The sequence below is a fragment of the Mixophyes fleayi genome, chromosome 9, assembly GCF_038048845.1.
Source record: "Mixophyes fleayi isolate aMixFle1 chromosome 9, aMixFle1.hap1, whole genome shotgun sequence".
Taxonomy (NCBI): domain Eukaryota; kingdom Metazoa; phylum Chordata; class Amphibia; order Anura; family Limnodynastidae; genus Mixophyes; species Mixophyes fleayi.
In genome coordinates, this window is record NC_134410.1 from 90,770,399 (window position 1) to 90,842,487 (window position 72,089).

Sequence of the window (72,089 nt, forward strand, 5' to 3'; positions counted from 1 at the left end):
CAGTAACCGCCGCGGTGTCTAAAGCCCTTAAACTGGAACGATTCGGGATGGCAACAGGCAAAAAGCTGACTCTGTCAATTTTGGCCATCAGGGCCCCTTCTCCACACTCCTGCACTAGGGAAAGAGCGTCCTTAAATGACTGGTATTGAACAGTACTAACCGCCGGGTCTATGGCGTCATTTACCAAATCGCCTAACGGGTAAGAAAGGTGCTGAATAAGTCTAAACTTACCCTCTGCCTTCTTGGGCACTACACCTACCGGGGACACTACCAAGTTGGGGATGGGTATGTTTGTAAAACGCCCTACCACCCGCCCTAGCCAAACTTCTTTAGCTATTTTTCCGTCTAATATCTCTGGGAATGTAAGGGCCGATTTAAGATTACAGGGCCATGGCAATTCTAATTTTCTTAAAACAGGGATTCTGAAACCGAAATGAAAACCTTCCCAAATCGTGGCTGCATCATCGTTGTCACCATAAAGTTTAAGCCAGTTGTCTAGTTCCTCAAGCCTAATTGGGGATTTGGCCCTGACCTGAAGCTGCCTGCGCAATTCCGCGTCCTCTCCCCCCCCCCCATGTCTGGCTTTAATGCATTCTGTGGAGGGGTGGAATCTGTTACAGGTGGAACAGGAGTGCCGGAATCTACAGGCCGACCCCCTCTGACACGTCCCTGCGTTAAAAGCAAAACACTTTCCTTTGCCGGGGAGGTGCCCCGCCCCAGGAAACCGCCTCGCTTGGGTCAACTCCTGCCTCTGACTACTGGGTCTCATAAGATCCATCCATGTATCGATATCCTTGAAACCGAGGGGTAACCTCTCCCGACCAGTCATCTTTTTCCTAAACATTTCATCATACGCCCTCCAAATCACTGGCCCATCATTCAAGTAAACATCTGTAATCAGGTGTAAGTATTTCCAGACCTCTGTGTTCCTCCGGCCTATAGTCAGCGTAGAGTGTGGCAAAAACACAAAACCCCTTTACCCACCTGGGGAATGTCTTATAATTCTCCCCCATTTCGTTCCTATCCACAGCTGCTTCCAAACCTTTCTTTCCCTCGTCTGTCAAGGTGAACATGTCAACGTAAACTCTTTTAATTTTATCTCTGACGCTTGGCCTAATGCCGTATAGCAACGCCTCGTTCTCGACTCTCCCTGAATCTCCAGCGCGTGCGACTATATTTGGCCCTAAAGCCTGTAGGGGCCTGGTGGTTCGCTTCCCTATCAGCTGCGTCTGCAACAGTTTAATAAGCTTGCGGGGCCTGTGCCCAGACCCAGAAGATTCTTCACTTGTTGTGGACACCGCGGGACTACCAACACGGGATTTGTGTGTAACAGAAGAGATGTTCTTACCTCTCTCCTCAGTGGTGTCCCCCTCCGCCCCGGTTCCTGCCGCCAGGCCAACCACCGACCGCTCATCCGTCCCAGCCATCGTTGCCCCTACTGAAGAATCTCCCGTGCTTGCCGAAGACACACCCGCTGCCGCTCCCGGCTCGTCCTGCCGTGCTCTCGGCCCTTGAAGCAGCAGATCCTGATTCTGTGAAACTGAAGAGAACACATCATGAGATTCTGGTGCCCCAACGTTTACATTCCCTACCAGTATCTGTCGGAGTTACGCTAGTTGACACGAATGACGCAGAGGCGCCATGCCTATCTCGGCCCGCAGTGTGGTACTCGGGCTCATCATTCTCAGGCCCGAAACCCCAGTCCCTTACTGGCGTGACACCCCTTAGTGTGCTTTGCCTACTACGCCATTGACCCTTGACTCACCAAAACCTTCCGGTGGGAACCGCTGCGCTCCTACATACCTGCCTCCATCATAATAATCAAAAACTCTTGCTTACCCGCTCAAAGCGAGGATCATACCCAAAATTATCCTCTCCCATGTCTCCTTGTCCTAAGGACCTCTGATAACTGCTTTCCATAGCCTGTCTATAATACGGAGGGGGTAACTGGTGACATTGCACCCTGCTTGCAGACCGCCCAGTCTGGGCCACAGACTGAAATGCTTCCTCCACCCTCAGCACAGGCTGCCCTCAGGTGTCCCAATCCCTCCGTGGCCCCACAGGGTCCTGACTACACCCCCCCCTGCAGTGCCGTAACTAGACATTTTGGTGCCCTGGGTGAGACAGGGCACCGGCTCCTCCCTTCGAAGTGGGAGTGACATTTGCCAAGTGGGTGTGGCCAACCTAATGTGGGGGTGTGGCTAGAACTTTACTGAAAGAATTCTGTTACACATATTTGCAAATGCATGATATATATATATCTATCAGAGCCAGATTTACACCTCATGGGGCCCTAGGCAAGATATTGGTTTGGGCCTCCCCTTTCACACACACTGCTCAAAATTGGCTCCCCTACTCCTCCTAGTGGCCTAAAACTCCCGCTGTTAACTGGGTGCTTATCACGCTGATGAGGGGGAGGGGTGACTGCCCCTTGAACCCCCCATGGATTCCACCCTACTGAGGGCACTTTGAGACCTCGCAGCTACTCTGCACCACTTCCCACCCGCAGACCCGGCTCCAGCGACGGGAGTGGACTCCTGCGCTGGAGGCCGCGATCTGCGCATGCACGCGCTGCCCAGTGGTTCAGTCTGAACCGCCGCGCCCGACAGACTGCCTTCTGCCTCAAGTCCCCGAGCAGGTAGGAGATTCACCGGCCACGGAGCGAAGGCGCACAGGCCTCACCACAGCCCTTGTAGGACGGGGCATACTACAGCTAACTAGAGCACAAAAAAAACAACAAAAGGGGGGAATGAAGGGACAGAGGGGGGATAGAAGAAAGGGGACAGATATGCAAGAAGGAAAAAAAGACAAGGCAGAAAGATTAAAAGGAGTTAAATGAGATTTAAAAGAGTGAAAAACAACTAGAAATACACAACAAGAAAAGGCAAAAGAGAAAAACAAAAAATACAGTTTAAGAATAAAGTAATCCTTATCTGTCTCCTCGTGCTCTCCTACAGGATTTTTCCAGCCGAGTGACTCCCACCAGGAAATGCAGCATACTATACAAAGACACAAGACCCTCCCCCTAACATCATTGGTCGGGTCTACAACCCTGTTAACCCCTTCAGGTAAGTGCAAGCTCGAATGCAACACTCTCTTGTAATTCACTCAAACTTCAAAAGGCAATGAAATTACGACGATTAAGGCAGAAGCCTTAATGGACGTGTTCCTTGAGCAATACAGACATGGTTTGCCATCACATCCTGCGGTTAGCTGCAGATTCAGCACTATCATGTAGTGAGATTGCTGTCACTCACAAAATGTTGGATCTGCTAATTCACAGATTTGTGTGCTCACTGGAATACACACATACAGTACTATTACATTTTCTTAGTTTAGCTTTATCGTAGTGTAGGGCCTGGGTGTCTTAGAAAGAGACAGTAAAGCAACTTCATAAAAAATTAGAACTACAAAATCCCTACAGAGCATTTCTCCCTCCAAGACTGTGCCTGCTTATTAAAGATACCTGTAGAACATAGCTCATCACCAAACAGTATCTGCTCCCGAAAGAATCCTGCAGAGCATTCCTCCAACATGCTCTTATTTATGTATGTATGTATGTATATATATGTATGTATGGATATGTATGTATTTATATATATACATATATATATATACAAGTTAACCCGTGCATGATACTCATGCATTCTAGTCAAATCAAGCTACTTAAGGTGTTAAAAAGGATCTTGTCATGCATTTGGGCCATAGCCCAGGCCTCAACCACCAACCACTCCCCACTGTCACCCCCGGCAACCACCAACCACTCCCAACTGTCACTTCTCCTTCAAGAAATATATATATATATATTTTTTTTTAAATCTTTATAAACACTTTTAACAATTAACAAATGAAATTAACAAATTAAAAACATCTTAGTATACCAAATTTCAGCCCTTTCTGAATTTTTTTTTCCACACACACTAAGAATTTAGTAGGTCAGTGTATAACTCCGCCCAGCAGGTGGCGCTGCAGCTTGGTTTTATTTTTTCCACACACACAGACAGACTAACACACGCCACTAGACATTTATATTATATATATATATATATATATATATATATGTGTATATATATATATATATATATATATATATGTATATATATATATTTATATAAATATTATCACACTGACCCCATAATGCATGACTATCCCTGAAGAAAGTTATATATGAAAACTGATACATCGGATTTCAGAGATTAAACATGATGATCTCTGCTGTGACAGGAATTCAGTTACTGAGGCAATCCTTGCTCCCCTGACCCCAGCTGAAGAGAGATGCTAATTTATAGTGTCAGGCTGTCTTAATACATGCTGCATTACCTGATACACTGTACTAATAATAACAGCAGGAATAACGTTAATATTATTTGTGAACCCAGCTGGCGACATCTAAGAATGTGTAAAACACCAAACTTCAAAGTACATGCAACACTATTCATTATTACATGCAATCGCTACATTAAAGCTGGATGAACCTTTATTTTAATACATGACTGACAACTTGATTTATTCACAATTTGTGTGTAGAAGATTAGCATAACAGTAACACAATTGTATGTCACAGTAGAAGAATCAACAATAACATTGGTATCAAATCAGCAATGACAACCATGTTGAACATGTCACCATATAACTGTAGTATGTTAAATTTCTCTTAGCATATAATCATCATGTGCCACTAATTCTGCAGCACTGTACAGCAAATATTTGTCACCCACATCAGTCCCTGACTCATTGAAACATTGAAACTTACAGTCTAAATACCCTAACACACACAATAGTACGGTCAATTTGACAGCAGCCAATTAACCTAGGAGGAACCCGATACAAACTCCACACAGATAAAACCTTGGTCAGGAATTGAACTCATGCTGTGAGGCAGAGGTGCAGACCACTAAGCCACAGTGCTGCCCATATGATTACTTGAACTTTGGGTGTGGACTTAATGTGGGCAGTATGCACATTTGAACTTATAGCCACATACCCAAACAGGACTTGTAAGGAAATTAATATAAACTGAAAAAAAACAACAGGATCAGCTCTTCCTATTCAATTGACAGCTCTTTCTGCAAGACTGGCAGTTTTCCCTGTTAGACTGGCAACTGTTTCTAAGGTATTTACAGCAGTCCTGAACATATTGAATCTCTGTATTGGCAATGCTTCTCATTGCAGCTCTCTTCTCCACAGTACTCACTCTGCCAGTGGATGTTATGCTCCCTGGCCTGCTTAATGGATTTAGCAGCACTGTGCAATGGGTGCACCATGCTCCTTTCTCTTTTTTTTTGACACCAAACTCTCTGCAAGTGGCAGGCTTTGGCATCACCTCTGGTCTCTCTGCTGCTCAGACATGCTGGATTGTGTAGTTTCCAGCGCCAAAATAAGCATTGGACTGCTTTTCCTCGCCTATCTCTACACTCCTAGAACTCCGCCTTCAGGACAGGTGAGATCTATATCCAGGATTTACATGGTTATATCATCACTGCCTTTCAGAGATATGTAACAGCTATTTTAAGAGCTATTTTAGCAATACTCTCCATGCTACTTATCTCCTACATTGCTCCTGCTGATCTCCTAGCTGTCCTGCTTGAGCATTGCCTCTGAGGAAACGGCAAGTCAGTGCCGAGAAACGCGTCAGGCGAAGTGCACCTATCCATCGGAGACCTGGAGGCTTAGAGACTTAGAGACGTGGCAGAAATATACTACTCTCTTTCCCATACCCCGGGGTCGGACTGAGCTCATTCTGCTTGTTAACTACACATTGATCTCTGCACCTCTTTTGAAAACGGATGCCGACATGGTTTGATCTGCAGGCAGAGGACACTGAACTTAATGTGATTATTCACCACTTTTCACGGTCTATTTCAATGGACGCTAATACGATTGAAACTGTGGCTGGAGGACGCTGAGCCCGACATGCAGCGTGCTATATCCTCATACCGGCTTGGACTTGATTGTTGTCATTTGATATTTTGAGGAGATTTATTGTATAGAGGTGCATATTCAAACCAGTCTGGAAATCAATTTAATGAGACGGATCTTTTAACGGAAGCCCTCTGCAATTCCTCTGAATTCACACTCCAATCAATGTTTTAATTGGAGACTATTTAAGCACGTTTCATCAATTGGAATTACCTGTTTATCGTTTTTGTTCACTGCATGCTGTTTCTTGTGTATTAGATTCTCTTTGATGAGATCTATAACTATCTGCATAGCGACAATTACTATAACATCATACTCCTAGCAGCTAATCTCCATGATACTCAGGATATCTATCAGTGTCTGAAAGCTCTCTGTACTAGGTCTTTTGTTTATGTGTGACACAATTTACATACCCTAAGTGTTACTGCTTTAGTGGAATACCCATACTTTCACTATGACATGTATAATGATACTATGCCACTGATTTAGTCCCATGACTGTCAGGTCTCCTCCAACATTGTAATCATTTAACCAGATTATAGTGTAGTAAATGTTTATTAATTTTTGGGTATACATGCATTTGTAATAAATTTTTATATCGATCTGAGTTTTGCGCTATCTCATTTTATTGTATTAGTTTTTATATCTTGACGGGTCCAGATCCCGTTTAGATAGCTGCATCTTGATCGATCATTATAGGGTAACTAGCGCCCCATTCATGTGTATTTGATTTGATACTGTCCTGCTTGAGTCCAGCATCATGCCTCTGCACTCTACTCATTACCCTGCAATCCTGATCCAAAGGAAGTGGTCTGAAGGAATTAGCCAGAGTAATCAGCGCAGTTAAATTCACTAGTGCACACAAAATTGACACCCATGTGTATGTACATTAGAGAATAAAGTACTTCTGCATTTAGAATTAAGTTATTTCATATTTTAATTTCTAAATATGATAAAAATAAATGGAATATTTCAAGCCTCTAATACCCTTATTATCTGGCAAATTCCCAGTGAAAAGCAATGATTGCAATAAAATTGCACCATGCTACGCAATTACCAGACTTTTGCATTAACAGACCATTGCATCTGAATCTAGTCCTATTGAAGGACTATTTGTCCGAAGAGCCTGGCTCATACAATTTGACTTTGAACATTTAGCAATACAATCTCTATCTGAGCCGTAGCCTAAAACACATGTCTATGTTTTGGGTTTCCAAGGTGAACCGTGGTGTGTGCTTTTTTGTGTTCTAGATAAAGAAGACAGGTAATGTTAATATTTTGTGCTGTTTTTCTTAGCAGGGTGAATTTCCAGGTGTGTGTTTCTTGCCAGTGGTGTTGCTTTCTCTTTTGTTCTAAAATGCATAGTGTTGATTCCCCCCCCATATGTAAAACCACCTTTGTGTTAACCTTACACCATACTTAGAAACCATAAAATAAAGACACGGACACCGACTTAAGTTTGGAAATAAAAAGGTCCTTTTATTTTTGCTATTATTTTTTATTTTTATTTTTATTTTATTTTCTATAAACTATTTTATTTATTTTTATTTTATTTTATTTTATTTTATTTCTATCAAAATCTATCAAAAATTCCTATCAACAATTTGGACCTTTTTTATATAGGTGGCGAAGAGCAGGGCAGCCAGCTAAACCAACATAAACCAATATTGTGGAAGATCGTCTCTTTTCCACCAACCCGGTTTAACACCTTATCTATTGGCCGGTACTATCGACTATAAATTAATTCAATACCCTCTGGACTCAAACTGGTCAAGCCCTTTCAAGGCAAAACCTGATACTCCTTACTAGAGCATCAACGAGTCTGATAACGACGAGGGAACCAAGGCTACATTGCCCACACTTACGTACCGTATGTTTAACAACCATCTGACTGCCATGCTCTCCCACCGCTCACACACCTCGTTCCTCGTGACAAGAAGTATCCACTGATATACTTAAAACAGGGCGGGTATCCGGATCCAGGAAACAGGAAGCTCTCCCTCCTCTACTGCTGGATATATTCTTTCAACAACCACTCCAACCTCGTTCCAATTGGCTGATTCCGTCCCAGGCTTAACCCCTTATTGGTAAGTAACATATTCAGCTCACAACACATGCTTTTAAACTCCTTCGGCTTAATGGCCTCTCTCATACTAAAATGCATAGTGTTGATTCCCCCCCCCATATGTAAAACCACCTTTGTGTTAACCTTACACCATACTTAGAAACCATAAAATAAAGACACGGACACCGACTTAAGTTTGGAAATAAAAAGGTCCTTTTATTTTTGCTATTATTTTTATTTTTTATTTTTATTTTATTTTCTATAAACTATTTTATTTATTTTTATTTTCTTTTCTTTTATTTTATTTCTATCAAAATCTATCAAAAATTCCTATCAACAATTTGGACCTTTTTTATATAGGTGGCGAAGAGCAGGGCAGCCAGCTAAACCAACATAAACCAATATTGTGGAAGATCGTCTCTTTTCCACCAACCCGGTTTAACACCTTATCTATTGGCCGGTACTATCGACTATAAATTAACTCAATACCCTCTGGACTCAAACTGGTCAAGCCCTTTCAAGGCAAAACCTGATACTCCTTACTAGAGCATCAACGAGTCTGATAACGACGAGGGAACCAAGGCTACATTGCCCACACTTACGTACCGTATGTTTAACAACCATCTGACTGCCATGCTCTCCCACCACAGCCGTGTGTTCTTATGGACCACGCGGCCCGCCACCTACAGAAAAAACTAAACCCCTCAACTCCGAAAAAATACTTTCTATAAATAAAACCATTCCTTCTGCCGACAAATGCACCCCATCCGCTCTGAAAAGATGTCTCCTGTCCACCGTTAACCCGGGATGACTTATCACTACCCCTTGCATGCTTTTCACGTTCTGCCTTGCGTACCCGTTTATCTTTTTAACCACCCTTATCAATGTGGCCGGGGGAATAGATGACCTCCAAGACAACCGAGGAATTATATTAGACCAACAAACCTTCATTGAAGGCCATCGGGCGTGTATCTGCGCAAGACCCTCACAAATGTTTATGATTAAATCTAGGGATTTTCCTCTACCCACGTCATTACCTCCCAGATGAATCACAACTATATCGGGGGTACCGTGCTCCTCCATTTCCTTACACAACGTGGGAATCAACTCCGCCCATAACATGCCCCTCTTGCCCAACCACCTGATGTCAACTGGGTGTTTGAAACCGAACCGCCTATCCGCTAATCTGTGCTTCGCTGCCCAAAAAACAAACGAATGCCCCACGACCCATACTCGCGTCGTCATCACCGTGGAACCTAGGACAAAATAAATAGTCTCATCAGATCATACCCATATCTAAGAAACCATAACGACTACCAACAAAACGTGTTCTAAGTCTGCTGCCTTCTTGCTGGAAATAGCCCCTCCTTACCAGAGGGGCCACCCCCGTTTAATTGAAGTATTTGTCACGGAAGAAAACTTTTTCATTAGCTACACATTTATACCCCATATGAGGGACACCTGTTCAAACTTTTTAATATTTATTTATTTTTATTTATTTTTTATTTATTTCTCAAAACTAATTTATTCTAACTCTTAAACAAATGAAAAGGAAAGTTGGTAACCCACATGAAGGTAAAAAACCCCTTCTAACCCTGGGAGGCACACACACTAATCAGGCCTTGCCAAGGAAACAAGGGGAGAAAATCCCTTCACGCCCCCGTTCAACACAGCGAGCAGCACAGCCCTGAGTCACCAAGTGATAGAGGAGAAAAGGATAAGATGAAAGCGATAGAGAATACTGAAAGACTTGAGGAGATTCAAGACCAAGCAGTGAGAGCCCTTTCAAGGCTCCTTATAAGGCCGGATGTATTTCTTATATGCCTGTGACCTCCATCTCCCTAGTGCTTGAATCTCGGGGACAGATGCACCCCCAACTGCAGCGGCAGTGGCAGCCCCTATCCTGAAAGAATGAGTACCATAGTCTGCAGGATTCAGACCTATTTCCCCTAGCGCCCGTTTCAACAAGGCGTTAAACTGAAATTTAGTTAAAGGGGTCTTGTCCATATGAGTTAACCACACACCCTCCCCCGTGGGCCGGAGACTAGCAAATTTATTGGCCATCATGACTGGGCATATAACTGCTCCCTGTTGCTCTGTAATTGTCAACCAATGACCTCGGCCTAACTGGTCTGTTTTTGACTTAACTATCTTACAGCGCATAACGCTAGGTTGTAAAATCACATTTCTAGACAGTAAAGCCCCCCTACGTCATTCTTGGATCTGGCTACTAGTTCGCTAATTCTGAAAGCACCGTGATACGCTACTGAGAAAGCTAACCCGAACAGCAAAGCCTCATAATCATCCATAGCTAGCTTCTGCAAAACCTCGACCAGCCTAGCTAAAATTTGGCCGTCAATAGGCCGGCGAGTGTCACTCTTCATCGGCTGCATTCTAGACCAACCTTTCAAAGCCTTTGATATAATAAATGACTTCGTGGGATCTTGTGTACCATTAAGCCTAGCCATGAATGAAATACCGGCTAAGAGAGACCCCATTCTCGCTTTAGACACCCCTTCGTTATACTGGTTCCACATAAAGCCCGTAATAGAGGCAATCTGACCTGAAATGCTGCTGTTGAAAGACGCCTGGTAACCCAACCAACGTTCCCATGCCCCTTGATAACACCTTCTAGTCGCAGGAGCCAAGGACGCCTCCGCTAGCCACTTTATACCTATCGTATCATCTGCCAAACAGAAGGGGGACACTGTAAGCCCGTTACACGGGCATGCGGGGCCAGAGACCTAAAACGTTGCCAGTCAAAACGAGAAAGAGAGTCTGCTATCTGGTTATCTACGCCAGGAACATGCCGTGCCTGAAAACTAATATCACACTCTAGGCATCTCAATACCAAGACTCGTAACAAGTTGATCGCCGGGCGTGATGAGGCGCTCTGCTTGTTAATAGCCTGGACCACACCCAGGTTATCACACCAAAATACCACACTCCTACCGCGCAACCGATCAGACCACAACTCTAAAGCCACGATTATGGGAAACAACTCCAAAGCTAACAAGTTCCGGACCAACCCCTCATTCTCCCATGACTGCGGCCAAGGCGCCGCGCACCACTCTCCCTGGAAAAAAGCACCAAAACCTTTCGAGCCAGATGCGTCTGTATGTAAGTCCAAGGATGTACTGGATACTGAGGGTGCTGGCCATACTCGTATACTGTTGAAAACCGCCAGAAACCGTTTCCATACAACCAAATCCTCCCTAATTTCCTCTGACAGCCGTACTTGGGAATGGGGACTACGGCAACCCGACGTTGCTAGTTGCAATTTTCTACAAAACACTCGTCCCATAGGTATCACCCGACAAGCAAAATTGAAGGAGCCTAACAGAGATTGAACCTTCCGTAAGGAGCAGGACGAGGACGACATAACTTCTTCAATCAGTGACTGTAATTTAACAATTTTATCAGGGGGTAAACGACAACAACCTTCTATTGTGTCAATTTCTATGCCTAAAAAGGCCAAGCATGTGGCTGGGCCCTCTGTTTTGTCTGCAGCTACTGGTACGCCCATCACCCGGAATAGCGCTTGTGCCGAATACAAAATGTCCTTACAACAAGGGGAATTGGCTGGGCCTATAAACAGGAAGTCATCTAGATAATGCGCTATGCCGCGGTGTCCAGTTCCCGCCCCGACACACCAGTGGAGGAAGGAACTAAAAGCCTCAAAATATGCGCATGAAACCGAGCAGCCCATTGGCAGGCATAGATCCACATAGTACTCGTTCCGAATTTTAAAACCCATAAATTTAAAGGACTCGGGATGCAAAGGGAGGAGGCGAAAAGCGGATTCTATGTCCAATTTAGCCATCATCGCTCCCTTGCCAAACTCCCTAACTAAGGTTAAAGCATCATCGAAGGACTGGTACACCACTGAGCTAATTGTAGGGTCAATCGCATCATTAACCGAGTTGCCCGCTGGGTGAGACAAATGCTGAATTAATCTAAATTTTCCCGGGGCCTTTTTTGGTACTACCCCGACCGGGGAAATGACTAAATCCTGAATGGGGGGGGATGAAAAGGGGCCCACCATACGTCCCAGGCCTATCTCCTTACCAACCTTCTCTGCCAGAATGTCAGGATGTAAATACGCGGAACGAAGGTTCCTGGCGGCGGTCCCCGTCACCCCACTGTCAATGGGGAGGCGGAAACCGAGGCGAAAACCCTCTCTAAGGAAAGAGGCCTGGGCCGCATCCGGATAAAGAGCCAGCCACCTACAAAGGATTGGGAATATAATGGGAGAAACCGCCTTAGATAGCACCCCCTGCCCCTCCCCGTCCCCTACCGACGCCAACGGTGCCCCTAGGGCAGTCTTTGAGGGGATGACTTCCTCTACAATTGGAGCAGGCGTGTCTGTAACGGCATGCCTCCCCCCTCCCGCATAAGGAGTTGTTAAAAGCAAAGCACAGATTCCTTGAGGACAGGGGAGCACCACGTCTCCCCCCGTACTGAAACCTAGCTAACTGCGGGGGGCCGTACCCCATGTGCACCCCTCCCATCTGGGCTCTATTCAATCTCATCCAAATTTCTACATCCTTATAGGCCAGGGGCATATAATGTTGGCCGTGCACTTTCTCCCGGAAAAGCTTATCATACAACCTCCAGGTCCCGGGGCGTTCACAACTATGCATTTCGTTAATCAAATGGAGATATTTCCAAACGTCTATAATTGCATCTGGTCTCGTTTCCAAATAGCAAGCCGAAAAAACACAGTACCCCGTTAGCCAGTTAGAAAAATTTCTATACGCATCCTCACCAACTCCACCTCTCGCGCACGCGGCCCCCAAATCTTTCTGTGTGTCCGCTGTCAGCTCAAATATGTCAACATAATACCCTCTCTTAATCTTATATCTCATGCTGCGTCTAATTCCTATCGACAATGCTGTGTTCTCACACTTCACTAGCGGGTCTCCTGTTGGTGTGGAAGAGGTGGTATCTAACCTGTCTCTGCTCTTCCTCTTAGCTCCCCCAAAATGAGTGTTCAGTATTTTAATCAGCTTGCGCTGACCCTGCCTGGGGGAAGATGAAGCTGACTCTGCACTGGTAGTTGAAATGCTAGAATCAGACATGTATTGTGTATTACATATAGTAGAGCCCTTATACTCACCGGATGTTCCCAGTGCCTCCTGCCGAACAGCCCCCGTTACGTCCTCATCTTCCGATCCACTCTGCCGAGCCCCTTGCTGCGTTGTTGCCTGCACCGACTCTTCTCCCCGCAGCTGAAGACTCGTTGCCCCGCCCTCGTCCATCTGTGTCCCTGCGGAGGACAGCTGCACCTGTGTCACTGGATGAGAAGACACGTTAGCACGCGGGGGAGACAAACTGTGTGAAATGTGAGGCGGGACCCCTGCCGGGGTGACTAAGGGTGGAGCATTCGTGAGATGACCATAGAAACCAGCGGGAGGAGGGACCCTTTGACTACGATCCCGTAGCTGCTCTGGTGGGGGGAGCTGAGGATCCCTACTAGAACACACAGCGGAATTATAAAAGGAGGGTCTAGGATACACGTGAAGGTACTGCCCAGACAAGGAAGGATAGGGGGCCGACCACTCACTTCCAACATCTAAAACGGGCCTGAAATCTTTGGGGGGGTATGGCAGAAACCCCTGGGTGCTTGTACTGGCAGACCCGGGCTGGTTACATGGTGCCGGTGTAAAAGGCCAGCTGACTGCTGGAACTGAAGGGCCGCAAGACCGCATTACAGAAGGGACTACGGAGGGGACCTGATGTGAAACTGCTCCCCAGTTATTAGAAAAACTGACCGGGGCTGGCCCCAACAGCCCAGGGGCCTGGTTAGATGATATACCGGCCCTCCCAGAGGATTCCAAGGAAAATAGTAGAGGGGATGAGGTAGGGGGTGGGCTGTCTCTGGAACGAGGAAAAGGGAGGGGGGGGTGCTGCCCGTTAATGCCCCGTGGAAGGCTGGCAAAAGGGGGAGAATCTCCTGTTGCATATTGGTGTGGGGCTGAGCCCCGTGAAGCCCAGAAACCTGGATGCTGGTGATGGAGGGGGAAACAGAAGGGGGGTCAAATATAATGGGGCCCAGACCCCTATAGGGAGAAGGGAGCCCTTGGGGACAGGCAGAGGGAGCTGGAACCCCCGCCCCCACCGCTTTAACGACTGGGGACCCCCCATCCCTGAGCCCAGAAGCAGGTGCTGACTGAGGGAACCAGGGCCGGAAGTGACCTGGCGCCGCGGGCGCCGGGGAAGGAGATCCCCTGCCCCTAGCGCCAACTGCCCCTTTCTTTCTGGAGCCTGCGCCGGTAACAAGCGGCCTAGCCGCCCGCTCCGGCGCCTTGGATCTCCTGGCACGCCTAATGCCAGCCCCACGAGGACCCCTCGCGGCAGCAGCGCCACTTAGACTATGCCCCGCCCCCCGCCCAGACCCGCCGGACGGACCCGGCACTACACGCTGGGTTGAAGGGGGGTTAGCGGCAGCCCGGGAAGCGGAGGAAGGCACCTCCGTAGAAGCCACGGAACGGGGAGGGGGGGGGAAGGGGGGGGGAAACCTGGAGGGGACAGACCTGGAACGACGGGGACGGGTGGATGCCATGGCACGGAGGAGGGGAGAGGCTATAGGCACAACGAAAAAAGGGGGGAGAAGAAGGAAATAAAGCGAAAAAAGGGGAGAGAAGAGAGAAAAAGGGGATAGAGGAAGCGAGGGAAAAGATAAGAGCAGACAAAGACAGCAAAATGCAATATAAAAAGAACTACTTAGCCTGATGCTGCCAGTTATCCGGACCCAGGAAACAGGAAGCTCTCCCTCCTCTACTGCTGGATATATTCTTTCAACAACCACTCCCACCTCGTTCCAATTGGCTGATTCCGTCCCAGGCTTAACCCCTTATTGGTAAGTAACATATTCAGCTCACAACACATGCTTTTAAACTCCTTCGGCTTAATGGCCTCTCTCATACTTTGTTTTGTCTTTTTGAATTTTGTTGGTATGTGTTCTGAATGTTCACATTGGAACCTGTAGAGGAAGGGGAAAAAAAGGAGAAGGAGGAAGAGAGTTGGAACTTTTCTTGTGTGTTTAATCTCTTTACCAGTGGTTATAGCTTGTTTGCTGTGTTCAGAATTCCTTTTTTGCTGCATTTTAGCTCTTTTGCTGTGTCTAGCTCTTTTGTAGGGTCTATAGCTCTTATGTGGCGCTTAAAGCTCATTTTTTATGTATTATGCTCTCTTTTGCAGTGCTCAAAAATTTTTGCCCAGTTTATTAGGGGACCTTTCTGTATGTTTGTCTTAGGTTCTTTTACTTATAGTTATGTTTCTAACGCAGTTTTGTTTATAGCTCTTGTGTTAAACACCTGCTTTACGTTTAAGCTGTTTAAGGTTTGTGTTGTTTTGGGTAAGTGACTGTGTGTATGTAGGTGACCCTGGTGTGTGTGCTGTGAACGTTCAGTGGTGTGATACTAAGTGTGGGAGGTGAGTGATTTTAGGTGTTTAGAATGGGTATCCAGTAGTGTTTTGCTATGATAAGAGCACTTATTGGGGTCAAATTCCTCTGTTGTAGCGCATGGTAACTTATACTTATTTCCTCATTGCTCTTTCTGTATACTGTGCGTTCTAAATGTCGAAATTCAAGTTTTGGCTTCAGTGTGTGGAACACATACACGGATATGCGATCTACTGCAGGCCTGTTGTTTTTTTTTCGGACAGTAGTGCTTCTTTGTTGTGCAGATCAGCTGTAGTAGGTAGTGTTCTCCTTTTCCAATGTGTTTCATCTGGGCTGACTTCCTCAGGGATGTGTGAGCAGGTTTCTTGTAAGGTTTTGTAGGGAGGCTCCACGGGTGGGACCAATGGGGTTCGGTTGGCGTATTTCGGGAAAGGAAGTAGATTGGTGGTTATGGTGTGGGTGGTGGCATGGGAAAGTGTGGATTGATTGATGATTGTGGCGTATTTAAATGCAGTTTGATTCTAATTAAATATTAGCATTTTTTGGGTATTGTTTAAGCTGAAGGGGGTGTCTTTTGGGGTGACTATATCTGGTTTAAATTGAGTAGGGGTGTGTTGCAGTATTTGTGAGGTAGGGAATGTATGTGTCTTTTAATGCCATTTGGAGGGGTATTGGTTAAGATTTAGGATTTATGGTGATTTTTGTTTTTATTTGGGGATTTTTTTTGGTAAGGTAATAGGGTCTTACACTTTCAGATGATTTGGGTGGATTGGGATTGAAATGAGCGTAATTGTCATATTGTGGATTCTGTGATGGTTTTTTGTTTTTGTTATGTTTAATAATGTTTGGTGATATTGAGTTTAGGTGGGTATACATGTAGTATTTTAGTTAATTTAGGCTACTACATGTAGTAATGTGGGTTAATTTAATTTAGTGTGGTGGTGTAGATGTTGATGTTCATATTCTAAATTTATTGGGTGGAGGCTATTATGTTAGGGTTCAGGTGTGATGGTTTGATTATTTAGGGGGTATGGGAAGGGTGTTGTAGGGGTAGGTCCTTTTCGTTAATTTTTTTAAAGGGATTTAGAGTGATTTGTGGGGTGGGGATTGTGGATTGAGGTGAGTGCAGGTCCAATTGGATTGGTGTGGGGGGGTGCAATTATTGGTATTTCTACAAGGTGCTGAGTTTGAAGTCTATGTTGAATCCTTTAGGGGAGACTGTGTTCATTGTGTGGTGTGCCTCCCTGGATATTTCTGCAAAGGAGTCTCCAGGCTTTCTTTAGATGTTTGATGCCGATGAAGGAGAGTTCTGATGGGTCATTTTCATGGTGGAGCATGAAGTGTTCAGAAACGCTGTGGGTCTGTACTTCATTTTTTATGTTTCTGATGTGTTCTACAATCCGAGTTCTGAAGCTTTTGATTGTCCGTCCTATGTATTACAGTCCACAGGGACATTCCAGAAGGTAGACCGCGCCTATGGTCTCACATGTTATCATTTCTTTGATTTTGTAGGTGCTCTTCTTATTGTTTGAGGTGAACTCTGTTGTAAGTTTTGTGGTGTTTGATTTGCTGTTTTTGAAGGCTGTGCATCCATTGCAGTAGTAGAAGCCGATTTTGTTTTCTTCAAGCCAGATAGCGGTTGTGTTGCACTCTTTTGGAATATAACTCTTTGTCAATTTGTTTTTCAGGTTATTTGCTTTCTTGTAAATGATTTTCGGTCTTTCTAGTAGTGATTGTTTCAGTTTTTCATCTTGGAGGATGCGCTAGTGTTTTCTTAGGATGGGTTCTAGTTTTTTGTGGTTGCTGCTGTACTGAGTGATGAAGAGTGGTTGTATTAATTTGGGCTTCTTTTCTTTTTCTTTGTAGTTGAGTAGTGGGACAGGATGGACCTTCTATGCCACCCTGTCTGTTGTGTTTGCTGGGGACTGGCTGGGTTTGCATTGTCACAATCCCCTTTCTTTCTCCCGAATGTGCCCTCTAACCGCAGTAGCTTTTGCTACTGTGTCTTTCTGGATAACTCTCGCTGCTATGATACCCCCTTGCTAGTACACCTGACCTCTTGCCTTCATGTCAGGGTTGCTGTGGATAGTTCCCCCTGGCCTATTACACTGGCCAGAGCTGCAGGGTAGCGGGCAGAGCGTTAGTACTAGACCCTGGGTTCCAACTTCAGAGCAGCCGGATAACAGATTAGATTTGATCTAATCTGTAGGTCACAGGAATTACAGCAGGCAAATAGTCATCAAAGCAGGATCTGGAAGCAATGATGATTTATTAGCTCAAGCATCCTAATAGTTACTAGCAGTTACACATGCCAGTTTATGGTACTAGTGATTTTTCCAGAAGTTACAGATGGTATGATACTGATACATGGACAAACGATGAGCTTTTAATACAGATTTACACAGATACCCTGGCAGGAAGTAACCCAGCCTCCTGCCCCTCTATCCAATCCAGGTGCTTCATGCAGCCTGCACATAAGTCAGCCTGGACTGGTTTAACCCCTTTTTACATTGCTGCTTGTGGCACCACTACGTCTGAGGTTTCCTATTGAATGTTTACCATAAGTATATAACATTTCTCTAATCTTGCTTTGAACACAATTTAAGTTATAAAATTCACATTCATCTGTGATCACTTCCATAGGGAGTCTACCAGAAAATATAATTGCCTCCTCCTGTCTTTCAGGCTCAACAGACGTTTTGGTCACTGAGCAAAGAAAAGGTCTAATTAACATGAGATTACCTGTCTCTGGACAGTTGTAAACCCAAAACATGATATACTGTCTCAGAAGTTAATACCTTTCCACACATACCAGTATAAAAAGATAAGTACATTTCCAATGATATACAGAGGAGCACTGCACTCCTAAAAAATTAAGATCTACAATAAGTTATTTGTAAGTGATCCAGCCAAAAGTAGCTGTTCTCTTTTTGTGTTTTTTAGTTTCTTGAATTCCTTGACTAGTAGTTGTGGGTTTTAAGTGTCTTTCCCGGAATTTTTCTTTCAGATGTTTTGCTTGTACTTCAAAGTTGTGGAGGGTTGAACAGGTTCTTTGGAGTCTTTTGAATTGGCCTCCTGGTATATTTCGTAGCCAGGGTTTGTGGTGGTTGCTGTCTGCTGAGATGTAGTTGTTACAGTCTACTTCCTTTATGAATATTTTGATGTTCTGGGTCCCAACTTTGATGTAGATTGTGAGGTCCAGGAAGTCCACTTTGTTCATGTTGATATTTGTGGTGAATTTGAGGTGCAGATCATTGATGATGTAGTCTCTGAACCTCAAATTCAAAGTGATTTCTTCCTGTTCAGCTTTCCAGATGAAGATTATGTTATCTATATATCTTCACCATATTGCCAGATTTTCTAGAAAGGTGTTGTTTTTCTATATGGTGTCTTCTTCCCATGTTGCCATAAAGAGGTTGGCATAGCTTGGTGCGATTTTTTGTTTCCACCGCAGTGCCTTGTTCCTGTCTGTAGTATTCTCCTTCAAACTAAACGTAGTTGTGGGTCAGGAGGTAGTTCATACTTCTCAGCAGGAAATCTGTATGGCTCTGTGGGATTGAGGTTTCTTCTAGAAGGAAGTGTTTGTTGTATGCACATTCTGATTCATGACTGATGATCGTGTAATGTGATGTGACATCACAGGTGCATTGTATGTAGTCTTGGTTTCATTCTAGGTCATTAAGGATTTCCAGGACTTGTGTGGTGATTTTAGGTATTATTTGTTACGATATCCTTGTTCTTCAGTATGGTGAGTTTGTTGTTCCTGTGGGGAAAGGTTACATGTGCTTATGTTTATGATGTGGATTTTCTCGAGATCCTTTTCCACTAGGCTTTCAAATGTTTTATGAATGCTCCATAGAAGTGTTGGGGGTGGAACCTGGATTTTGACCGTAGGTTTGTTTGGATGAATTCTGCTGTTTGTGGGTTAGTGTCTTTGTTGCTCATGTAGTATTTCTTCAATCAGAGTTTTCTGGTGAACTTGTGTAGGTCAATGTAGGTGTTGAAATGGTTAAGTTTATTGCTAGGTGCGAATTTTAGACCTTTGTTGAGTAGGGAAATGATCGGTGTGTTGAGAGAGATGTCGCTCAGGTTGAAGATGCCTTCTGGTTTTATTTTTTATTTTTCTTGTGTTTCTGGTTTCTTTTTCCTCCTCTTGTTCCTCAGTCTATGGATGTCTTTTTCCACTTCAGGGTTGGTGTGTTCTCCTTGTTCGTGTACAGTGGTTCCAATTGTTGGTTGAGAAGCTCTAAAAAATGGTCCAGACAGGCTTCTGTGTTGTCTGCGTTTCTGTACTGTGTGTGGATATGTTGTTATAATCTGTGAGTCTCTTCATAACGTCTTTCTTTTCTTTGTTGATTGTGGTCTGGCTTAGTTTTGCTCCTTCTGTGTAGTGGAATTTTGCTATTTGCTAGTAGTCATTAGCTTTCTTTCACCCGTAGGTGAAATTTCTTTGGTTTGATTTCTTGCAGTGATGAGTTTCCGTCTTTGATTGTGAGTTCCATAAGTTGGTAAGAGCAATTATGTAGGATGATGTGCATTCTTCTTCAAATTTTTCGTCACCAGGTGTGAAAGTGGGTCTTTTGATTATTCTTAAACCTCTTGGTATACGTTTGTGCTCAATCTACTTGCTCAGTGTTGATTTATCCCACCATAGTTTAATTTCTGTGGTAAGGAATTTCCCAAGTTTTAGGAACCTTGCAGAGAAAATGTCTTCCAATGGTACTTCTGTTATGAAGTTACTGGGTTAATGCAGAAAAGATTGTTGAATTTGTGATTTCTTTATCTTCTGATATTGTTCATCTCGGGGGTTGTTTCTGGTGCAGAGCAGCTGACGGTCGGACTGTCTGCGCTTGTTGTGGTGTTGAGAGTGAACTGCCGTGCTAATGAGGTTCAGGATGTCTATAAACAGAATTTCTGGGGATGACAAATAATTTTTTGATAACTTTAAATTATACTTGTGATTGCATTTGCCTTTAGATAATCAATTAATTCAGTTCATCTATAAGTGTGTAAATTCGCACTTTGCTTAACGTGTTAAAAATGTTTCCCTCATTTTCATAAACCATAATATAACTGCACGTGTAAAATATATAAGGGATAATCAGCGGCAAACGCAGGATTTGTAGAGGGGCTTTCCACAACACGCCAGCATGCATGGGGGCGTGGCTATAATTTTAGACAGTGCTTGGCTGCTCTCCAACTCTTCCTGTCCCCATAATATACATGGGCAATGCTGCGTGCACTACTGTTAGGTGCACGCAGCTTTCCCTTTTCAAGCAGAGCTATGTGAAGCGGGAGCAGGGTCCAGCCACCTCAATTATACAGTGCCCCAGGCTTATAGGGGGGTTTCCAGGCACTAGGAAACTCCCCCTCGGTTTGCCTATGATAATGTACCCAATTCTTAAATTAATAACAATACAATAGTTTTGTGAACATGCAAAGCCACCAAGCTGCTCAATTGAGGCTGGATGACTTTCAAGTGAGGTTGGGAGACTGGAAACTGGGGCTGAGTTGCTGGAAAAGTGGATGTCTTTGTCAGCTGTAAAAAAGAAAATCTTAGAATTGCAATCTTAGGACATTTATAAAACATGCCATAGCTTTATGGGTGTATTTTGCAGAGCTTGGAAAATGTGTGAACAGAGTTCAGAAGTGGTACAAATCTCTGGAAAGGTTCATGTTATGCTAAACAGAGGACTACTACTTTTTGGAGACACATGCAGATATATAGTGGGTGGGGGGGGGGGTTGCTTGGCAACAAACACTTACTAGGTTCATGTTGTCAGACACCTTTGGGAAAGAAAGGCTTTTTGAGGGCTACACTTTTATGCTGGAAAACAAAATAAGTCCTATTAGATTACATTATACCATCAAGATACTTACATTCTTGACCAGTCGACTGTGCCTCCTCCTTCAATTGTTAGGATGATTCCTGGGCCTCCTTCTTCTCCTCTTCCTTTGCTTCCTCTGCAGTCTCCTCCTTAGCACTCCGTTGTCTTTGGCAGAGGTGTAGGCAGCTGAGGCATTCTGTTGGTAGAAATATGACACATTAGTTAATTGATAAATGTTATCTCGCACATACATAGAGACATCCAAATAATGTTAGGCTGCAATGTGAAATATAAAATGCCACACATGGACCATCATAGGACAAATAAACACACCTCTACACCACTTTTATATGAACTTAAACTGGGAGGTTTATATTACTCACATACTGAATCAAAAACATCACTATTACATAGCAGGCCTTATACTTTGTCCAATGAAAGTTATTACAAGCCATATTGCTTTGTAATGGACCAAATATAACAGTAATCTTTTTTTTCTAATGTATTTTTCCACATAATCATCATCATCATCATTTATTTATATAGCACCACTAATTCCGCTGCGCTGTACAGAGAACTCACTCACATCAGTCCCTGCCCCATTGGGGCTTACAGTCTAAATTCCCTTACACACACACACACACACACACACACAGACACAGACAGACACACAGACTAGGGTCAATTTGTTAGCAGCCAATTAACCTACCAGTATGTTTTTGGAATGTGGGAGGAAACCGGAGCACCCGGAGGAAACCCACGCAAACATGGGGAGAACATACATAATCAGAGAAACTCAAAACAAACATCACATATTTTACATAACAAAGTGGTATACATTATAATATTGATTATAAAGATGGTATTGTGAGGTAACATAAGTGTCTACATTCATATTTCTTACGGAATAACAGGAGATAAAGACTATAGAATACAAAATGCATATAATATAGACAACAGATTATAAAGAAAACAATAGACATAAAACACATTATCATGGGTATAAATAACAAATATAAGAGAAGTTGGCGCTACAGGATACCACATACAAATGTCAGGATAAGTTGTCCAAAATAAAAGTCACTAATCCTTCGAAAAGTTCCTGATAGAATATGAGGATTTTTCTTCTTTAGCGATCTTCGTCATTCATGCTTTTCAAATGGATATACATAAAATGGAATAAAAAGCAAACATAGTACAGCCTGTATGTATACATCACATGTACACCTATAAAAACCTTTTAGCACTCCGTGATTAATATAAAACTTCACAAAAACACCACCTGATGAAGAGGGATTCCAATTAACCCCTTAAACGCATATATTTGATTTGATATGCCATATTTTCATTGGCTTCTAGTAAGTGCAAGCCCTTAAGGGGTTAATTGGAATCCCTCTTCATCACGTGGTGCTTCAAATCGATAGATTCTTTTTCAAGGTAACAGGTAAACAAACAAATGGTCCTTTTAAACTTGTAAGATCTGGTCACATGGTACACTTTGACAAATCACGCCTAGTGTCTATTACGATAGCGGTCACATGGTCATAATCCGGAAGTCTGGATATGTCCCAGAAAGAGGCTCGAATAGTATGCGGTTCACACATGCGCAGATGGATCTTTCCTCTTAGTGGCCGCTCGTACATATTAAGTATTCAAGAAATCATCTTGTAAGCATATACCCTACGGGGACCCCCTCACGTGGTTATCCAATACTCGGCCACCCAGAATACACTTGGAAGAGGGATCACCCTTGAGGACACCTTAGAGACCCTATTGAATTGTTGGGACTTTACTGCTCTATGTCTATATTTTCTTTTGTGTTACAGTTATCTACTTATGCTGCTGGCATCTCTGTTTTTGTGAACCTTTTAGCACTGTGAGTTACCATTTTCTATTTTGCATATCTGTTTGGGAGAAAGTGGCTCCTTCTATGATGACTTAGGCTGCTTTTTGGTGACACATCAGCGCTCATTCTTGATTATATTGTTTTACTATACTTATCCTGACATTTGTATGTGGTATCCTGTAGCGCCAACTTCTCTTATATTTGTTATTTATATTATTGTCTTAGTACTCCTTGGGGATTGTGTACCATAAGTGGAGAGGCAGCTTTGTGGATAGATTGCGCAGATAGACATCTTTGTTTTTATTTTTTTGTTTTGCATTATCATGGGTGCCCACAGGTTTAATCCATGTCAGAAGATTTTGAAATGGAGGGTAACGCATAAAGAGAGTTTACTCAACAACCCAAAATATTTTCATATTTTAAAGGAAATTTCATGCTAGTATATACAAATAATTAATGTCCAATTGTGTCATTTACTAAATTAATGCAATCACGTAAGCATTGGGGTTGTGGAAGCCATCCATTGTTTAGCAATGCAGTCCTTGGCTAGCATAAACACATTTATTAACTATTGACATATTCGATTAGACATTGTATCCTCTAGTTGAAGACCAAACAGGCAACAGTGTTTTGTTTACAGAAATCGAAACACCCCAAACACTAGCTGGCTTTTAACACAATTAAAATAAATTAATAATTAGCACTTGCCAATTGCAATGCAAATGAAACTTCAAAATCCTTGGCACTTTTAGGGCAACCTAGCCAGCCTATTGTAGAATCTGACAATGGTCTTCAAGATTGCTGAGTCCTTTTAGACCCGATCACTTCGATATTTCTAAAAGATGCCTAGGTGACACTCCACTTAACACATATATGCTGGTTGATGCATTGATATGTTAGTAAATTTTTGATAATTTTGGAGAAAATATGAGCTCACATATACACTCTGATTTGCATGTTACAAAAAAGACAATTTTTTTTATGAAATCTATTAATATAATGCAAAAACATGGATGTTATTGAGTGAAACATTGATGTTTATGTAATATTGTTTTTTCATACACTATGTTAGGTGAAGATACAGAGGAAGAAGGGGAGGACTTGGCAGAGGTGACCCGTGATGTGGAAAAGACTCAGATGGAGGAGGAAACAGTGGGCAGGATGCACTACTCCAGGAATTTTACAATAAAATGGATCTCAATCAAACCAATCAATAGAGAGCACAACCCAAGAGATAAGCACTATCCTAACCCATATCCATCACATATTCACTAAACTTTGATACTAACCTAACCCATACATATCACACTAGCCTGGACATTGAGCGAGTGGAACTGTTTTCTATTGTAAAAAAGAAGCATTTTCACCCAACGGAACCGGAGCTACATATGTCTACTGCCCCTATAACTTGTGGAAGGCCAGATGTGGTGGCAAACTGCTGCTTTATGGGCACAATGGACTCCTCATCGAGTGGCAGATGTTTAAATTGCTGGGTGTTCATCAGGAATATCCGCAGCACAACATTGAGCACACAACTGAAGGTGGCTTGGAAATTCCAGTTGCAATAATCACTGTGATCTGGAATGACCCTGAAGCACAGTAGTGCATTACCACCAAAAGTTTGGTCAGCAGCGGTATTGCTGTCGGGATGTTCCTCATAGACTCTAGGTCACTCTGCACAATGCACAAGGTGTCCATGATGACATGAGCCGGCCTAAAGACACGAGACAGAGGCGGTCACTCAGTGCTTGAGTTCAACCCATGGGAAATCCCCGGTGTTATAAATAAGACCAGTGCTGCTAAGAGTTCACTTTGCAGCAGAGCTTTTAGGAGCTAGTTTTGCGACGTATACCAGGGTTTTTTATTTTGCAAAAAATCCAAGGATGTAATACAGTTGAAGACTGTGGATCTAAATAGGTTGAATGAGGGATGCTTTTTTTTTCGATTATTGTTTACAACGGTGTGTTTTATTGCATTTTTCTTTGGTGCATTATAGGTCCCAGTGGACCCTGGGTTCTAGGACATGCTGGCACTTGTGGTTCCACTAAAGGTTTTCTTAACATTTTCTTCTGTTTTTTTGTTTCTGTATTGGTTTAAATCTAATGCTTTTTGTTGACATGGTGACTGTTGACTTTACAACCTGTTGACATTCACAATATCAATATTTTAACCCTGTTGACCTAATGAACATTCTGAATTGTTTTGCCTGCCTCCAGAAATGTATGATATATGGACAATCCCATATACAATGATAACAAGAGGCTTCACTAGTGTGACATTTAGGGCGTACACTAGGGTCTGATAGGCCAATTATGAATCTTTGATTTGTAGACAGGTGGCCACCATGAAAATGATCTTTTGGATTAAAAATGGTGTGGGATTTGTTAAATTTGGGGAAGGGCAATTGATCCTTGTGTAATTTTTGATAAATGGTGATAAGAAAGGAGACAATATTTGCTTTTAGTGCCTTATAACATTCACCTCTAAAGCCATCAGGGCCTGGTGCTTTGTTATACGGAAGAATCTTAATAACTTCTTCCATTTCCCTCTCTGTAATGTGTCACATGCCGCTCACCCACGGCTGCCATCCGGTAACCTAAGTGCCATTCATTCCTCACTTCATGCTTCTTCCCCTGCTGTCAGGCCAGCAATCAGCTCTGTACATGCGCAGATAATCATCTCACCTGTGTTCACCTGTCCCGCTCATCCAGTGGTTACCTCTCGTTTATAAGGCTCCTTCCAGCACCTCTCAGTGCTGGTTCTTCTCGTCAGACTCCTGGCCTGGAAGCAGCTCATGCACTCTGCTGCAGCAATCACCTATTACCTGCTCCACCTGTTAGTGGTAACTTCTGCAGATCATCGCTTTCATCTCTCCAAGCGTGCTGCTGCAAACACCTATTACCTGCTCGACTCGTTAGTGGTAACTCCTGCAGATCATCACTACCATCTTTCTAAGTGTATTGCTGCAACTCACCTACTACCTGCTCAACTCGTTAGTGGTAACTCCTGCAGATCATCTCTACCATCCCTCCAAGTGTGCTGCTGCAAATCATCTATTACCTGCTCCACTCGTTAGTGGTAACTACTGCAGATAATCGCTACCATCCCTCCAAGTGTGCTGCTGCAAATCATCTATTACCTGCTCCACTCATTAGTGGTAGCTACTGCAGATCATCGCTACCATCCCTCCAAGTGTGCTGCTGCAAATCACCTATTATCTCTCTGTGGACTATCACTGAGCATAACTCAGTACTCCTACTCATTTGTGGCTATCTATTGCCTACATTCTCCTCTGTACTCGGTTCACTATCTCGGCTCACTGGGAACTCCCCTAGAGGGCCGTGACCTGCAGGGTGGAAGCTGCCAAGCCCAAATTTCCTTGCGGGTACCTCTGGTGAAAACCTTCCACTTTGTTAGATTCCATGCCTCTGGTTAAAGTACCATCAATCCCAGGCAGAACAGAAGGATCCCACTCATCCTAGTGAATCCTGACATTATGTCAGCGTTTAGCATTTCCCTTTGTGCATTAATAAAATTGGGAAGTTTGGCTTAGCTTACAATCTCCTATTACAATGATGGGTTTTCTGAGTGAGCCGTATACAAGTTATCATAGTGGTCTTGGAATTTGGATATTATCTTGGATATAAGGAATAATCTAGATCATGGTTGTCCAACCCGCGGCCCGCGGGCCGCATGCGGCCCAGCATGCCTGTAAATGTGGCCCAGCAAGAGTTTTGGTTGTGGCAAGGGGGCAGCACTGAAAAAAAAAGAAAAAATATACTTACCTTGCGGTCATGTCAGCTGGCGCTCCGGCTCCCTCCCTGGTCTCCTCCTCAGTGTGGAGCTCGCAGTGAATGTCGGGGGTGACGTCATCACACCCGACATCCATTGCGTAGCGCAGCACAGGGGAGTCACCCGCGCAAACTATCACCAGCAGTGAAAGATTATCCAGTATCTTATTGTTGTTACTCTGAATTTGGACTTTCTGCACCATGCAATTATGAACTAGCTGTGTTCTCTGTATGTATCTAATATAAATATTAGGAGATGATTGTATTTTTAATATTTTAAACCATTTTAAATGTGCAGTGCTGAGTAGGGTGAAAATATCACCCACTGTTACCCTCATCGGAGGCTGCTCCATGAGCCATTTTTCCCACCACCTTATCTTTAAATCTCTGTAGATTTCTATTAGTCCTCCTGATGCTACCTATATCGGTGACCATTTCAAACTGGTCAATAAAAAGAATTATTCATGGGTGCAGAAAGAGAGGGAAAAAAAAGTTTTTGGCATTTAATTCCCTGAACCCCACTAAGGGACAGATGCAGGTAAGTTAAATTGTAGCTGGTAATGGGACTACTGCTTTAATCATGATTCTGCAACAGGTTTCCTAACTCTTACTAACTTCATTTCCAAGTAAGTTTAATATGTTAACTATGTTTTCTATGTTTTTTTTCGATGATCAGCTATCGTTAGGGTTAGTGTATTTTATGTGCGGCCCAAACCAACTCATCGTCTTCCAATGTGGCCCAGGGAAGCTAAAAGGTTGGACACCCCTGATCTAGATCATGTAGTTGGGTATTTTTAATAGCACCATGTGATGTTATTTCACTTGGTTAATCATACTAGCCAAGTTTGTTCTGACATATGTAAAATCTATGTCTAGTAAGTACCCTTGTGTGTACTTTAGCAAGCAAAAGGCTTTCAAGGAGTTGTTTCTCAGCATTATACAATTATATGTCACCTGACGGCTGTGAGGATAAGTGTCGAAGGCCTTTTTCATCGGTGGTAGTCATTTTCTCGACTCTTTAAAAACAGACACAGCGAACACCGACGTTAAAATAGCGAACACTGTAACGCTGACAATCAAAAAATGTATATTTTCCGTCTAACAGACTATTTTCGGCAGGCTTAATGAGCGGCACATGTAAAATGCGATCTTGACAAATGTCTTGTTTCAAAAATTACATCACTTCTAATGGACACAATAGAAATGCCGGTTTTAAAACGACAATGGCCAGACCTGTCACCTTTATAATGTAATTCAGGCGGCGGGTCTGAACATTGCCGCTTTAAAACCGTCATTTTCAGTGTGTCCATTAGAAGTAAAAAAAAATTCTCTCCTTCAATGACTACATGTAACAGGATTCTCCACCTTGTAATTTAATCTTTTATGAAACATCCCTATTTTGTGTTATGTAAGGTGCAGAGCAATATTCGCAAATCTGTGAGAGCCGGGACAAGCGCACTAGGTACTGGACGCATCCCAGTCCGTCAGGCAATCACGCGCCACCTAGGGATAACTCTGACCCACCTGAGCGGCTATATGTGCTGCTGCTTTGGGTGGGCAATTGAAGTGTTCAGCGAAAAAAAAGAAAGAACAAAGTCAGCAACGAGTGCACGGTGACGGAAGAGAAGAAAGAACAGCAGAGAGAAAAGCCTGACCATGATGGGAGAGCAGCAGCAACAGGACTCGCAGCGACTTGGAAGGACCAGGTAAGTGGTCTCTGTTGGAATGTGTGCCCCACTCTTCCCAGTGTGCCAGGCCCAAAGCCTGCCATTCCTAACCTTCTAGCTTAGGGGTGGCCAATCTGCGGCTCTCGAGCCCCGTGCAGCTCTTTGACTTTGAAATTGAGGTTCCTGGCCGGCTTGGTGATCTCTGTGGCTGTCAGCACCCGGAGCACTGCTGAAAGCCACAGAGAATCACTCAGCCAGCCAGGAGCCTCAGCTCATCTGACAGTAGCTTGCGTCATGTGAGCTCCTATGCATAACGCAGGGAGGTTACGTTATCACTGGTAACTAATCCGGGAAGGAGGAGGAGTGTGTGTTGTCTCCTACCTCTGCGAGAGGCTCCAGCATCTGTGTGACAGGTAAGTAAGGGGCATGTGAGAGGCTGATGGTATTTGGGGATATCTGTTGGAAAGTGTGGAGGTTTAAAATAGTGCAGGACGCTTATTTATATAATTGCAGATGTACTGATTTTGTTGTATTGTGTGACACTTTGTATAGGAAATGCATTCTTTCTGAGGTATGTGTCTGTTGCAATAAGCATGTGTTTGAGGAGTCTGTTATGGTGATAGCAGGAAATGCTAAGTAAGTATATTCAATGTGAGTGACCAACACTTGAATACACAACAGGGAATCTTTACCTGTGTGCAGGTTTCTTAGACAGACAGGAAACCTAGCAATGTAAACAGCACGTGATGTAGGACATCACAGATAAGTGTAAATTTTGTTAATTATAAATTGCATTTAAATCCATGTTTGGGGAAACATATTGCATTGTTATACTAAAAATAACTCAGACTTCTTGGGGCCAGCAAAGAGTTCAGGAGACTGGCTTACCCCCTGCTAGCCTGTGCCCAAAACTGTATAAAACAGCACTGGTTTGTACTGAAATGTATCATTATAGTTCCATCTGACTTTCTGATCACTGGTACTTTCAACCAGTGTGAACTGTCCTTCTCAGGACTGTCATGGTTGTCTCGGCAGAACTATGGATCCGGACTCTGCTGGTTATCACTGAGCTCTCTCACGGGCGCGGAGTATAACGGGTAGGTGGTTTTCACCAGGAAGCTCTGCAAGGGGGTATGGACTTAGCAGCACCTGTTCCGCAGGTGGTGGCCCCACAAGAGAGTATACAGCAGAGAGGTAAGGAGGAGGCAGACGGGTGTAGGAGACCCAATGGGACAGCAGTGGTTCAATGCTGGATGAGAGCAGGCTGATACCACAAAGGTAACTCGGGATGGCTGCAGAGGAGTCATGGTACAGTGGTAGCTCTGAGAGGCAGCTGAGTAAGAGAACCGACGCTGACACAAGTAACTCAGGTAGTGGTAAAGGAGTCACTGGAACAGCGGGGTTCAATGCTGAAGGAGAGCAGGCTGATACCACAGAGGTTACTCGGGACGGCTGCAGAGGAGTCACGGAACAGCAGTAGCTCTGAGAGGCAGCGGAGTGAGAGAACCGAAGCTAACACAATACAGGTAACTCAGGTAGTGGTAGAGGAGTCACTGGAACAGCGGGGTTCAACGCTGGATGAGAGCAGGCTGATACCACACCACGAATGCCACACAGGAAGACAGGAGCCAGATCCTAAAGCTACAGGAAGTGAGCTTGAAGAACAGGCAATAGGCAGGTAAACACGGGAGGTTTAAATAGTGCTCCACGATCCCGCGGCCAATGAGGGAAGAGAGGAGGTTTTCAAAGGAGGACCGCGATTCTGCGCATGCGCAGACCAGACTGTTTACTGAATGTAGCATACAAATATCAACTTTAAATCTCAGTGTACAAATAAGCTATCAAGTATTTGTGTGCTACATGAAAAAAACAGTCAGTATTTAACTTATGTGCAAAACTGAAAACTAATTTTCACCCCTTGCATTGTAACATGGTTTTGTCCAGGAGACTTAAATAAGATAGTTCTTAATTTAAGATCCTTAATGAATTAGGCCCCTAATTTGGAAAAGATAGCTGCTCCTTTAAACTTGTCAAAAAGTTCAGAGTAAAGGGCATCTATTTTTAATAGTGATTGCATTAAGATTCCTATAGTAAATTCATGGACTCAGACCTCTGTCTTCTTTTTTTGACAAAGAAAAATCCAGCTCCTGCTGGAGAGGATGACCTAATAAACCCTAATTTGAGATTGTGTTCAATATATAGGGACATGGCCATAGATTGAGATTTAGAGATAGGATAAACTCGCCCTCGAGTGGGGTTCTTATCTGGGAGTAAATTGATGGCACAATCCCAATGACGGTGCAGAGGCAATTTGGAGGCCTCCTCTTCATTGAACACATCAGCAAAAGAATTAAAAGGAGCAAGAATCTCAGTAGGAATAGGAATCTCTATAGGAATTCTTTTGACTGGGGCTATCACCCGTCATAAGCATTGGGAGAAACAGGATGACCCCAAGATAGAATTTGTGGATTTTGCCAATCCAGGATGGGAGAGTGAATCCTCAATCAAGGCAGTCCAAGAACTAGAGGGTTGATACTCTTAGGGATAACTAACAATGAGATAGTCTCCAAATGTAGAGCTCCAATATGCAGGGATATGGGAGCGGTGCAGAGTTTTACTGATCCACCCTCAATTCTTCTACCATCAATAGCGGTAATGGTGATGGGATGATCTAGTGCTATAGTGGGAACAGACAGCTTGGCAACAGTAGCTGCAGAGATGAAATTCCCTGCTGCCTCAGAATCAATCAGGGCCAGTAGAGAAAGTTGGTGATTTGAGTGCCGAAGAGATACTTCAATAGAAAAATTGGAGTCGCTGAAATGGGTTCCTGAGAAGCCTAACCTTGCCTCTCCAGAGCCTGTTAGGCCTTCTCGTTTCCCGGCCGAATAGGGCACTTGCTTAGAAGATGACCTGATTCTCCACAATATAGGCAAAGATTGCCCTTGAAGCATCTGTCTCCTCTGCAGTCAAACGTGCTCGCCCTAATTCCGTTGGTTCTCCCTCTGGATTAATGGAAAACTGTATTCTAGACGCAACCAGAGTGGGTGCGCGACGAGATGGCTCTCTCTCTTGATTTCTCTCCTGAAAACGAATATCTATCTGGTTTCAGAGAGAAATTAAGGCATCAAGAGAAGAAGGAAGATCCCTGCCAGCCAACTCATCCTTAATTCTTTCTGACAGTCCCTGCCAAAAGGTGACGGTGAGCGTCTCCTCATTCCACCATAGCTCGGAGACAAGGGTACGGAAACGAATAGCATACTGTCCCAATGATAGAGAACCTTGGCGTAATCGGAGAAGACCAGAAGCTGCACTGGCCAGGTTCATCAAAAGCTCTTTTGAAGGCCTCTAGGAATGTATTGTCTGATTGAATGAGACGGTCATTACGCTCCCAGAGGGGAGAGGCCCATGCCAGAGCCTGGCCAGACAAGAGAGAAATAATAAAGAAATGGAAGTTGCTCAATCAATTTATAGGCTATATCAGGTGCGTGAAAGGGTGGGGTTATCCTAAAAGGAACAAACACAGAGAGATCCCCCAGCACACTGCTATAGCCAACAAAAGATCTGCTATTTCTACTGTAGATAAAAATGCAAAAGTCTCAGTTGCACACATTTGCAAATGTATGTTAAATCCACCCGCCTCTCCACGTCGCTTTTGCTAATAGGGTGGTCCTAACTCTAAACAATGAGAGTCCCATATATTTGGGCCATACATATGTGTTTTAAAATTGAGAGCCAACTTACCAAAGAGGTACCCCAGAAGCCTCCAAATAGCAATCCAATGTCAGCACTCTCCCTCAGCTACTGACACCAACATGCCTCTCAGACAAATAAAGAAATTGAAGTTGCTCAATCAATTTATAGGCTATAGCAGGTGCGTGAAATGGTGGGATTATCCTAAAAGGAACAAACACATAGAGAGATCCCCCAGCACACTGCTATAGCCAGCAAAAGATCTGCTATTTCTACTGTAGATAAAAATGCAAAAGTCTCAGTTGCACACATTTGCAAATGTATGTTAAAGCCACCCACCTCTCCATGGCGCTTTTGCTAATAGGGTGGTCCTAACTCTAAACAATGAGTCCCATATATTTGGGCCATACATATGTGTTTTTAAATTGAAAGCCAACTTACCAAAGAGGTACCCCAGAAGCCTCCAAATAGCAATCCAATGTCAGCACTCCCCCTCAGCTACTGACACCAACATGCCTCTCAGACAAATAAAGAAATGGAAGTTGCTCAATCAATTTATAGGCTATAGCAGGTGCGTGAAAGGGTGGTGTTATCCTAAAAGGAACAAACACACAGAGAGAAATAATATAAGCAATTTTAGTTCTGTCACTGGGAAAATTTCCAGACTGTAGTTCAAATTGAATAAAACATTGGTTAATAAAACCCCTGCATGCCTTGGGATCTCCATCAAATTTAGGGTGATTAGGAATCCGCACCTGGGAGGGCCCAGCAGGAGTACTAACAGTGGGAGTGACAGCTCCTTGAACCGGGGGGTTTGAAGGAGGATTAACGTGGGAAGCCAAGGTATTCTGCAGTGTGTCCATACGGGTAGAAAGGCCCCTTAGAAATTGAAGAAGTTGTGCCTGATTCTTCTCTTGCTCCTCTACCCAGCCTACCAATTGCCCCAAAAGATCACGTGCTGAGGGGTTGCCAGATTCATCCATATCAATAGTCTTTTCGGCAGATCAAACTGTATGTATCATACACTCAGTCTAGACTTGCACAGACCTAGCAAAGCCCAGAGTCTAACATCCCCCTGGTTTTCATCAAGAACCACCGCAAGGTGGGATGAACTTGGCTGCAAGGGAACTGCAGGTCGCGGCCCTTGGTTTGGTCCTTAGACGTGAGCGGAATGGTAGAAACTGACAATACAATAGAAGTTGTAATAAGGTACCTTGAGGGTGCTGTAATATACGAATAATGGCGGTAGGCATCAGTCTGAGCAGTGGAGATGAGGAGTCTGGATACAAGCCGGTCGGTACACAGGTCAGATGGCAGTGATACACAGGATTTGACAATAGAATGGTCTGGTATGCAAATCGGTTCGGTACACAGGTCAGATGGCAGCGGTACACAGAATTTGACAGGAGACTGGTCTGGTATGCAAGCCGGTTCAGTACACAGGTCAGGATTCACAGATGAAGCTAACCAGGGAGCCCAGACAGGAACACCAAAGTAATAGCAACAAAGCGCAGGAGACACAAGGGCAGAGTCAGGACTACTAACCTGTTGATCTGACACAGGTATGATGTCAGATCCTCCCTTTATTTCAATCTCCTTACCACAGGTCATATGATGAGATCCGACGGGGAGTCATGTTACCTCCCCACCGCGAACCCGGAAGTGCCACTGACAGAGCTGGAACAAGGACAGGTAAGCGTTCTTACAAAAACACCTTTGGGATGAACTGGAACAGAGACTGTGAGCCAGGCCATCTCTTTCAACATTAGTGCCTGACCTCATATATGCTTTACAGAATTAACGAGCACAAATTCCCACAGAAATACTCCAACATCTTGTAGAAAGCCTTTTAAGAAGAGTGGAAGCTGTTATCGCTGAAAAAGTGGCACCAATTCCATAGTATATGGATTTGAATACAATGTCCATATATCATGGGCATATCGTCCCTATCATTACTTCATGTAGTTGAAAAGGACAACAAGGGGGCAGATTATTTCCCGTGGTAATCGTTAAAATGATTACCACAATTCTGACAGGGAGGAGACCTACAAATAAAAATCGAATGTAGTATCTCCGATGGCCCCAGCATGCTGACTGCAATTTATTACGAATGAAGAGGTGACCATCACTACATTGTGACGTCATCGTGACTTGGAATTAGGGATGTGCACCGGCCACTTTTGGTGTCTCGTGTTTTGTGTTTTGGATTCGGATTTGCTTGAGGTTTTGGGTTCGGATTTGTTTCGCAAAACACCTGACGAAAGGTTTTGGTTCGGATTTAAGGTTTTGGATTCGGATTTATTTTGAAAAAAACATAAGTGTTAAAATCAAGTTTTTTTGGTTTATTTTCACTCCTACGCTATTACTAACCTCAATAACATTCATTAGCAATCATTTCCACTAATTCCCAGTCTATTCTGAACACCTCACACCTCACAATATTGTTTTTAGTCCAAAACGTTTCACCAAGGTAGCTTTCTGGACTGCATAGTGCAGAGATCCCGGTACACAATTTGGTACCGTGGCCACAATATATCACCCTCAACTGGTCTCAATTCCACCAAAAAAGTATCTGGACTGCGTAGTGGAGTGGTCCCCACAATATAATAAAAAAACCCTCAACTGGTCTGAATTCCACCAAACAAGTATCTGGACTGCGTAGTGGAGTGGCCCCGGTACCCAATTTGATACCGGGGCCACAATATAATAAAAAAAAACTCAACTGGTCTGAATTCCACCAAAAAAGTATCTGGACTGCGTAGTGGAGTGGTCCCCACAATATAATGAAAAAAACCTCAACTGGTCTGAATTCCACCAAAAAAGTATCTGGACTGCGTAGTGGAGTGGTCCCCACAATATAATAAAAAAAACCTCAACTGGTCTGAATTCCACCAAAAAAGTATCTGGACTGCGTAGTGGAGTGGTCCCCACAATATAATAAAAAAACCCTTAACTGGTCTGAATTCCATCAAACAAGTTTCTGGACTGCGTAGTGGAGTGGTCCCCACAATATAATAAAAGAAACCTGAACTGGTCTGAATTCCACCAAAAAAGTATCTGGACTGCGTAGTGGAGTGGTCCCCACAATATAATAAAAAAAAACCCTCAACTGGTCTGAATTCCACCAAACAAGTATCTGTACTGCGTAGTGGAGTGGCCCCGGTACCCAATTTGATACCGGGGCCACAATATAATAAAAAAAACCTTAACTGGTCTGAATTCCACCAAACAAGTATCTGGACTGCGCAGTGGAGTGGTCCCCACAATATAATAAAAAAAAACCTCAACTGGTCTGAATTCCACCAAACAAGTATCTGGACTGCGTAGTGGAGTGGTCCCCACAATATAATAAAAAAAACCCTCAACTGGTCTGAATTCCACCAAAAAAGTATCTGGACTGCGTAGTGGAGTGGTCCCCACAATACAATAAAAAAACCCTCAACTGGTCTGAATTCCACCAAACAAGTATCTGGACTGCGTAGTGGAGTGGCCCCGGTACCCAATTTGATCCCGGGGCCACAATATAATAAAAAAAACCTCAACTGGTCTGAATTCCACCAAACAAGTATCTGGACTGCGTAGTGGAGTGGTCCCCACAATATAATAAAAAAACCCTCAACTGGTCTGAATTCCACCAAACAAATATCTGGACTGCGTAGTGGAGTGGCCCCGGTACCCAATTTGATACCGGGGCCACAATATAATAAAAAAAACCTCCACTGGTCTGAATTCCACCAAAAAAGTATCTGGACTGCGTAGTGGAGTGGTCCCCACAATATAATAAAAAAACCCTCAACTGGTCTGAATTCCACCAAACAAGTATCTGGACTGCGTAGTGGAGTGGTCCCCACAATATAATAAAAAAAACCTCAACTGGTCTGAATTCCACCAAAAAAGTATCTGGACTGCATAGTGGAGTGGTCCCCACAATATAATAACAAAACCCTCAACTGGTCTGAATTCCACCAAAAAAGTATCTGGACTGCGTAGTGGAGTGGTCCCCACAATATAATAAAAAAAACCTCAACTGGTCTGAATTCCACCAAACAAGTATCTGGACTGCGTAGTGGAGTGGTCCCCACAATATAATAAAAAAAACCCTCAACTGGTCTGAATTCCACCAAAAAAGTATCTGGACTGCGTAGTGGAGTGGTCCCCACAATACAATAAAAAAACCCTCAAGTGGTCTGAATTCCACCAAACAAGTATCTGGACTGCGTAGTGGAGTGGCCCCGGTACCCAATTTGATCCCGGGGCCACAATATAATAAAAAAAACCTCAACTGGTCTGAATTCCACCAAACAAGTATCTGGACTGCGTAGTGGAGTGGTCCCCACAATATAATAAAAAACCCCTCAACTGGTCTGAATTCCACCAAACAAATATCTGGACTGCGTAGTGGAGTGGCCCCGGTACCCAATTTGATACCGGGGCCACAATATAATAAAAAAAACCTTAACTGGTCTGAATTCCACCAAACAAGTATCTGGACTGCGCAGTGGAGTGGTCCCCACAATATAATAAAAAAAAACCTCAACTGGTCTGAATTCCACCAAACAAGTATCTGGACTGCGTAGTGGAGTGGTCCCCACAATATAATAAAAAAAACCCTCAACTGGTCTGAATTCCACCAAAAAAGTATCTGGACTGCGTAGTGGAGTGGTCCCCACAATACAATAAAAAAACCCTCAACTGGTCTGAATTCCACCAAACAAGTATCTGGACTGCGTAGTGGAGTGGCCCCGGTACCCAATTTGATCCCGGGGCCACAATATAATAAAAAAAACCTCAACTGGTCTGAATTCCACCAAACAAGTATCTGGACTGCGTAGTGGAGTGGTCCCCACAATATAATAAAAAACCCCTCAACTGGTCTGAATTCCACCAAACAAATATCTGGACTGCGTAGTGGAGTGGCCCCGGTACCCAATTTGATACCGGGGCCACAATATAATAAAAAAAACCTCCACTGGTCTGAATTCCACCAAAAAAGTATCTGGACTGCGTAGTGGAGTGGTCCCCACAATATAATAAAAAAACCCTCAACTGGTCTGAATTCCACCAAACAAGTATCTGGACTGCGTAGTGGAGTGGTCCCCACAATATAATAAAAAAAACCTCAACTGGTCTGAATTCCACCAAAAAAGTATCTGGACTGCATAGTGGAGTGGTCCCCACAATATAATAACAAAACCCTCAACTGGTCTGAATTCCACCAAAAAAGTATCTGGACTGCGTAGTGGAGTGGTCCCCACAATATAATAAAAAAACCCTCAACTGGTCTGAATTCCACCAAACAAGTATCTGGACTGCGTAGTGGAGTGGTCCCCACAATATAATAAAAAAAACCCTCAACTGGTCTGAATTCCACCAAAAAAGTATCTGGACTGCGTAGTGGAGTGGTCCCCACAATACAATAAAAAAACCCTCAACTGGTCTGAATTCCACCAAACAAGTATCTGGACTGCGTAGTGGAGTGGCCCCGGTACCCAATTTGATCCCGGGGCCACAATATAATAAAAAAAACCTCAACTGGTCTGAATTCCACCAAACAAGTATCTGGACTGCGTAGTGGAGTGGTCCCCACAATATAATAAAAAACCCCTCAACTGGTCTGAATTCCACCAAACAAATATCTGGACTGCGTAGTGGAGTGGCCCCGGTACCCAATTTGATACCGGGGCCACAATATAATAAAAAAAACCTCCACTGGTCTGAATTCCACCAAAAAAGTATCTGGACTGCGTAGTGGAGTGGTCCCCACAATATAATAAAAAAACCCTCAACTGGTCTGAATTCCACCAAACAAGTATCTGGACTGCGTAGTGGAGTGGTCCCCACAATATAATAAAAAAAACCTCAACTGGTCTGAATTCCACCAAAAAAGTATCTGGACTGCATAGTGGAGTGGTCCCCACAATATAATAACAAAACCCTCAACTGGTCTGAATTCCACCAAAAAAGTATCTGGACTGCGTAGTGGAGTGGTCCCCACAATATAATAAAAAAAACCTCAACTGGTCTGAATTCCACCAAAAAAGTATCTGGACTGCATAGTGGAGTGGCCCCGGTACCCAATTTGATACCGGGGCCACAATATAATAGAAAAATACCCTCAACTGGTCTGAATTCCAGGGAACAGATGGCGGACACCAGATGGACGTCTAAAACCAACATAGCAGTTAAGGGCGCAGTTCCTCTTTTTTATGACTGCACAAACAATTAACGTAGTAATAGAAATGACAGGTTTTTTTTTTGTTTTAAATATAGAAAGAAAAAAGGTAGTACTAGAAATGGCAGTTATTTTTTTTTTTTTTTAACAGAGAAAGAAGGTAGTACTAGAAATGGCAGTTATTTAGTTTCTTTTAAATAGAGAAAGAAAGAAGGTAGTAATAGAAATGGCAGTTATTCGAATCCCCAGGAGAGTCTAAGTGGGGTGAGCCACAGAGAGAATATTTCCCTCAGTTTCTCTAACAGGTTGTCAGTGTTGTGCCTCTTCTTAAAACCTGTGATACATAACTACACACACTCGGCAAAGCTTTTACAAATTATCTGCGGCACAGGAGAGTACCACTGGACTGTACTTTAATAGCAGTACCTATTATTTTTGGGTACAGCAACAGTGAATAATCGTAGTTAGACTTTTAAATAGCAGTACAAGCTAGATTTTTTAAAATTTTGTAATATTTTTTTCCAATTATTTTTGGATTTTTTTTTTTAATTTTTTATAATTTTTTTTATAAAAATATTTTTTTTTTTTTGAACTTTTGGATAACCTGTAAATAACAATGCCCTTAGCAGAACAGACCACAGGACACAGGAAATACAGAAAGAAAGAAGGTAGCAATAGAAATGGCAGTTCCTCTTTTTTGGAACTGCACAAACAGTGATGAAAATGAAGGTGGAGCTGGTGGCATGTCACGGTCCTCTTCAGAGGACAATCTCCTGACCAGCAGGTCTTTGCACTGCTGTAGACTTGTGTCCGCCGGAAACAGAGACACAACATACGCTTTAAACCGAGGATCGAGAACGGTGGGCAGAATGTATTCCTCTGACTTTAAAAGACTGACCACCCTCGGATCCTGGCAAAGCGTACGAAGGGCTTCATCCACAAGAGCTACATGCTTGGTGGAATCGGAATGGTGTACCAGCTCCTCCCTCACTTTCTCCAGCTGCTTCTGCAAAAGCCTGATCAGGGGAATCACCTGACTCAAGCTGGCAGTGTCGGAACTGACTTCTCGTGTGGCAAGTTCAAATGGCTGCAGAACCTTGCACAACACGGAAATCATTCTCCAGTGCGTTTGACTCAGGCGCATCCCCACTCCTTTTCCTATGTCGTAGGTGGCTGTGTAGGCTTGAATGGCCTTTTGATGCTCCTCCATCCTCTGCAGCATATAGAGGGTGGAGTTCTAGCACGTCACTACCTCTTGTTAATTTAGATTGCAAGGCTTGTAAATACTTTGAAGATAAAAAAAGCAGGCTGCACAGACTGTGTAGCTAGAAAGTGAAATTAAATGGACCACGTTACGTTGGTGGCTATCTATGCCCCCCCCCCCCGCCCTACACTTGTAGTTGAATATAAAAAAAGCAGCCTGCATAGACTGTAGAACTAGAAATTCAAATATACAAAGAAATGGACAAAGGCAGTTTGGTATCTGTCTGCATCAGATCCCCTCTCCACTAGGAGTAAAATAGAAAACTATTCAGCCGTTATATAATCTAGAATATAAATAGAAATTGAGAAAGGCAATTTAGTATCTGTCTGCATCATAATCATCAACATCCTCCTCAGCGCCAGCTACATCAATATCCTCCTCCCGGTGTACAACATTCACACCTTCATTAGCCAAATCTGTAACTGGACTGTGGGTGATCCTTCCAGCATATGCAGAGGGCGTGCTGCAAATGCTGGATGGAGTCACCTCTTCCCGTACAGTGATGGGAAGGTCAGGCTTCACAACCAACCAACACCCTTGGACTCGCCTTGGGGATTTGTGATTTCATCTGTTTAGAAGGCAGAGTTCTTTGCTGTTTTGTTGTTGTTGCTGACAGCATAACTCTCTTAAATGTTTTGTAGGGGGGGGGAGGAGGAGGGCTTAGATCCTTGGGTGAAGCTGGACCACTAGTCATGAACACGGACCAGGGCCTAAGCCGTTCCTTGCCACTACGTGTCGTAAATGGCATATTGCCAACTTTACGTTTCTCCTCAGATGATTTTAAGTTTCTCTTTTTGCTACTTTTTGAGAACTTGGGCGTTTTGGATTTTACATGCCCTGTATTAGGAGATTGGGCATCAGGCTTGCCAGACGACATTGATGGCATTTCATCGTCTATGTCATGACTAGTGGCAGCAGCTTCAGCATTAGGAGGAAGTGGGTCTTGATCTTTCCCTACTTTATCCTCCAAATTTTTGTTTTCCATTATATGTAGCACAAGAGAGCGTACCCCTAAGCCACACACACTCGGCAAAGCCTTTAAAAATTATATGCGGCACAGGAGAGTACCACTGGATTTATACTGCTGAATCAGTGAACTTTGTAATATAGCAGTACCACTGGACTTATACTGCTGAATCAGTGAACTTTGTAATAGCAGTACCACTGGACTTATACTGCTGAATCAGTGAACTTTGTAATAGCAGTACCACTGGACTTATACTGCTGAATCAGTGAACTTTGTAATATTGCAGTACCACTGGACTTATACTGCTGAATCAGTGAACTTTGTAATATATCAGTACCACTGGACTTATACTGCTGAATCAGTGAACTTTATAATATAGCAGTACCACTGGACTTATACTGCTGAATCAGTGAACTTTGTAATATAGCAGTACCACTGGACTTATACTGCTGAATCAGTGAACTTTGTAATATATCAGTACCACTGGACTTATACTGCTGAATCAGTGAACTTTGTAATATAGCAGTACCACTGGACTTATACTGCTGAATCAGTGAACTTTGTAATATAGCAGTACCACTGGACTTATACTGCTGAATCAGTGAACTTTTTAATATTGCAGTGCCAATGGACTTATACTGCAGGATTGTTTTTGGATATTTTTTTGTAATTTTTTTTAATTTGGGAATAATGGGGAAATAACAATGCCCTTAGAAGGACAGAGCACAGGACACAGCACCACTGGACTGAACAGGACACAGCACAGGATCCAGCAGCACCACTGAACTCAGAAGGACAGAGCACAGGACACAGCACCACTGGACTGAGCAGAACACAGCACAGAACTGAACAGCACAGCACGAGATGTAGCAGGACAGAGGACCACCTAACACAACCTCCCTCTACCCTGATCAATGCCCGAGTGAAGATGGCGGCGACTAGCGGGGAATTTATAGGATCCAAGTATCGCGAGATCCGACAGCGGGATTATGACTCAGAGCCTCGGTTTCAGTTTTGCAATTGGCGGGAATACCCGGATCCGGCTCGGATCGCCATTGTTCGGGTGGGCTCAGATTTCAGATATCCAAACCCGCTCATCTCTACTTGGAATAATCTTAATTTAAAGGGGCACTGTCCGGTTAAATGTTTAAACGGGATCCCGACATTGCCGCTCGTCTGGAGAGTATGAGAAAACGATATGAGTTTGATGTGTAGCATAGATATTCTGCAAATTTGTGACTGTGGAGTTAATCCATAATCGAATACTACGATACCTTTGAAGAAAACTGGGGTCTGAGAATTTACGGGGAGCAGATCCGGTGCTTAATTATTTTATTATTAATTAATTATTATTAATTATTTCTCGCATCAGAAAAGATCTTCAACCAGAGGACTTATAAAGTCGTTCTTCATTTAATATTTTATCATTTCATGTATTTTTTTAGTAGTTTATTTTGTTTGATAGTTTATTGTGTAGTATCGTGTTCCTTGAGGACTGAGAAGGAGCCATTTTATTATACATTCATGTTTTTTTAGCATTTTCTGGGTATAAGTGCTATAAGGACGAGTAACTGCATCTTCTAATTTGAGCGCCTGTGAAAGCTGTGATTTTTTGGTTTTATATATCCCATATATAAGGGCTGCCAAGGGCAGGGGGGGCATTTGACCCTCCGGGCCTGATCCGTAGTGGGCTACCTTGGCCTTAGCCACCTGCATTTTTTCCTTTATAATGTTAATAATAGACTGCTGTTGAATCTTGGCCCCCGGGCTAAAATGTGCCAGCCCTCCCCTGAAGGCTGCCATGGAGTCTGAGAAGGAAATAAACGAGTTATGTTACCTGTTAATTTCTTTTCCTTGAAGAACTGCATGACAGCCCCAATATTTCCCTCCCATGTTTCTGTAGATATATATTTTTCAGAGGCAAATTGGGAAGTGCAAAGTTGCACTAAATACCATACTTGCCAACTCTCCCGAAATGTCCGGGAGACTCCCGCATTTTGGGTGGGTCTCCTCGACTCCCGGGAGTGTGTGGCAATCTCCCGCATTTGCCCGAATTTGGGCCGGGAATCGCAGCATTTGGCCCTGCCCCAGCTGTGAAATGACGTGTTTTGTCACGGGGGCGGGGCCAAAATGATGCAATTTCGGAGCCCCGCACGCCCACTTGCCCCAGGGAGGCTCCCGGACACCAACTCCAAAAAGTTGGTAAGTATGCTATATACCTTCTGATGGTGTCTATTTTTTTTCCTTTTACCAGATGATTAGGGATTTAACTATAATTATGGCTGCCATGGAGTTCTTCAAGTAAAATAAATTAACAGGTAACATAATTTGCTTATTTCTTTAACATGTGCTGTACATCTTTCATAATTCTGGCACTGTTTATAGCATGTGGTATACGTCTTCCATAATTCTTACACTGTCCACAACGTGTGTTATACCTGTTATATAATTATGATACTGCCCATATGATGTGGTTTTTTTTTGTCTTTCATATTTCTCATAGTTGCCTACTCTCCCGGAATGTCCGGGAGACTCCCGAGAGAGCAGGCAAAAATCCAAGATCCAGATTTCGGCGTTGTTGAAGATGACGGGAGGAGGAGCTAAATGCGGCATTGTGGCTCCGCCCCCTGCTGCGATTGGCTAAAATTAACAGAGGTTAACAGGAGGCGGAGCCTAACAGTGCCTGTGCGTGGCCACGCCCTTTCGACGGACCCCTCCCGGAAAGCTGCCTGCAAAAGTGGGCAAGTATGATATTTCTGACACTGTCCATAACATTTGTTTTAGAGCTAATTCATACACTGTCCATAACATGTGTCTTACATCTTTCATATTTCTAACACAGTCAATAACGTGTTATTAGTCCTCCCTAATTCTGACACTGTTCATAGCCTAGCTTCCATAATTCTGACACTGCAAATGTTTTAGAAAGTAATAATAGCAACTGAGCTACTAAAATTGTATCTAATTAGTAATTATGTTTTCTGACAGAACAAGCAATGAGACAGAGAATTACTTTGGCAATGGAAAACAGAATAATACAAAGCTACATGTCGTGGCAGTCTGTTTCGCGATTACTTTCTACAAGATTACCATTTTAATTTCATTATCATACTTATTTAAGCTATTGTGCAGTTTGCTGAGCTAGTCATGTGATGTATAGTAGCAGAAAAAAAATAACAGTAATACAATTCAAGCATATACTGCATCAATATCCAGGAGTAGGTCTACATGCTATAATGTCACTACAGTCACAATTCAAGAGTGATTACATTCATCACCTCTCTCTTCTGTCCTGTGGTTAGCATACAGGAGGAGGGATGGGGGAGGGATGGGAGGATGCAGTGTATAGTGAGGAATAATACAGACAGGCGCAGTGAAAGCATTCACTCTGTCCACATCCCCTCACATCTCCCTGCTCAACACAAGGTAGGCCCTTTTCCTCCACAAGACCATTTTCCCTTCCCCCCATTGGGTACTGCTTCACCCTCCAAAGATATTTTGTCCCTCTGCTTCATACAGTTATCACCCCTCCCTTCTAACGAAACTGTGATAGTGATGTGCTGATGCATTGCATCTTCTCAGATTAAATCCCATCCCAGGCCTAGACATGGAAACTGTTTATTAATAGGAATTGTGAATTTATTTGTATAAAAGTAGGAAGTGTGTGTGTGGGAAGGGGGGGGACATTTTATGACAGTGCATCTGTAGTTTATCAAGTAAATACCTGCTTTAAAGTCTGCATGTCTTGTGTATCTCCATGTATGTATTACATATGCATGTAATTTAATATCAGTATTTTGAATATGTATACTAAGCACAAGACACAATATAACAAGAAGCCTATGCCCTTATACAATCATATAGGCTAATAGTTTCAAATATTTGCTAGAAGTTCATCTATAAACCATACAATGTACTTTATACACATTCATTGTGGATTTTTGTCTAGGACATGAATTTACAAATATTGGTCCCCACTTATACATTGTGGAACTGATTCACTAAAGCTTGCAAAATGAAGGTATTGTGCGGTTTTTTTTTTGTTTTTTTAAAAAGCGTAATTTGGGCATATGCACATCTGTATTCAACTACAAGTAGATCTGAAGAAACTTCTCTTGCTAAATACGGGTCTAGGTACACTTTGCATATATTACACTTTGAGACAGACTCAACATACTGCAAGATACATACAATACATATGTGCAATATTAACTCCCAGGAGAACACACAGAATATAGAAATATATTCAATCATTGTCACCTGTTAATAATATAGTCATTAGCATAAACAAATTCACCCTCCCCCTCATAAAATATATTTATCTTGATGTTATTAATATCTACTGTACATAAAATGCATTTTTACAGTTGCTTTTTATTGCAAATATATGTTGTAGCATGCTTACATGAGTGTCATCACTATTACTCGGCACTTAAAACCGACCTGTAGCTGGTGCCAGAAATACAACAGAAAAACACGTACCTTACAGATGCCCAAAGCTTGAATCATACGCTGCCTGTGCGCTCGACCTTGGTACACCCTTACTGTACATTGACTACGTGCATACACCCCTTCCCCACCCCATTGTACCTCTAAAATTGTTCGCTGTCAGAAGTGTAATTTGTGTTTGAAGATGAATTAGATGTTCTTGTGTTCACTGACCTATAGTCAGTTTCTGGGCATGCACAGTGCAATTTAACGCAAAACACAGCATGTAATAATAATTAAGGCCAGTCGCATACATGTGAAGGATGCCCCTGGTGGCCTTAGCTGTAATTACAGGTGGTACTTTCTGCCCAGCTCGGCGATTCCCAAAGTGTGCGCTGCGGTTCCCAGGGGTGCCGCCGAGGCAAGGAAATGAAAAACAAAATACTTACCAATCCGGCGGCTCCCGGGACCCAGCGGCTTCTGGGACCCAGCATCCTCCTCACTTCTCTCACTTCTTACGCCTGACATATTCAATGAGAAGCAACAGGAGAGAGGAGGATGCTGGGTCCCGGGCACCGCTGGATTGGTAAGAAAACAGAAGAAAAGATAAAAGAAAGAAGGCCAAGTATGGTAAGTAAAGAAAGGGGAGGGGAAATGGTGATAGGAAACAGCACAGGAGGAGCAAAAGAATGAAGAAGGGGGCAGAGTGAGGATGAAGAGGGGCAGAGTGTGTGGATGAAGAGGGGCAGAGTGTGTGGATGAAGAGGGGCAGAGTGTGTGGATGACGAGGGGCAGAGTGTGTGGATGAAGAGGGGCAGAGTGTGTGGATGAAGAGAGGCACAGAGTGTGTGGATGAAGAGAGGCACAGAGTGTGTGGATGAAGAGAGGCACAGAGTGTGTGGATGAAGAGAGGCACAGAGTGTGTGGATGAAGAGAGGCACAGAGTGTGTGGAGGAAGAGAGGCACAGAGTGTGTGGAGGAAGAGAGGCACAGAGTGTGTGGATGAAGAGAGGCACAGAGTGTGTGGATGAAGAGAGGCACAGAGTGTGTGGATGAAGAGGGGCAGGGTGTGTGGATGAAGAGGGGCACAGAGTGTGTGGATGAAGAGGGGCAGAGTGTGTGGATGAAGAGGGGCAGAGTGTGTGGATGAAGAGGGGCAGAGTGTGTGGATGAAGAGGGGCAGAGTGTGTGGATGAAGAGAGGAAGAGTGTGTGGATGAAGAGGGGCAGAGTGTGTGGATGAAGAGGGGCAGAGTGTGTGGATGAAGAGGGGCAGAGTGTGTGGATGAAGAGGGGCAGAGTGTGTGGATGAAGAGGGGCAGAGTGTGTGGATGAAGAGAGGAAGAGTGTGTGGATGAAGAGAGGCACAGAGTGTGTGGATGAAGAGAGGCACAGAGTGTGTGGATGAAGAGAGGCACAGAGTGTGTGGATGAAGAGAGGCACAGAGTGTGTGGATGAAGAGAGGCACAGAGTGTGTGGATGAAGAGAGGCACAGAGTGTGTGGATGAAGAGAGGCACAGAGTGTGTGGATGAAGAGAGGCACAGAGTGTGTGGATGAAGAGAGGCACAGAGTGTTTGGATGAAGAGAGGCACAGAGTGTGTGGATGAAGAGAGGCACAGAGTGTGTGGATGAAGAGAGGCACAGAGTGTGTGGAGGAAGAGAGGCACAGAGTGTGTGGATGAAGAGAGGCACAGAGTGTGTGGATGAAGAGAGGCACAGAGTGTGTGGATGAAGGAGGGCACAGTGTGATCGTGAATGGGCACAGTGTGATGATATTTGTACATGTTGTTGTTTTATTTTGTTTGATCTTATTCCTCTTAATATTAGCTGTAAATTATTCTTTGACAGAAATATAATTGAAAAAAACATATAAAAATATTATTTTCCCTTGAATTTATGTGTGTTATTTTTGCAAACAACTTACTAAGTATTTCTGTCCTGAACTAAATACTTATTACGTTATTTTGACCCAACTATTTTAAAACAGGACTGCTCGGTACTTACTTTGGAGGGGTGCCTTGAAAAAATTATGGAGACTGTAAAGGTGCCGCCAACTGAAAAAGTTTGAGAACCATTGGCCCAGCTAGCTGGTGGGTATGGGCGACAAATATCAGAGGACCCCTACACCCCAATACATGGGTGTTTAACACAGTCATAATATGGAGTGGACACTAGTGTGTACAGTGCAAAAGTACATACATTTTTGGCACCAGACCATCTCAGTTCCAAAACAACTAAAACTTTATTACACTCCGGCTTCTCCTCCAGCATATAAGCATAATTGTTGCAGATACATTTTGCATGACAACTCTAACTCCTCCAACACACACTTAGCAGCAATAAAACAGTTGTGGCATTTCACATACCTTGTGTTATAGGTGTAGGTGTTGCACAGCATCAGTCAGAGCTCACTGTGTACACAGACAGACAGCAGGTATGGACCAGAGGTTCTTGCACTCTATTTGTGCATGCCATCCATTAACTCAGGGACCCTCCTCTACAACTTTAGCCACACTGCCTACATACAGCGACTCTCCCCCACCCGCTCATGTTATAGGGATACTTTCCAAAGGAGCTTTTCCTACTGCGACTGTACAGAGGGATTCCCCACTATCCAGGGTCCTGCCTTCATCCCTCTACTTGAGCAGATGATACATTTTTAGGGTACACTTCCAGATTATTATTATTGTTTGTAGGGACTCTTCTCCTTTTGTCCTGGCACTACACAAGGATGATGATGGAGGTCCACAAGGTGATAATATGGGCACATAGTGGTAATGAAGTCACAGTGTCTTGGAGAAGGGCCACTGGGTGATAATGAGATCATAGTGTGATGGAGGAGGGTCACTGGGTGATGAATGAGGACACAGTGTGATGGAGGAGGGCAACAGGGTGATAATGAGAACACAGTGTGATGGAGAAGGTATAGGGAGATGGAGAAGGGCCACTGGGTGATAATGAGGGCACTGTGATGGAGGAGGCACAGGGTGTTGAATGAGGACACGGTGTGATGGAGAAAGCACAGGGTGATGAATGAAGGGCACAGTATGATGGAGGAGGCACAGTGTGACAAGGAGGGGGCACAGTGTTATGAAGGAGGCTGCAGTGTGATGGAGGGGCAAAAGTGTGAATTCTCTAGTGAGAGGGAATAATAGGAGCAGGAACAGGAATAGATGGAGAGGATCAAGGAAATTAATTTCAATCTATCAAAATCCCTCAACTTTTGGGGGGTCCGGACATTTATTTCAATGTCGAAGTTCCATACTTCTAAATTTCCACTTCGACCGCTGATATAGTGTATATATTGATTAAAATGCTAATAAGGAAATAAGCTTCCAACCACCGATTTACTGTGGATCAGGTTTTTTTGTGTGAATTTAGAGTGGATCTGGCTTTTTGTGTGAATGTAGTGTGCATCTGTCATCTTGTAGAAATTTAGTGTGAATCTGTCATTTTTCTGAGAATTTAGCTTGAATCCGATGTTTTGTGTTGATCAAGCTGTTTGTTAGTCTGACTTTTGTGTCAATCTGCCTTTTTGTGCTAATTTAGTATGGATTCAACTTTTTGTATAAAATTAGTGTTATTCCCTCTTTTTCTGTGAATTTAATATAGATCCGACTTTTTGTGTGGACCTTAGTGTTTGTATGATTTTATTGTGGATCTGGCAATTTGTGTGGATCTCACATTTTGTATGAATTTAGTATTTTAGTAGAATTTTGTATGAATTTTGTGTGCATCTGGCTTTTCCTGTGAGTTGTTTTTTTGCATGACATTAGTGTGGACCTGCCTTTTTTTGTGAATTTTTTATGGATTTGACTTATTCTGTGGATTTAGTGTGGATTCGAGTGTGTGTGCGAACTTAGTATGGTTCTGACTTCTTGTGTGGATCTGACTTTTTGTATGAAATAGTGTGGATTCGAGTTTTCTGTGAATTTAGTATGTATTCGACTTTTTGTGTGAATTTAATGTAGATACAGGTATGTTTGTGTGAATTTATCATGGAATAGGTTTTTTGTGTAAATATAGTGTAGACCTGAATTTTTGTATGGATGGATCTGGTGTGTTTGTATGAATATAGTGTATATCCGACTTTTTGTGCAAATATACTATGGATCTATATAGAGTGTATATCATACTTGCCAACCTTATGTTGGCCGGGTCCAGGAGATCCTGGAGAGCAGGAAGGGTGTATGGGCGGAGGGGACGGGGCTTCACAATTCGCATCATTTTGGCCCCGCCCCTGGTGATGTAATGCCTGTTTTGGGTCTTTTTACAAAAAAGACCCCAGACAAGCATTACATCATTACGTATTCAAGTGCAAATTACTATCATGCAGTTTGGAGCCTGAAAATTCAAGTAGGCGGTGATGTGTTGTGGTTTAAAATCCCCTACATTTTGGGGTACTATTATTTCACTATCATATGTAAGCAATATTATTTCTTTATTTATTATTTCTATGAGGGCCATATATTTTAATGTATTTAATTTATGATGGGCACTATAAGTTATTAAAGTATTAAGTGGGGGCACAATTACAATAATTTAGTAATGGGGGCACTAGGCTTGATTTAATTAATATTTAGGAGACATTTTAACATCATTTACTTTTTCCCTGTTACCCACCAGCAGGATTGCTACCAGAAATTGCAGAGCCTGGTTCAAATCTGTAACAATCAGAGCCTCCCTGCTTTCCTTCTCCCACCCAACCCCAATTTTTGGTCAAATCTTTCCCAACATTTGGCTCTTCAGGAGTATCAGGAAGAGCCCTATGCTACTCAGCATGCGGCCTGGCATCTCTAGGTGTGGAGGCCTGATGCTGAGTAACATGGACTGTCACTGAAGGGCAGAGGGGGATTTATTCCCTGTTGAATTATTTATTTTATTTTCTAAACTAATTTAAGGCAAAATATCTGAAACAGCATGAGGTTTGAGCTATCTCGCCTCTCATTGCTACCTTTTTTTTATTTTGGTGCTTTATCTGGCAGAAATAGGGCTTCTACTTATACATAAAGGGGTCGGTGGCAGCATTACTACCTTTACCAGCTTCGGACTCCCTTGGTAGTAAGATGTACCAGGTGGCGCCAATGAAATTAACCCAATCCAAACCCTGGGGGAAGCCTTTTTAACTAGGTTGCGGAATTACAAGTACCACAATTCATCTCTAGATGGCGATAGAGTAAAATTAAAAAAAATGTTTATTCTCTGAAGAAAATATTTTTCAATTGTCATTTAAAAAATATATATATTAAATTGGTTTTATACCATTTAATATTTATTATTCATTTTTTTCCCATGTCTGGGCATGCATGAACTGGCTAGCCAAGTCAGAGTTGGGGGCGTGTCTTTCCTCATCTCTAAATCGCAGTGTAAAAATAAAGCTGGCCAGTATTGTGCGCTACATACAAAAGCAGCCAGTATTTTCCATGCATGCAAAAAAAAATGCATTTGCAACCCTTGCATTGCAGCATGGTTTGCCCAGAAGGAAATTTGCACCTTTTGTTTGCTTTGCTCCTAGCTCTAAATGAGGCCCACTGTGTATGTCTGTGTAAAAGGGCTGACTTTTGTTAATGTCTGCCAATTATGTGTCTCTGAGCAATACATACAGAGTGATAGTGAAGGTGGTCATACTACATAGTGAAGCCAGTCACAGTACATACAGAATGATAGGCATGGGAGCAATGCTATATGCAGGCATGCAGGGTAATAGTGGACAGGCAGAAAGGGGGGTTACATTAGCTTGTGTATTACTATGCAGTGATTCCTTTGTCTCTGAAAGACCAAATTATCAAGAGCAAGAAGAGTGCAGAAGACAACACTGGACAGAGATCACACTGACTACAGGCGAAGCAAGGGGAGCAGCAGGGGGCTCTGGCCAAACAACGGGGGACACACTGGAGAAGCAAAGTGCAAGAACCCAGGTAAGTAACCTTTGGAGACCAGGGGGTAAATGTATGAACCTCCGGATTCTTCAACTCGCCGGAGTTGAAGAATCCGGAGGTTCATACATTTACCCCAAGGTTTTCCTTTATCATCATCATCATCACCATTTATTTATATAATGCCACTAATTCTGCAGCGCTATACAGAGAACTCATTCACATCAGTCCCTGCCCTATTGGAGCTTACAGTCTAAATTTCCTAACGCACACAAACACATAGAGACTAGGGTCAATTTGATAGGAGCCAATTAACCTACTAGTATGTTTTTTTTTGGAGTGTGGGAGGAAACCGGAGCACTTGGAGGAAACCTATGCAAACACGGGGAGAACATACCAACATACCATGACACAAGTGCTGTGAGGCAGAAGTGCTAACCACCGTGTCCCTTAGGATATTCCCCCTAAAACTAAATTTCCATATTTGGTGTGGAATTATACTTCTAGTATGTCTCTTTAAACTGACATATGTACCAAGATGGAGACCTCAGGCAGATTTATATGATGCTACAGCTGTAAAATTATTTATTTGGTTACTGTAGTTAAGGAGAACATGGTTGATTAAAACAAGCTTTTATGGGCACGTGACAAATTTATGATGAAAAAAAGTTGAATAAACTTTGAAGAAGTATTTGTCCAATGTAAGTGGAATCAAATATCTCATAAAGTCATACACTGCTTTTTTTTCTTTTTTTTAAGCAAATGTTTATTGACGGTCAGATAAGATACACAGTAAAAATCAATTACATTTTACATCATGTAGAGTACATTAGTTGTAGAGCTCTCTGTATGCTGGCAAGGGTAGAAGTCAGACTCTATAAAGATATGCAAAAACAAAAGAAATAGAGCAAGAAAAAGAGAAGAAGAGAGAAACAAAGAAATAGAGAGGTAGGAAATAAAAGAAGATAGGAGGAACAGTGGTGTTGTCAGGAACCACCCCAGGATTAAAGGGGCAGAGAGTATAAATGGGAAGGGGGGATGAATGGGAGGAGGGTTTGACCTATGTAAAGGGGGAGCGGTATTGGAAGTAGGACATCCATGGATAAAGGTTTTGGAGGAGTTACGTATAATGCTGGACATGTGGAATAAGAAATAATGTTGCAAGCTAATTTATTTTTGCGCCTAGTGGCCAAGGTTCCCCTTGGCCACTAGGCACAAAAATAAATTAGCTTGCAACATTATTTCTTATTCCACATGTCAAATCACAGATCCTCCCCCCCCCCCCCCCCTCCTTCATCGCTGTGACTAACAATATTTGGAAAACTCATCGCATGGAGTACATGACCAGCATTATACGTAACGCCTCCAAAACCTTTATCCATGGATGTCCTACTTCCAATACCGCTCCCCCTTTACATAGGTCAAGGGGGTAGAAGAAAAAGTTTAGGGTCGAGGGGAAGGAAAATTTTAATCACAGTTTCTATCAGGGATTTAACCTCATGCCAAAAGGGGATCAATTTTGGGCAGTCCCACCATATTGTCACTCACCGGACCGTGAGTGCCTCTTCCCGGACATTTAGGAACCGTGGTCGTCCTCTATCCTGAGGGTCTGCGCATGCGCAGCCCTTTCCTATACTTCAGTGTATGTCCCTTTAACTCAATTGGCAGATCAGGCAACACTCCCTATATTAAGCACCTGTGGTCAACACCACGTTGCCTGATCTTGGAGTCTCATTCCCCATGAGCCTCTGAAGGTGTTCCTGTGTTTCCTCGTGTATTCAGCGCTGCTGATTCCTGTGGTTTCCAAACCACTTCTACCTCTGTGGTTTCCTAACCACTTCTACTACTGTGGTTCCCATACCACTTCTACCATCAACTGTATCATCGTGACTGTTTGCTGATTCCTATCCGCTGCCTCCGTGCACTACAGTCTCCTATACCACTTCAACGCTATTATATTCCATAGTGACTGTTTGCTGATTCCTATCCGCTGCCTCCGTGCACTACAGTCTCCTATACCACTTCAACGCTATTATATTTCATAGTGACTGTTTGCTGATTCCTATCCGCTGCCTCCGTGCACTACAGCTTTCTCTCCTTATCCACTCACCTGTTCATCATCAAGTCTGTGAGCTGATTCCTAGCCGCTGCCCCCGTGCACTGCAGTCTCCAGCTTGCAACTCGTCTGTGTTCATCATCGTGACTGTGAGCTGATTCCTATCCGCTGCCTCCGTGCACTACAGCCTCCAGCTGGCAACTCGCCTGTGTTCATCATCGTGACTGTGAGTTGATTCCTATCCGCTGCCTCCGTGCACTACAACCTCCAGCTGGCAACTCGCCTGTGTTCATCATCATGACCGTGAGCTGATTCCTATCCGCTGCCTCCGTGCACTACAGCCTCCAGCTGGCAACTCGCCTGTGTTCATCATCGTGACTGCAAGCTGATTCCTATCCGCTGCTCCTGTGCACCTCAGCCTCATCTCATCTCTCCCGTGGGTCCGCAGAGTCCTGCTGCCGCTGCCAGTCCTATCGTCCATCTACTGCTGATCCGCTCTCCACGCCTTCCTGGTTCCCCTGGTCGATACCCTCCTGTCAGCATTGGATTCGTGTCCCTGTTGGTCTACTTACCTGTGCGCTGCACCTACTAGACTCCTGCTTCTTACATCCAGGGACTTCTCAGCCTGTCGGCCTCCTGCCGCCCAGGTATCACTGCACTCCTGTCTGACTGCCTTCTGAACCACGGTATGCATACTTCTCATTGACTGTGCTGGTGTATTGCATATCTTGCTGGACTGTGTTGGTTCTCCTCTGGAGTCTGCAATCCGCTGAGTCTTTTGCCATCATTGACTGTGTTACCTTGTGCTGGACTACTTCAGAGACTTCCTACATTTGCAGACCTGTTCAGTCATTTATATATATTGTGCATATTACTGTGGATCGTGTTTAATGTGCCCGTGTACATCCTGTGTTGCAGTCTCTCCCCGTACACCTCCTCACATATATTTTCAGTGGTACAACTTGCTGAAGGCAGACCACTGATTCCTGTTCCAGTATCACCTGTTCCATTCCTCTCACATAGCAGTGGTACAACTTGCTACCGCAGACCACTGACTTCCCGGATACCTCCACTTGGATTCCATTCCTTCACTCAGACAGCGGTACCACTTGCTATCCGCAGACCGCTGACTCTCATCACCTCCTCGTTTCTGTTGGACATTCCTCCTCACTATAGCAGTGGTACAACTTGCTAACGCAGACCACTGACTACCTCCACTTGCCCTTGTCCATACAGTTCCTCGTGTATTATCACCTCCATATTACCAGTGCTGCTAGTCATAGACTTTCCTGAGCATCTCATCATCTACTATTGCCTGTTCAGTGATCACCCTGCTACCAGAGTACACTATTACCATCTACATTGCTCTGGTAAGCTTACCACCTGGTGATCCCTGGGTAAAGACTCCTAGTGCCCTTGACACATATATGTAGAAATGAACCCGAATTTTCGACCATTACTCGTCATCAAGTGGGTAGCCCAAGTCCCGCTCCCATGATGGTAGAGTGAAGGTTGCGAATTTGTTATTATTGGTAAAAGTTCCGTGTAGGCAGGCCAAATTTTGCTTGAATGTCTGCAAATTGGGGGAATAATACACTGCACGTGATGTCGTTTAATAAACGTATCTGTCACGGTAACCGTTGATAGCAGGTCTTTACGATGCGAATCCTAGGGTTCGTACAGTTTGACACTACTCCAACAGAGCGCGGAGTCTAATGAGCAGATGGTTTTCACCAGGAACCGCTGGAAAGCAGTATGGTCTTAGCTGCGTCTGCTCGCAGGTCGCGGCCCCTGCTAGAGTACTGAGCGAGACCCTCTTGGGAAATCAGGAGACAATGGAATAGCAGATACTTGGTTGGAGCATAAGCTCTGAGGGCAAGGAGAATAGTAGGTTTCTAGATTGGAGCGTCAGCTCACTAGACAAGTAGAATTGCAGGTTCTTGATTGGCGCATCAGCTCACTAGACAAGTAGAATAGTAGGTTTCTTGATTGAAGCGTCAGCTCACTAGACAAGTAGAATTGAAGGTTCTTGATTGGAGCGTCAGCTCATTAGACAAGTAGAATAGTAGGTTTCTTGATTGGAGCGTCAGCTCACTAGACAAGTAGAATAGTAGGTTTCTTGATTGGAGCGTCAGCTCACTAGACAAGTAGAATAGTAGGTTTCTTGATTGGAGCGTCAGCTCACTAGACAAGTAGAATAGTAGGTTTCTTGATTGGAGCGTCAGCTCACTAAACAAGTAGAAAAGCAGGTTTAGATAGGAGCGTCAGCTCACTGGACAAATGGAATAGCGGGTTCTTGATTGAATTGTCAGCTCACTGGACAAGAGTCAGGATAGAGAGCAGCCACGACCAGGCACCCAGGGGCAACTGAAGAACAGGCACTGAATCAATAAAGGAGGGGCCTTTTGTATTTTAGCGCCAGGATTGCCTGCCCAATAGGGAAGCCGGCAGAGGTTTTAAAAGTTGCGGCTCTGCGCATGCGCAGACCCGAATCCAAGATGGCGGCGCCCAGGACGGAGCGGACCACCGGAGCCAGGTAAGTTTGTCGGGGGTCGGGTGAGCTGCCCGATACCCCGGCGAGTGACAGTATCCCTCGGGAGAGAACGAGGAGTAATGTAGTTTAGATAGTTGAAAATGGGGACTAATGGGTAGGGATGTGGGGAGAGACCATACAATCTGGTGGATGAGTCCCATATAGCCGGAGAGAGGGAGACTGTGGAATGAGTCAGGGCTTTTTTGGGACGACGCGCCCTTGGGAGCTATAGAAGGGAAGCAGGTGTAAGCAGTCCCAGACTCTCAGCCTCAAAAGTTACCCAAATCCTAGCAGATATCGGACTATTCCATAAGACACACTGAGCGAGCTGGGCCGAAAGGTAATATCTTTTGAAATTAGGTATACCGAGACCACCACCCCATGAGGGCCTCTACAGAATCCTGAGTCGTATACGTGGACGTCTACCTGCCCAAATAAATTTCGATGATTCGTATTGAAGGAATTTAAATTTGTAAGGAGGAATGCGAATGCGAATGGGAAGAGTTTGGAAGAGGTATAATAGTCTAGGAAGAATATTAATTTTAAAAGCATTAATACGGCCTATCCAGGAGATAAATTGTTGGGACCAGATGTTAAAATCTTTGTTTATTAGGGATAGGGTGTGGGGGAAGTTAGCTTGGAGGAGGTGGGAAAGATTTTTGGTGAAGAAGACGCCAAGGTATTTTATTTTGTGGTAATGCCAGGCGAATGGAAACGTATGAGCTAAAATTAGTTTGCTTGAGAAATAGAAAAATCTAGAGTCGGATTTCACGAGTTTTGAATTCTATAAGTACCGCCCTCCACGGAGATCTGGCACCATTTCACAGAGAGACACAAAAGAGGTAGCAGGGTTCTTGGCAGTCTCCAGTGCAGTTGAGCAGCGTCATTAAGGAAAATTAAAGAGAAGGGTTGGCAGTGTTCTTAAAAGTTTCCAGTCGCATTCTATACAGTTATAGCTCACCCAGAAACAGGAGAGGTGGCAGTTTTCAGTGCTGAAATAGAAATAATAAGGCTGGCAGTGTTCTTAAAAGTCTCCAGTCGCATTGTACTGTGTCATCAAATTGGATTCACATCAGTCCACAGTAGACCAGGAGCACCGAACAGCTGGTAATCCCTCTAGTCATGATACTAAACACATCAATGGTGTACATACATTGGGCACCAATCTTTAAACACAGCAGGATTAAGGCACTTTTCTTCAATGTAACGACAATCAGCAATCCTATTTCTTTTGGCTAGAACTAAAAAAAACCATAACATAGTGTAGCATGTCTTAATCACATAAGGTCCCAAAAGTTTAACCACAAAGACTCCATTTAAACACTGTGTGGCTAATGTTGTTATAAACACCAACAACAGCAAGGTCTGTGATTCTTCTGTGACACCTTGACCCTAATAGACATATGCTTAAAGTGTTTCCACTTCAAATGAGCCTTCAGATATACATCAAACCCTCTTTCCTCCTTCCTTCACTGGAATATCGCTTTATTCTTTATGATGCGTGCAAAAAAATGGCAAACAGGAAGGATCTAGTGTATTACTTTTTACTTCTTGCATGAATAATTAAAAACAATCGATTTTCCATAAAACAAACATAAAATCAATCCACAAACAGATATAACAGGGATTCGTAACAAATGTAAGCAGAAAACAGGCATAAATGTCAAAAGTCCGATTCAGTTCCACATCAAGTTAGGTCCCCTCTGCTGCCAACGCGTTTCAACTCTTCCCGAGTCTTTATCATGGCTGGAGTGATCCTACAGATAATCTTTTGCAGATTTTATACCCTGTGCCAGATAGAAATGAGGCTTGGAGGTCTCGTTCCTTCCACGTTGTAATCACCTCCCTCACCATATCGCCGGACCGGAAGTGACCCAATGCCCCACTTCCGGTGTGCATCTGTGACATTTAGGACTATTAAAGTTATACAAAATAAATTATGCAAGAAAAAACATAGTCTTTATCTTCTAAGCCTGTTGCTAGGTATTACATATCGCTATGTCTCCAAACTGGAAATGACCCAATACCCCACTTCCGGTATGCGTATATGACATACAGGGCTAATAAAGTTGTACATAAAAGCACTCTTTATCTTCTAAATCTATTATTGGACAATACATGTTGCATGAAACAAACGGTATAATAGCGATATGCATTCTTCTGTCTTTCTGAATGTCCTTGATGAGTCTTTTAATTCAGTTGCTTCATTGTTCAGTTTGTGAACATGCCCCATATAAAAAAACAAAACACATAAAAATGACAGAAAATAAACATGTAATTATGTATCCAAATACTCATCACATAATAAACAATATCCATCACAATATGATTTAATATGTGTTTCTCCTTTTTTCCTGACTAGGATGAATGGTTTGTCTTAATAGAAACAGACATAAAGAGACCTCTTTCTTATATTTAGACCTATAATGACCTTTTTCATTAGGGGGGGAACTTTTTATTCCAAAAGAGAAAAAGGTTGAAGAAACACATAAGAATTTTTCAATGTAGATTGAGTATTATCAGCGCTCCTAAGATCTGTATCCCAATATGTACATACTTGAAGAGGGTTCCCTTTCTTCTAAATGTACCAGAATACTAAACACATCAATGGTGTACATACATTGGGCGCCAATCTTTAAACACGGCACTTTTCTTAAATGTAACGACAATCAGCAATTCTATCTCTTTTGGCCAGAACTCAAAAAAATATTCCTCTAGTCATGATGCTAGTAATCCATCTATGTCATCTGCTAAAGCATATGTTCAAGTGCATAGTGGTTTTAAGTCAGGGAAACAAAAATGTTTTAAAAAAAACGTTTACCTTTAAAAAAAAAATACCTCTCTAATAAAGGTGAAAGTTTCCTGTAGAAAAACATAAAATTTCCAACATGCCATTCTACCCAAAATATTAACAAGCATACCAGCATCAGCTAGCTCCCTTCTCTCAGCTAGATCCCAGCACCTGCAATCTACTCTGTCATCATCGTCAAACTCATACTCACCCTCATCAGCATGTACATTATCCTTACACAATACTAATTCATCCACGCTGGAAACCACCATTACAGAAGTCTCTGTACTTTGATGTAATTGTCGGTAATGGCATTCCTTATGTAATTTGTAGTTTATTTTACGACAGAGCTGTCATGATTTTTGGGCAATTCCTTTAGACCAGACCAAATGTCAAAATGTTGTGCTGACTCATCTGCATCACCACTGGGTGTCTTGGGAAAGCTAAGTTTTTTCCTAGCAGCAGTTGCAGCTCTCATAATAGTGATGCCGCTATCAGAAATAACATATCCTCAGGAGAGTCCAAGCGGGATAAGCCATATTGCAATGACATCCCTTAGTTTTTCAAACAGGTTGTCAGCTGTATGCCTCTTAGTGTAGCTGGCGATACATAAATGTAGGATACATCTTTGTATTTGCAACAGGAGGAGGGGGATATTTGTGCAGCTGGCGGTGGCGCTAATGAGGATGTTGATGAGGATGATGTTGTTTGTGTAAGTCCTGCACCAGTTCTTGCAAGTGATAAAAAGAATGCCGCTGTCATGCCTGTGCATAAGACCAAAAACATCCACCTCTTATGTGTGGAATTGTTTTTACCAAATCCTGACAACAGTTGTCTAGCCATTTGTAGCATTTGTAAAGCAACACTGACAACACCTTCCTCATCAATATCCTCACTAGTGATCAGAATTAGTCCGGCATCCAAGATGCTAAGGCTAAATGACTTCTCCCATGTAAAGGATTCCTCTGAAGAATTCTTGAGCGTTAGTCCCACTGCTGCTGCTGAGGGTGGATCTTCAACCCAGAAGTAGACCAAGAAGAAGGCTACTAGTAGTTTACAACAATTGTCTGTTAAACAATCCTTTGCAAGAGGAAGCAAGTATGAAAGTTGTCACCCAGTCGCAAAGCGGTTCTCAGACGCTATGGCGACTATGTTAGTATTAGATCTGCGTCCAATATCCACTATTAATGCAGCTGCTTTTAGACAGTTAATTAAGGTCTTGTGTCACCGTTACCACATTCCATCATGACACCTATGCTGTAACTCAACCTGATCCTACTATCACCATCCAAAGAATGGTGGAGGATAATTTTAATGACAGCGTACAAATAAACCTGTCAGACAGTCACTTTACATACTGGAAGGAAAAAAGGCTATTTAGAGACCCATGTACAAACTCGCTTTGCAATACCTAAGCTGCCTACTCCAGAGTGTACTCGGAAAGAGTTTTCAACACAGTGATCGGCGTAGGAGGCTACTTCCTAAAAATGTGGAAAAGATGATATTCATCAACATGAACTACAAATTCCTCCAGAAAGGCCTTTACCGCCATTTACATCACAGTACAGAGATTTCTGTAATGGTGCATTCCACCGGGGATGATTTCGTGTGAGGATGATGTACACTCTGATGAGGGTGAGGATGATGACAACAACATCTTACCACTGTAGAGTTCATTGACAGCACTGTTGGGCTTAAGGCAGCTAAGCTATTGATAGCTTGTTTTGTGGAGGCCCAAACAAAGCAAGCACTTCAGCCACAAAACTGGCACTCCTTGTTGCTGGAGTGCTTGCTTTGTTAAACTGCACATGTCCTTTTCAATATCTTACATAAGGGAGTTTGGGAGGGCCCAAAGACAATTCCATCTTGCACCACTTTTCTTTGCTGCCGCTGCTGTATGTCAATGTTACCTAGATGTGCTCTGAACTGTCGTGTGTTTGTGCCGTTGCTCTGTCGCTTAGTATCCAGCCAGCTTGCTGCAGTCTTTGGCCGAAAGTGAATGAAAATAATATGGTGACTTGTGAGGTGTTCAAAATAGACTGGAAATTAGTGTTATTGAAGTTAATAATAATGTAGGAACAAAAGAAGAGCAAAATTATGTGATTTTAGCATATTTTTGTAAAAAATACAGATCCAAAACCAAAACACACGAGGGCGGTTTTGCCCAAATCAATGCCAAAACACGAATTTAATACAGATCTCTAATTAAAAAGGATCTCTAAGGTAGATGAATCCCCTTAACCAATCTGGTGTATATGCCACTCTTAGAACAGATAAAATATAAAATCCAGTGATGACTGTAGACTTTTTCCCCACAGGTATTATGCTTAGAGAAAACTTTCTTGATTTATAGCCTTGTGTTTACCACCTCCAATTCCATATGGATCCTTTCCACAATATAGGCTCCAAGTCTATGCAGAAAGAAACAGAAGGTATATCTAGTGTATTACCCTCTTATTAATTGACAATAAATAAATAATCATTGCAATTACAATCTAAAACCTACAATAAGCAGCCATAATCCGATGAATGGAATACCCATACCGGATAGCCCGTTTGTAAAAGCAGGAGGAAAAAGACAGTTGATGTGCCTGAAATCCTTGTTCCTTAAACAAATAGTAGTTTTCTCTCCCTATGGAAGATTCCAGCCTCTCTCCCCAGGTAATAAGAAAAAAATAACACTTGACGGGAATACCTTTTATCTTCATTTCAGATTTTACAAACTACAACAAACATATAAAGCTTTTAAATATAGATAACAATAAACTAAAAACTGTAAGCAGGACTCCTACGTGACTTATAATATCCATATAATTTACAATGTGAAGTGCATTATCCCATATATCTTTATATGTAGGTATGGAGTCAGTTGTGTCTGGACCAGGCATATTATAATAAAGGAGTATATGGAACCTGTTTATATAATGTTCCTTAGGGTGTAATATTACACTGTATTAATATATTCTTTATGGTAAATTGTATATAATTTTTTTTATTTATGTGGGATGATCACGTTTTAAGCATAGATATGTAAACTGTGGGGTCTTTTCAACGCGTTTACAATGGGAAGATGGCTGCTTTCTTTTTTTTACGTTGGATGAAGGCATTTTAAGCATATACATGCACACTGCAGTTTTTTCTATGTGTTTTCAGAGGGAAGATGGCTGTATCTTTTTTTATTTACATGGGATTATTGCATTTTAAGCATTGACATGCACACTTTAAATTGTTTTCTTTGCGTTTCCAGTGGGAAGGTGTCTATATAATTTTTATTTACATGTGATGATTACGTTTTAAGCATAGTGGAGTGTTTTCTATGCATTTCCAGTGGGATGTTGGCTATATCGTTTTTATTTACGTGGGATGATAGCGTTTTATGCACAGATATTTACAACTGGGAGTGTTTTCTATGTGTTTCCAGTGGGAAAGTGGCTCTATCTTCTCTATTGATGTGGGATGATGGCGTTTTAATTATAGACATGCACACTGTGGAGTGTGCTCCATGCATTTTCAGTGGGTTGATGAATATATATTTTGTATTTACATGGGCTGAAAAAAGATATCGTCATCTTCTCACTGGAAATGCATAGTGTCAGTTGTGTATATCTAGACTTAAAAAGCCTTCATCCCAAACAAAATACTGATTGTCTGGATCCTGGAATATTGGGTCCCTGTTTGGAAAAGAATAGGTACATGAAATATGGAAAGTCTAGCAATGAATGAACATTCTAGACCTCACTCCCTCTGACCAGTTCCAATGTTAAATCAATAACACCATCGTTTATTGTTTAGGCCTTCCAGCCTGCAACCAGCCTGACATTAAATTAATACCATTCACATTTAATAAATTGGTCTATTTCTCCCCAACATAAAATTAAGTATGTGGCTAAGTGGTTAGCACTTCTGCCTCACAGCACTGGGATCATGAGTTCAATTCCCGACCATGGCCTTATCTGTGTGGAGCTTGTATGTTCTCCCCGTGTTTGCATGGGTTTCCTCCGGGTGCTCCGGTTTCCTCCCACACTCCAAAAACATACTGGTAGGTTAATTGGCTGCTATCAAAATTGATCCTAGTCTCTCTCACTGTCTGTGTGTGTGTATGTTAGGAAATTTAGACTGTAAGCTCCAAAAGGGCAGGGACAGATGTGAATGAGTTCTCTGTACAGCGCTGCGGAATCAGTGGCGCTATATAAATAAATGATGATGATGAATAAATATACCTGCCCACCATACCTATCTCAAACAGGCCAGACATTAAATAATTTTTATTCACATTTAATAAAGTGCCTTTCCTCTCCCCAAACTCATTCCCATATACAAATAATAGCCCCCAACCACTCAGCATTAAATTAATTGTAACATCACCCTATATTAAATTAATAGGCCCCTCCATGTCCCCCCTATTAAATTAAATAGCCCAACCAATAAATTAATATCTTACACCCACAACCAGACCTTCACCATTAAATTAATCACCCAATCTCCCACCTACATTACAATGCCATGCTAAACCAAAAAGGTAAGGTGATTTTTAACCTCAGATGTATACTAAGCATGCAATTTGTGAAAACCAGTACCAGATAGCCACCAACCTGAGTAACTGCACAGAGAGTAAATGTTGGATGCACAGTTCCAGCATAAAAGGCATTCTTATCATGTTTGTTAGGGATAATTAGTATCAGATGTTTGTGAAGTGCAAAATAATCAAGGGCCATTTTGTTGTATCAAAGGTAGCATTGTTTGACTTAATTTGTAGTTATCAGCATGAAAAATTAAAATGGAGAATTTCCTACACACTTTGCAAAAGAAATATGTCCTTAGAATTTGTTTCCTAGCAGGACATTAAGAGAGCTCCCTCCCTCCACATTTACCTTTCTTCTTTCAGCGCTGAAGGTTTCTTCTGTCAGCCTCTTTCTGCCTGTACGTGTGTGGAGGTGTGCATGTAAGGTGTTGCGCCGTCACATGAGAAACTTTCTCTACATCTGCTGGTGTTCCAGCAAAAAAGTTTCCCACTGTTGGTATATTATTTTATTTTACTTTTAGTAATAAATATTGTTTTTGGGATATACAACCAATTCTCGGTGATTTAATGGGAAAACAGACAAGGAATTTTAATATATTTTTTAACCCTATAAGACCAGCACTGTGTAATTCTATTAATCTATGTGTTTCATTATTGGGGGAGAATAGCAATTGTCTCTACCACTAGCAGCAGGTCTAACTATAGCGCCAAAACATTTGGGTGTTATTTTCTAGTATATAGATCTGTTACAGTGCTGGTTACTCCCATGAGAGAACAACTTGGATGGGGTAGCGATCAGAGCCACCTCAACCAGCCAAGTCACTTAGTCCTGAGAGATCAGGTTGTGAGGGACCAAGCTGAAGTCAATGAGTTGGAGAATGTGGGGGATGAAGATGAGATTGATGTATTGGAGAATTAGAATAGTGAGGGACAAAGCTGAAGTAAACAGGAAAACAACACAGGACTCTTGAATCACCAGCAGAGAAACAAAATATCAACTTTGCTTGTGCAAAGATGGATAGGAGTGAGAGAGCCTTACAAAGGATGCATGCAAGTGTCTTGCTTGACTTGACCTTCAGCAAAGTCCTGATTGCAGATTTTAAAAAGAATGTGCAGCTGTCAGTGTAGATGGAGCACTGTCAACTGTTATCTGTAGCTGGTATTTTGACAGATCCTCATAGGATAGTAATCCAAAGAGATAAGGAGGAACACGGATTGTGAAAAGTGTACTTGTACATAGTGATGTGTTGATGATCACTTTCCCCATGTATATTCAACCAACGCTGGGCCATCTCACTGTGCTTAGAAAGTCTCAGGGCCATCTTGCAATATGTCATGTTTATAATCTTAACAGGAGACATTTACCAGATTTTAGTAGGTAATATTCTTCTGAACCAAAAGTTTTTGAAGTTTAATCCAGTGATCGAAGTAGGGGTGTATACGGTGGTATGCCATACCAACACTTTTACTGCCTTCATTATAAAACTATCAAATTTCATTCCCATTCCGTTGTTCATACTGCCACTTCTAAATTTTCATACCACTACTTCTAAATTTCCACTTCGACCACTGGTTAATACACATGCTCAAATGAAAGGATTTTATCCAAGTTATCACCCTTTACTTTATTTCCTTATGCGCTTTATCAAATATTACAATTTCCTCAGAGGGTAATGCATGTAGTATGAATGAGTGACAGCCAAGACTACAAGAGCACTATCACTATTTCCTGCTATCCATTTTAAAAACAGTAGTGCAAGAGTTAAGAGGCCACCACTTTACACTTTTAACGTGGCAAACAGTCAGCTTGCTGCATTAAATTACAAAACAAATGGATACAAAAGAGTTGAGGGTCCAAAGAGCAGCATTGTAGCAAAAAAAAAAAAAAAGGCAAGCTGTGAATAGTTCATAGGTTTGAATATGACAGTTGGCAGTGCTTTGAGGTGATGTTTTCATTTTTGACATGTATTTCTTTCATGGACCAGACATGGATAACATGGCAGAGCTGTAACTATACATTTTAATGCTCTGGGTGAGAAAAACACTGGCGCCTCCCTCCAATTTTTGTGGGGGAATAGTAGGCACTGTAAAGCTGGGGAGGGGGGGGGGGGGGAGGAGGTGGCAGGGTGTTGTGAGCTGAGATAAAATATTAGAATCAAGGTAATTGTAGTGTTTACCTATAGCAGTGATGGCTAACCTTTTCAGCTTGGTGTGTCGAAAATCGGAAAAAAGTATTGCCGTCCTTGGGTCGTGTGTCACTTCAAGAAATATCCATAATTTTGTGATATTTACAGCCCTAATAAAGAAAGAGTTATATTTTTAATATATTTGTACTATTTATTAGTTCGAAAAGCAAAAACAAATAATGATTTACCTTAGTGACTTTTCTGTTGCTGAATTGCATTTGATAGATCTTCAATTGCAGGTTTGTATTTTGTGCACTTCAGGGCCAAGCAAGCGCTGCTAACTTCATCTGTCAGTCTGTTTATTTTATTTGTTTTAATATTATTTAATGCTGAGAATAAAGTCTCACAAAAGTATGTTGAGGGAAAAATTGATTTTTCAGGGTGCTAAAAGTGTCTGGTAATCTGTTCCAAGCACTCCAAATTTCCTGTTCGTAGTGGCAGTCTTCTTCATTCTCCAAACGATTTTTTTCCAGATTCTCAAGTCTTGACCTCAAATCGACACTTGAATCCAGATGCTGTCTTGAAATTCAGCAAGTTGCATCTCCAAATTATCAATTTGCATCCATTCGAAACTATTTAATTCTAAAGTACTGTAGACTACTAAATCCGGATACTTAATTTTTTTAATGGTCTGTTCCAGGCTTCTAAATTGATTAAATCTTTCACCGAACTGGTCAAGTAACGAGTTCACAATATGCTGGTACTTCATGTGCATGGGCTCTATTTCATTTTGTACAGTTGTGCTGTTGTTCTCAAAATACTTTTTTACTCGAGGAAAATACTTATAAGTTTTACTTTCTATTTCTCGCTTAAAGATTTTAAGTTTACTTTGAAAGGCTTTGATGTATCCAAACATAACATCAATACTTTTTCCAAAACCTTGTAATTGTAAGTTTAGCTCATTCATATGAACAGAGATATCTGTGAAAAAATCAATGAGTTGACCCACTTATGATCATTGAGCTGAGGAAAGTTTGCAAGATCCTTATTCTCCAGAAAAACCTTAATTTCTGAAAAGCACTCCACAAATCGCTCAAGTACTTTCCCTCGGCTTAGCCACCTCACATTATTGAACATCAGCAGTCCACTGTAGGTTGAATCAACTTCCTGTAAAAGTGCAGAAAATTCTCGCTTGTGAAGGGGTTGAGCAGCTATGAAATTCACTATTTTTGTTACAACTGACATTAAATCATTTAATTCTGTGAATCCTGCCTTGGCACTAGGGATGTGCACCGGCCACTTTTGGTGTCTCGTGTTTTGGGTTCGGATTTGCTTGATGTTTTGGGTTCGGATTTGTTTCGCAAAACACCTGTCGAAAGGTTTTGGTTCGGATTTAAGGTTTTGGATTCGGATTTATTTTGAAAAAAGCATAAAAAGTTCCAAAATCAAGTTATTGGGCTTATTTTCACTCCTACGCTATTATTAACCTCAATAACATTCAATAACAATCATTTCCACTAATTTCCAGTCTATTCTGAACACCCTCACACCTCACAATATTGTTTTTAGTCCAAAACGTTTCACCGAGGTAGCTTTCTGGACTGCATAGTGGAGTGGTCCCGGTACCCAAATTGGTACCGGGGCCACAATATATCACCCTCAACTGGTCTGAATTCCACCAAAAAAGTATCTGGACTGCGTAGTGGAGTGGTCCCCACAATATAATAAAAATCCCTCAACTGGTCTGAATTCCACCAAAAAAGTATCTGGACTGCGTAGTGGAGTGGTCCCCACAATATAATAAAAAAACCCTCAACTGGTCTGAATTCCACCAAACAAGTATCTGGACTGCGTAGTGGAGTGGCCCCGGTACCCAATTTGATACCGGGGCCACAATATAATAAAAAAAAACCTCAATTGTTCTGAATTCCACCAAACAAGTATCTGGACTGCGTAGTGAAGTGGTCCCCACAATATAATAAAAAATCCCTCAACTGGTCTGAATTCCACCAAAAAAGTATCTGGACTGCGTAGTGGAGTGGTCCCCACAATATAATAAAAAAACCCTCAACTGGTCTGAATTCCACCAAAAAAGTATCTGGACTGCGTAGTGGAGTGGTCTTCACAATATAATAAAAAAAAACAATTGTTCTGAATTCCACCAAACAAGTATCTGGACTGCGTAGTGGAGTGGCCCCGGTACCCAATTTGATACCGGGGCCACAGTATAATAAAAAAAACCTCAATTGTTCTGAATTCCAGTGCACAGATGACGGACACCGGATGGACGTCTAAAACCAACATAGCAGCACTTAAGGGCGCAATTCCTCTTTTTTGTGGCTGCACAAACAATTAACGTAGTAATAGAAATGACAGGTTTTTGTTTTTTTAAATATAGAAAGAAAGAAGGTAGTACTAGAAATGGCAGTTATTCGAATCCCCAGGAGAGTCTAAGTGGGGTGAGCCACAGAGAGATTATTTCCCTCAGTTTCTCTAACAGGTTGTCAGTGCTGTGCCTCTTCTTAAAACCTGTGATACATAACTACACACACTCTGCAAAGCTTTTACAAATTATCTGCGGCACAGGAGAGTACCACTGGACTGTACTTTAATAGCAGTACCTATTATTTTTGGGTATAGCAACAGTGAATGATCGTAGTTAGACTTTTAAATAGCAGTACAAGCTAGATTTTTTAAAATTTTGTAATATTTTTTCCAATTATTTTTGGAAATTTTTTTTATTTTTTTTTAAATTCATTTTTTATAATTTTTTTTATAAATTTAAATTTGTTTTTTTAGAACTTTTGGATAACTTGGAAATAACAATGCCCTTAGCAGAACAGACCACAGGACACAGGAAATACAGAAAGAAAGAAGGTAGCAATAGAAATGGCAGTTCCTCTTTTTTGGAACTGCACAAACAGTGATGAAAATGAAGGTGGAGCTGTTGGCATGTCACGGTCCTCTTCAGAGGATAATCTGACCAGCAGGTCTTTGCACCGCTGTAGACTTGTGTCCGCCGGAAACAGAGACACAACATACACTTTAAACCGAGGATCGAGAACGGTGGCCAGAATGTATTCCTCTGACTTTAAAAGACTGACCACCCTCGGATCCTGGCAAACCATACGAAGGGCTTCATCCATGCTACATGCTTGGTGGAATCGCAATGGTGTACCAGCTCCTCCCTCACTTTCTCCAGCTGTTTCTGCAAAAGCCTGATCAGGGGAATCACCTGACTCAAGCTGGCAGTGTCGGAACTGACTTCTCGTGTGGCAAGTTCAAATGGCTGCAGAACCTTGCACAACACGGAAATCCTTCTCCAGTGCGCTTGACTCAGTCGCATCCCCACTCCTTTTCCTATGTCGTAGGTGGCTGTGTAGGCTTGAATGGCCTTTTGATGCTCCTCCATCCTCTGCAGCATATAGAGGGTGGAGTTCTAGCACGTCACTACCTCTTGTTAATTTAGATTGCAAGGCTTGTAAATACTTTGAAGATAAAAAAAGCAGGCTGCACAGACTGTAGAACTAGAAATTCAAATATACAAAGAAATGGACAAAGGCAGTTTGGTATCTGTCTGCATCAGATCCCCTCTCCACTAGGAGTAAAATAGAAAACTATTCAGCCGTTATATAATCTAGAATATAAATAGAAATTGAGAAAGGCAATTTGGTATCTGTCTGCATCATAATCATTAACATCCTCCTCAGCGCCAGCTTCATCAATATCCTCCTCCCGGTGTACAACATTCACACAAATCTGTAACTGGACTGTGGGTGATCCTTCCAGCATATGCAGAGGGTGTGCTGCAAATGGTGGAAGGAGTCACCTCTTCCCGTACAGTGATGGGAAGGTCAGGCTTCGCAACCACCAACACCCTTGGACTCGCCTTGGGGATTTGTGATAATTTCTCTTTAGAAGTTGTTTGCTGTGTTGTTGCTGACAGCATAACTCTCTTAAATTTTTTGTAGGGGGGGAGGAGGAGGAGGGCTAAGATCCGTGGGTGAAGCTGAACCACTAGTCATGAACACGGGCCAGGGCCTAAGCCGTTCCTTGCCACTCCGTGTCGTAAATGGCATATTGGCAACTTAACGTTTCTCCGCAGATGATTTTAAGTTTCTCTTTTTGCTACTTTTACTGAACTTGGGCTTTTTGGATTTTACATGCCCTGTACTAGGAGATTGGGCATCGGGCTTGCCAGACGACGTTGATGGCATTTCATCGTCTATGTCATGACTAGTGGCAGCAGCTTCAGCATTAGGAGGAAGTGGGTCTTGATCTTTTCCTACTTTATCCTCCAAATTTTTGTTCTGCATTATATGTAGCACAAGAGAGTGTACCCCGAAGCCACACACACTGGGCAAAGCCTTTAAAAATTATATGCGGCACAGGAGAGTACCACTGGACTGGAGTTATACAGCAGTACCACTGGACTTATACTGCAGAATGAGTGAACTTTGTAATATTGCAGTACCAATGGACTTATACTGCAGAATGAGTGAACTTTGTAATATTGCAGTACCACTGGACTTATACTGCAGAATGAGTGAACTTTGTAATATAGCAGTACCACTAGACTTATACTGCTGAATCAGTGAACTTTGTAATATAGCAGTACCAATGGACTTATACTGCAGGATTGTTTTGGGATATTTTTTTTTTTTTTTATAATTACTTTTTGTGTAATTTTTTTATAATTTGGGAATAATGGGGAAATAACAATGCCCTTAGAAGGACAGAGCACAGGACACAGCACCACTGGACTGAACAGGACACAGCACAGGACCCAGCAGCACCACTGAACTCAGAAGGACAGAGCACAGGACACAGCACCACTGGACTGAACAGGACACAGCACATGACCCAGCAGCACCACTGAACTCAGAAGGACAGAGCACAGGACCCAGCACCACTGGACTGAACAGGACACAGCACAGGACCCAGCAGCACCACTGAACTCAGAAGGACAGAGCACAGGACACAGCACCACTGGACTGAGCAAAACACAGAGCACAGAACTGAACAGCACGAGATATAGCAGGACAGAGGACCACCTAACACACCCTCCCGCTACCCTGATCAATGCCCGAGTGAAGATGGCGGCGACTAGCGGGGAATTTATAGGATTCGAGTATCGCGGGATTATGACTCAGAGCCTCGGTTTCAGTTTTACAATTGGCGGGGAATACCCGGATCTGTCTCGGATCCGGCTCGGATCGGCAACGTTCGGGTGGGCTCGGATTTCAGAAATCCGAGTTCGCTCATCTCTACTTGGCACACAACACCTCCTGATGGATAATACAATGAAAAGGCACAAGTGGACATCCAATAGCTTCCATAAGCAACTTCACAAATCCTCCACTTTTTCCCACCATATTGGGTGCCACATCTGTCGTCACTGACACAACTTTACACATATCAATGTTTAGGTCACGCAATGTTTGTATAACAACCTTACATATTTCCTTCCCTGATGTACTTATTGGCACTGATTCTAACTTTATCAACTCTTCTCTCATTATGAGGCCATCTGAATAGCTAGCAATAATGGCCAACCGAGCATTTGATGTGACATCAGTAGTTTCATCAAGAGAAATTTAAAAATATTTACAATTATCTAAGTCTCCTTTGAATTGATGCTGTATGTTTGTGTTCAATCTCATTATTCTGTCTTTGATGACATTTCTACTGATTGGTAACTCAGAAAATCGCTTAATAATAGCATTATATTTTGCATATTTTTTGGGGGGTGTTTAAAAAAGGTATAAATTACTACCACAAAAAAAAATCAGCTGGGTACTCTCTTTCATAGTGGAGAAAAAAAATAATGAAGTTGATGCTCAATTACTGCTGTACAGCATACATAATTTACACATTGTTAAAAACCATACCAAAAAAGTGAACTAAACTGAGGCAATGGGATAAACCTCCCACACAGGAAATGAAACAAACAAACTGATGGGAAGGGGATTCCCTTTAAAAAAAAACAAAACTGAAACTTTCCAGAGAAACAGAGAGGGAGACACAGAAAGAGTCAATCATGGCAGCTGCTCATTTGGTAGTCTTTTACATACGGACTGCCATATTACTATTTACTCAAAAAACATTGGATTACATAGCTGGGACCACTTTACAGATGAAGAAAAAGAACTTTTGATTCTGAGAACTGAAGTTTTAAATGCAGTAACCAATGATCCTGAAACCTCAGTCTGCTAACATCATGAAAAGCTTCTGCTGCTAAGATATGAAGAATTTCAGAAAACATGCTGTAATCCTTTTTTGTCTCACAAAAAAGAAGCCAGAAAAAGCTTAAAAGTTATGTCACTGAAGTGGACCAAAGAACCGGTGTAACTGTCAGCTTGTTGTATATTTTAGGCAAGATGATTGTGACACTTCAAACTGTGTGAGCCTGTGCGTTATTAGCGATACCCATGACCATGTAGCTATAACTGGTCATGCCTTCATTACGGTAGCTATGAAACACTTAGTGATAATATTGTCAAAATTGTAGTATGTGAATTTAGTGATGGTGCTAGTGCACAATACAAGAACTGCAAAAACGTTTTTAATTTATGCTTCAATAAGGATGACTTCAACATTTAAGCAGAATGAAATGTTTTGCCACATCTCATGGTAAGAGTCCATGTGATGGCATTGGAGGGACAGTTAAACGTCTAGCCACACGCACGATTCTGCAAGCAGTGGAAACCCATCACATCTTGATGCCTTTGGACCTGGGCAAATGAAAATGTACATGGCATAAAGTTTTTTTACGTGTCACAAAACGAAATACAAGACTGCGAAACCAAGCTGCATAGCCGTCTAGAAACAGCAAACACTGTGGCAGGAACACTTTCTCATCACAGATTTCGGCCTATTAGTAATGATGAGCTCCACATATATCGATTGTCATCAGACGACATAAGGACAGGAGGAACCAAAGTTAGTGTCACTATGACCACAGTCACAAAAAATGTGGACAAAAGTGATCTGCAACCTGGAACATAGATAGTAGCAGTGTATTATAACACCTGGTACATTGGGTATATCATTCAATGTAATGAGGAGGAACAAGGGGCCTGATTCATTAAGGATCTAACTTGAGAAACTTCTTATTTCAGTCTCCTGGACAAAACTATG

General features: G+C 42.6%; 1 protein-coding gene and 1 long non-coding RNA gene across 2 annotated transcripts in view; both read left to right on the top strand.

Moving 5' to 3' along the window:
- The first annotated feature begins 2,893 nt into the window (after positions 1-2,893).
- Positions 2,894-24,996, top strand: LOC142101655 (uncharacterized). Its single transcript, XR_012679101.1, has 3 exons — positions 2,894-3,068; positions 5,188-5,440; positions 24,139-24,996. It is a non-coding gene; the product is annotated as an uncharacterized LOC142101655 (long non-coding RNA).
- A 17,687-nt stretch (positions 24,997-42,683) lies between these two features.
- The window catches only part of LOC142100830 (dystrophin-related protein 2-like), a 120,836-nt gene continuing 91,430 nt past the window's right edge, over positions 42,684-72,089 (top strand). The window contains exon 1 of the mRNA XM_075184678.1: positions 42,684-44,043. The gene's annotated coding sequence lies outside the window, so the exon portion shown is untranslated. The remainder of the gene's footprint in view (positions 44,044-72,089) is intronic.